Source organism: Chionomys nivalis, chromosome 25 (assembly GCF_950005125.1).
Source record: "Chionomys nivalis chromosome 25, mChiNiv1.1, whole genome shotgun sequence".
NCBI lineage: Eukaryota > Metazoa > Chordata > Mammalia > Rodentia > Cricetidae > Chionomys > Chionomys nivalis.
In genome coordinates, this window is record NC_080110.1 from 29,997,142 (window position 1) to 30,069,034 (window position 71,893).

General features: G+C 44.5%; 1 protein-coding gene across 4 annotated transcripts; it reads left to right on the plus strand.

Annotated features, from left to right (window-relative positions):
* The first annotated feature begins 18,297 nt into the window (after positions 1-18,297).
* Positions 18,298-34,740, plus strand: Atp23 (ATP23 metallopeptidase and ATP synthase assembly factor homolog). 4 transcript variants are annotated; one of them, XM_057757967.1, is made up of 6 exons: positions 18,298-18,560; positions 20,064-20,109; positions 20,497-20,578; positions 26,534-26,671; positions 28,614-28,697; positions 34,311-34,740. In XM_057757967.1, the coding sequence occupies exons 1-6, from the start codon at positions 18,377-18,379 to the stop codon at positions 34,512-34,514; spliced, it is 738 nt and encodes a 245-aa protein (XP_057613950.1). In that variant the 5' UTR covers positions 18,298-18,376; the 3' UTR covers positions 34,515-34,740. The 4 variants fall into 4 exon arrangements, with proteins under 4 accessions (XP_057613950.1, XP_057613952.1, XP_057613951.1 ...); XM_057757969.1 differs by having other exon boundaries at positions 18,546-18,560; positions 20,064-20,105; XM_057757968.1 differs by lacking the exon at positions 18,298-18,560 and adding an exon at positions 19,660-19,975.
* Positions 34,741-71,893: the final 37,153 nt, after the last annotated feature.

Here is a 71,893-nt window from a genome sequence, read left to right on the forward strand (position 1 = left end):
GGGGTTGTTCAAGTCGACACTCTTACCCGCAGTGACAGCTAGAGATGCTGTCAGAACTCACACTCTTGGTGACTTCGGCAAGGGCTTTCTTGTGGTTTTGATTCTGTTTCTCTGATGACTCAGGTGAATGTAGGTTTCTCTTATCTCTTCTGAGAATTGCTTTTATCCACGTTTCTCCTGTTAGAATGCTTTGGGGTTGGAGACTTAGCTCAGTGGTAGGCACTTGTCCAGCTAGCAAGTGCCAGGTCCCAGGTCCCAGGTTCAGTCCTTCGCTGGGTCAGGGTGGTCAGGGATTACAGAAAGACAACAACAAAATGAAACAAAGAATCAAAATAAGGCAACTGTTAGAAAGAAATAGTGTTTGTTCTTTCCTGAATGACTTATTGGACAATTAGTGTTTCACAGGTATCTCTTCCTTCTATTTTCCTCTGTGGGTGCATGGGTACGTGCATGTGTGTGTGTGCATGCGTGTGTGTGTGTGTGTGTGTGTGTGTGTGGTGCTGTGGAGCCAACCAAGAGACTCACACAAGCCAGACAAGCACTCTGACACGGAGCTATGTCTTCCTTCTCTTTCTCCCAGGGATTGAACCGCAGGACTTACAGATGCTACGGAGTCAGCAGTCTGTCACTGAGTATACCCCTAGCTATCTTCTTACTTTAAAAATACTGGGGGCGGGCTGGAGAGATGGCTCAGAGGTTAAGAGCATTGCCTGCTCTTCCAAAGGTCCTGAGTTCAATTCCCAGCAACCACATGGTGGCTCACAATCATCTGTAATGGGGTCTGGTGCCCTCTTCTGGCCTGCAGGCATATACACAGACAGAATATTGTATACATAATGAATAAATAAACAAATATAAAAAAAAAGCTTTACAAAAATACTGGGGGCGCGGTCTCTCTAAGTCACCCAGGCTGATTTGAATTCACTCTATAGCCCAGGCAGGCCTTGAATGGGGATCACAAGCCTTTGCTCCCAGGCCTGATTTTTCACTCTTTAAATGGACAGTATTGGCTGATAGAGGTTGACTTAATGAAGTTGAATTTTTCTTTTTTTACATTTATTTATTTGCGTGTGTGATGGCAACTTGGAGCAGTTGGTTCTTTCCATCTATCATATGGGTCCCCAATATTGAACTCAGGTGGTCAAGGGTGGCAGCCAGTGCCTTTACCATCTGAGCATCTTCCTGGCTCTTGGTGTCTTTTTTCTTTCCAGGCGGGGTTCTTATGAGGGCCAGGCCAGCTTCAAACTGTAGCTGAGATGATGTTGAGCTTCTGCTCTTTCTATTGTGACTCCTGAGCTGCACCAGCCCGTACCGCCATACCCAGTCTATACAGTGCTAGGGCTGGAACCTGCCTGGGCCTTTGAGACTGGTGGACGACCGAGCTGCTGCCTGAGCTCAGCCATGTGTTTAAAGTTTTGATGCTGCGAATTGCTCAGATCACCCTTCTGACTGTGGTGTACAAGGGTGGTTGATTCTCCACACTCCTGTCGACCCTCGGCATTGTCGATTTTGATTTTCGTTAATCTGGTAGATGAAATGGTGTCTCATTGTTTTGTTATGTCTTCACGACTGAACCTGATTATACTTTTGCAGGCTACTGGCCTTTTACGTTTCTTTTTCTTTTCCTAGCATTCATTTTCCTATTGGATAGCTTAATTTCAGAATTAATTTCCCTGATTTATAAAAGCTTCCTGAATATTAATAAAATGTATTGGGGCTGAAAATGTAGCTCAGTTGGTAGGGCGTGGGTGAAGCTCATGGTGCCACCCCCAGTATCGAGTAAAACAGACCTGGTGTCCTGTGACTGCACGTGGGAGGTGGAAGCAGAAGACTCAGGGGTTCAAATTCACCTTCTGATACATAGTGAGTTCAAGGCTAAGGCGGGTTCCGTGAGATCTTCTCTCAACAACACACACAATCCCCAAATAAAATAAAGAAAAGACATAAAGACGTATATCACATTATTATTATTATATTGCCATTATGGTCATGCTGTACGCAGATCCTCAGCTGCAGCCTATGAATGCATGATAGGATTAGGAAAACCTCGAGGACCATAACACATTTACACTCCTGGCCATTGAGCTCTTGGCCACACTGAACAATGTGCTACCCTACAAAGGCTATAACTAGACTGCGGGCACAGCAGGAACAGAAGCAGTGTTGCTCTGTATAGTAGGAATAGCTAAGTCAAGGAGAGCGTGTACACTGAGGACATCAGTCTCACTCCAAAGACTATAGAAGTGCCGACAGGAGGGAAAGTTCAGACTTGAGTGCTGGGAATGTAATCCCCCCGCCTCAGACAGGGTTTCTCTGTGTAACGATTCTGGCTGTCCTGGAACTAGCTTCATAAACCAGGCTGGCTTTGAACTCACAGAGATCCTCCTGCCTCTGTCCCCCCGAGTGCTGGGATTAAAGGCGTGCGTCACCACCGCCAGACTTCATTCTCGTTTTTAGTGCTGTGTTATCTGGTTAAACCTCATGTGTCTTGGGTAGCTTGGAAGGAGGACAGCTGTGCTGTTCTGAGGGTCCAGTGTGCACCTGGCGCACACCTTCCAGGCAGGAGCTGGGAGAGCAGGAAGTAGAGGCTTATGGGTGTAAGCGGTTAAGCCGTTAAGCAGAGACTCCTCACCCTCCAGCCCTGCTCATTCCAGTACATGGTATATCTATGATAATTAAGTTGTATCAGGGGAGGGTTTGGCTTTCATAAAGATTTATCAGGAAGGTCTTCTAACAAGATGCAATTAGGACATATTTAAACAGATTGCTATCTCAGCAGTGAAAATTTTCATTTCTATGTTTTAATGTCAGTAATTGGCATAAGTGGTCCTTCTTAGAGAACACAGGTAAATGAGCAGTAATTAGAATTGGGCTCTATTGAAAAAAAAAGAAATAGTCTTAATAATTCTGCTTATGTGTGGATGCTCAGCATAGAAGCCAAGCAAAATTCCATTCCCCGTCTCTTGCATTTGCAGACCTGGGTGACATTAAACTTTCTCTTTGCTTGTCTAGTCATTCGATAACTACCTTCCTAAGTATGTGTTTTGTTTAGAACTGAGAGAGAGGTGAATAAACCACCCATGGACTGCCATCATGGAGTCTTTAGTTCAGGAGAATAACCTTAACCTCTGAACCACCTCTCCAGCCCAGCATTTAATTATTTAAAAAATTTTTGAGATAGTGTTTTATATAGCTCACTTTGTCCTCAAACTTGTGATATAACCAAGGATAACATATTTCTTCTTCCTTCCTTTTAAAAAAGATTTTATTATTGTCAGTATGTGTAAATATGCTTATCTCTGTGTGTATGTACACACATGTGTGGGTGCAGTGCCCAAGGAAGCCAGAAGAGGGCACCAGATCACCTGGCTCTGGAGTTACAGGTGGTCGTGAGCCACCTGACATAGGTTTTGGTAACTGAACTCAGGTCCTCTGGAAGAACACTATGTGCTGTTAGCTACAGAGTGAGCTCTTCAGCCCCCACTGCATTTCCCATCTTCCTGCCTCTGCCTCTCAAATGCCGGAGCTACAGATAGGTGTGAAGATGTTTATATGCTGTTGTGCACATTAGAAAAGTGCCCTACTAACTGAGCTACGTTCTCTTACCTATTTTTTTTTTTTTTTGGTTAAAATACTTCCTGTAATCAGCCCCTGTGTGAATGGCTTTCTATCAGAAGAGAAAGTGTCATTATGGGTAGAAGAAAATAGACTGGCCATGGTTCTTCCTCCCCCAATCTGCTCTGTAGTTTAGGCTGACCCAGAATTCTAGAGTGGCTGCCTCTGCATTCCCAGTGCTGAGATTACAGGTGTGCACCCCTACACCTGGCTCTTTTCAGATATTTGTATTTGTTTTTTTGAAAATCAAAACACCATGAACACACCTAAAATGCGAACATTGATTCTCCGGGCCTAGGCAAATCCTTAGTCTGCGCTCATTTCCCATCCCTTTTCTCCAGTGTTTGAACAGTTCCTAACGCTGCCCCTTTTTCCTCTTCCCGAGCAGAGCAGAAACTTAGAGGCATTTGATCATCGGTGGGAGAGGTGTCAAGTCACAAAGGGAGCAGAGAATAAAAGAAAATCAGCGTAGCCCTGTCTAGAACCAGGGTTGAGGGCCTGTCTTTCTTAAGCTGGTATTTGGGTCCACCTGGTGGCCGCAAGAGTCTTAACACAAACAAGGCCTCTCTGTTTCCCCCTCGTGGCAAGAGCTGGGAAGACATCCTGGGAATCCCTTGCTCTTAGAATCACAGACAGAGAACAAGAAGTGCAGTTCCTTAACGTCCATAAAGCAGACGGAGCTCAAAGCTGAGCCGGGCAGTGTCTCCGCAGGCCTGATATCTTCAGATTCTGCCTGCCGGTCATGGGAGACTTAAGATAATACTAAATATGAATATTCAATGCGCAGTGGAGTCTTGGAAGGTAGCTCAGTCATAGTCTCTGCTTGGCTCCTGCAAGACCCTGCGTCTGACCACAAACACCGCAAAACAAAAGCGAAAGCAAGTCAAAAGGTAAGACGAAGACAAAAGAAACAATTTTGATCCTGAATGACAGTCTTTCAGAGATGGAGCCTGTGGATATTGTTACAGACGGTTATTAGCTGTCCTACAGGTGCTGGGAACCAAACTCTGGTCCTAACCACTGAGCCTTTCTGACCTCAGTACCTAGTGATGGAAAGGCTGAGATGGCTGCTGAGAACAAGCATTTGTTTAATCCTCTTCCTGATGGTTGCTGTGCATGCGTGAGAGTTAACCACCTGCCTCTCCTTCTCCTACCTTGGAATAGAGCACACAGCACACCTGTCGGTAGGAAGGGGTGACAGAGTAGTAGCCCCCTTTTAATTTTAATCCTAAGGAACTGAGACCACGTTAGGTCAGACTTTGTAGAAGGAATTAAGACTGTGAACTTGAAAACAGGGGGCTTATCCTGGATTATCCGGAGAGGCCTGTGTTATCACACAAGGCTGTAAGAGGATGAGCTAAGGACTTGAGATCGGAGGAGGAGGAGACACCCATGCTTGAGCTGGTCTTGAACTCTAGCTTTTAAAATTTTTATATATTTTATTTATTTTAACTTTAAGATTTAATTGTGTAGCTTTTAATTTTTATTTATTTATTTATTTTAGACAGTCTCTGTGTATGTAGCTCTGGCAGTCCTGGAACGCTCTCTGTAGACCAGGCTGGTCTCAAACAGGCGTGAGCCATCATACCTGGTACAACCAGTGCTCTTAACTGTGAAGCCATCTCTCTGACCATCTTGAACTTTGATTCTGAGGAAGAAGGATGGACCTCCTCAGCTTCTGGGAGCAGCTGATGATGCTAGGGAGGAGCTGAGGCGTCTGTCCCTCGAGAATGTAAGTCCTGTCAGCAATCTGAAAGAGTGACAACCCAATCCTCCTCTAGAATCCTCAGGAAGGCTGACTTTGTTGACCCACACCATGACTCCAGCCTTGTGAGGCTGTGGTACTCGGTTACCATAGCATTAGAAATACAGAGAGCTGGCCACTGCTCAATTTAGACCAGCTCAGAACCCTATGGAAGCCTTACTTCTTCCCCTAGGATTCACATACCGGGGAGAGGAGACAGAAGGGGCCTGGATAATGGGTACCAGGGCCAGGGATGCTGGAAGGGGATAATGGGTGCCAGGACCAGGGATGCTGGAAGGGGATAATGGGTACCAGGACCAGGGATGCTGGAAGGGGATAATGGGTACCAGGGCCAGGGATGCTGTAAGGGGATAATGGGTACCAGGGCCAGGGATGCTGGAAGGAATAGGTTCTAGTTGTCTGCAGCATACAGGGTTCCAAATAAGCTCATATATTTTATGAATAAATGGAAAACAGGAACTTGAAGGCTTCAAACCAAAGTGAGGATAAAGGAAGGGAAGTGTTGCTTGCTTGCCCTGTGGTATCAGATCCTGCATTCATGTATTGAATTATCACACTGTACCCTCTGCATATGCACAATTCAAATAATTGATCCTCCAGCACCATAAAAATGAGTGGAAGGGCAAATTTCACACATACACAGACACACAACTTGAATACACTCAGGAGAGTGCTGTAAGCCCACGAGAGCCCAGTCCATGCACCAGAGTAGAAAACTTTGTCGGTAGTAAGACCAAGAGCTGTGCCCAGAGGAGACAGGAGGAGTAAAATGAGACGACCTAGTTAATGCTCTGTTATCCCAACCATGGCTGTCACACGACCCGGGAGAACACTTAGCTGGGCTACGCGGAACTAATTCAATTTTAATGAGATGAATCTCCTAGACCCGTAGACTGTTTCAGATGGACCTGTGATCGATAGGCCCCTGGAATGAAGCCACTCTGTGGAGTGACAGTCAGTCTCCATCAGATAGCCACTGATACCTAGTGATTTGAGGGCCACTCTGAAAAGTTAAAACTACTCAGGGTAGATATTGATTTTTGCACCGGAGTGTGCAGAGGAATGAAACAAACAAACAAACAAAAAAAACCCCACCTAATTATTCTTACTAAATGAACTTTACAAAGAGTTGTGGAGATCACTTTTGGAGATCACTAAAGATTATGAAGGCTTTTTATTGCATCTTCAAGAGGAATGTGCCAGCTGCTTAGTTAGTTCTAGTGATCTTAGTTAGTTTCTAGAAAGAAAAAGAAAACTCAACACGCATGGATGGGGTAGCACTAGCCTTTATACCTGTGTTCAAGAGGCAGGCAGAAGTCTGTGAGTTCAAGGTCATCCTGGACACCCAGGGCTACATAGTGAGGTGGTCTCAAAAACATTCACTTTTTCCCTAACTAATATATAAAGTAGTAGGTTTCTTTTCAGTCTCTCTCTCTCTCTCTCTCTCTCTCTCTCTCTCTCTCTCTCTCTCTCTCTCTCTGTCCGTCTGTGTAGACAAGAGTGCCATATCACGTGTGAGGACAGCTGTGGAAATTCCTCCTTCCATCATGTGGGTCCCAGGGATTAGGCTCAGGTCATCAGGCCTCATGACAACCAATTTTAATGGTGGATGACCTCTCTCTGGCTCTCACAGAGCAACAGGTTTCTATACGGCTTTTTCATATATCCTTAGTCATGGGAAACCCTCCTCTCCGTCTTTGATTTGCCTCCTCCCTACCTCTGTCCCCACCAAGGGTTCCGCCCCCCACCACCTTCATTCCACACTTGTTTTACTCTGCCCTCCCCCTTTCGCCTTTCTTCCCTCTTTCCCCTTTCCAAGCCTTCTTTCTTGCTTCCGGGCTGTGACAGGCCTGGCCATGGTTCCTCTTGTCAGAGTGTGGACTTTGGAATTTTGCATTAGGAAAGCAGTTGGACACTTTAAGCCATGCTGGTAGGGGCAGGGAAGACAGTGGTGCTGAGAGCCGAGCAGACTATGACGGCCCAGCTCAAGAGGTTTTGGAGGAGAAGAATTTAGTAGGTGGTGACGAGTGTGGCTGCTCTTTTGCCCTTATCCAAAAAGCCTAAGGCTAAACTGAAGAGTTTTTGGATTAACGGTGTTGGCAGAGGAGATTTTAAAACAGTGACATTATCAGTGGCCAGTTTTATGCAGACCTATAATGAAAGGGAGCAAGGAAAAATACAAAATGTATAGTTTGGGGAGAAAAGGGAACACTAGGAAGTATATTTTAGCTAAGTCCAGTGCTCAAGAAGATAAAAAGTTTAAAGAAAAGTCTGAACCTAAATAAAATGGAGGGAGTGGTGGCCTCAGAGCAAGACCCCACCCAGATAAGCTTGTGGAAAGGAATTAAAGAAGAGTTTAGAGTCGGGTATGGTGGAACTTGCCTTTAATTTTAGCACTTGGGAGGTAGAGGCAGACTGATCTCTGAGTTCAAGGCTTTCCTGGTCTACACAATGAGTTCCAGGAGAGCCAAACTTAGGCAGTGAAGGAAACATCATCCAAAACAGAAAACTGGCCGGGCGGTGGTGGCGCACACCTTTAATCCCAGCACTCGGGAGGCAGAGGCAGGCGGATCTCTGTGAGTTCGAGGCCAACCTGGTCTACAAGAGCTAGTTCCAGGACAGGAACCAAAAAGCTACGGAGAAACCCTGTCTCGAAAATCAAAAACAAAAAAACCCAAAAACAAACAAACAAAAAAACACAAACAAACAAAAGAAAAAACCCAGAAAACTGGTGGAAATGTATTTGAATGAGGGGGGCTTATTATTGGGCCCAGCCCCCAAAATAATATGAATTTGGGAGCTTTGGCCATGTGGTTCTGGGTTTAGGTTCCAGGCTAGAAGAAAGGGGTTATTGAATCTTCCTCTGTAACAGAGGAAAGTCACCGAGACCAGGCATGTGTCAGGGGCATTCCTGAATGGAAGCCTAGAGAGGCCATTGTGTGAAGCTGGGAAGGTGAAGTCTGGATTTTCTTGGAGACTCCAAGATGTTGGAGATGCCAGAGTTGTGGGAAACCTGCCAAGGACAGTAGTAGCTAACAGGGAATGGAACCAGTCTAAGAGAGAGAAGTATGTTAGTGCTGTTGTCAACTTGGCAAAAATCTAGAATCTTCTGGGGTGTGGAGACTTTGGGGAATTGCCTTAATTACTTTTCTATTTCAGTGAAGAGACACCATGACCAAGGTAACATATAGAAGAAAGTGTTTATTGGAGTTTATGGTTCCAGAGGGCGAGGGCCCATGACCATCTTGGCAAGGACATCATTAGCCACAAACAGCAAGTGTGAGTCAGAGAGAGAGGAGAGAGAGTGCTAATTGGTAATGACATGAAATTTCTAAACCTCACAATCCTTCCCTTAAAAAGTTCCACCAAGCCGGGCAGTGGTGGCGCATGCCTTTAATCCCAGCACTTGGGAGGCAGAGGCAGGCGAATCTCTGTGAGTTCGAGACCAGCCTGGTCTACAAGAGCTAGTTCCAGGACAGGCTCCAAAAAACCACAGAGAAACCCTGTCTCGAAAAACCAAAAAAAAAAAAAAAAAAAAAAAAAAAAAAAAAAAAAAAAAAAAAAAAAAAAAAGTTCCACCAAGCCGGGCAGTGGTGGCGCACGCCTTTAATCCCAGCACTTGGGAGGCAGAGGCAGGCGGATCTCTGTGAGTTCGAGACCAGCCTGGTCTACAAGAGCTAGTTCCAGGACAGGCTCCAAAACCACAGAGAAACCCTGTCTCGAAAAACCAAAAAAAAAAAAAAAAAAAAAGTTCCACCAATTGGGGACCAAATATTCAAATATATGGGCCTATAGGGGCCGATTGTCGTTCAGACCACCACAGGCATGCTTGCAATTGGATTATGTTGATTATGAGATCACATTAATTAATCGTGGACAGGACGGTTTTATTCAGTCCTGGGCTGAATGAATGGAGGGAGAAAGCTGAGTGCATGAACTCCTTGCTCTCAGGTTCTGACTGGGGTGCAGCCCTACCCTGGGCTCCTGCCCTTGTGACTTCCCTGCAGTGATGGAGTTGCTTGGCAGAGGTGTTGTCATAGCGACCCAGAGGCTCCCGCTGCCTGTAGTCTTCCAGTTATCGTTCGTGTCACACCCATTGGTTTACCTTTTCCTTGGTTCCTGGTTTCACGGTTTCGAAGAGTGGAAAAGTGATTTCTTACAGGATGAAAATATGGGGGTAAGCAAACACGTTTCACAGGGAAGATAAAGATGTTTCATTCTGAAACAATGGTGTCAGCTGGGGCAGAATTAGAGGGTTCTGTTTCTGCTGTCTGTTGCTTTTGAGGCAAAGTTAGGCTTGGAGTTTGCCTTCTTCTAGGTCCTCAACCATGTTGTTCCAAAGTTTATACATATGCATAGATGTATAAAAGTATATTTATGCATATATAAATATACATAGATATATGCATTTCTATGTACATATAAATATATTTATATATGAGTATATAATATATAAATGTTTATAAATATAAAATGTGTATAGATATATATTTATATAAGTATTTTTATATATTTAGATATATAACTATATACATATATACATATGCACACACACATACACATAAATCTGAAGGGCCTAGATCCACTTAATGTAAACTTATGAACACAAGTAGGTGCTTGAGATTCATGAACTCCATCTAAAATTTGGGCAATGCATACATTTTAGGACGGATAGTCTGGCATAATGGTTGGGGATGTATTTCTTAGCATTAAAATGGTCGAAAAACTTGTGAAAATGGAGCATGGTGGTCTGTGCCAGCACTCAAGACTTGGAGAACTGAGGCAGGAGGACTTTGAGTTTATTTATTTAGTTTTTTTTTTGTTTTTCGAGACAGGGTTTCTCTGTGGTTTTGGAGCCTGTCCTGGAACCAGCCTGTCCAGGCTGGTCTCGAACTCACAGAGATCCGCCTGCCTCTGCCTCCCGAGTGCTGGGATTAAAGGCGTGCGCCACCACCGCCCGGCAGGACTTTGAGTTTAAGACAGCCTGACCTACATATGAGATTTTTGTCTCAAAACAAAACAAAAACAAGCAATCAAACAAAACAATAACAACAACTCTGACAGCACACAGACATCATGAACTCAGTCGGTGGGAAATACAGACATTTCAGTTTCTTTCTTGTATGAGTGTGAAATGGTCAAACCCCTTCAGGAGAAGAAATTTGGCAAAGTTTAAGAAAATTACACACCGTTTACCCTTTAACTTCATAACCTTACTTTCAGGGATTTGCCCCAAGAAACATTTCTAGGGGATAGGGAGTGCACCTCACTTCTAGAACACAGGCTTCCTATGCTGTAGACCTGGTGTTAGATCCCCAGAGGGAGAAAGTCTCCAACCATATGGAAGAACACACGCCTATGATAACGTGTGGCAGCAGCATTTGTGTGCTTGGAGGTTATGGATTTCTTAGCTCCTTTACGCTCTGGCCACATGCTGACCTGACTTAATGGAGAAAAAAGCTGTGTTCATGGTTTCAGGGATGTCAGTTCATCATGGTGAGCATGACTCGGCAGAGGAGGTCATGTCATGGCACCCAGGAAACAGTGTAGCCAAAGGGAGAGGCCCCAGGCAAGGACACCCCCCCCCCCTTCTCCCGACCAGGGCCGGCTTTTCATAGCTCCACCACCACCTAATAGTTGATTTAGATTGTGTCCATCAGTGTATTAAAACCGCCAGCTTCTTGGATTCTTTATTTGATGGCTCTCTGGAAACGCCCTTGCACACATTCCCATTAATCTCTCAATTCAGTGCTAACGAGTGGATTAATTATCACACAGCATGAATTTCATACATATAATAGAGTACTAGCTAGCTTATATAGAGTGATGCTTTTTATAAAAGCAAAAAGTCAAGGGGACAACAAAGCAGGCTGCCTTTTGGATAAAAATGTTTACTTTTCATAAAAAGATCTATTGGACACACACAAAACTCCAATAAACCGGTTGGTGGTGGTGCACGCCTTTAATCCCAGTATTCAGGAATCAGAGGCAAGTGGGGCTCTGAGTTTGAGGCTAGCCTGGTCTACAGAGGGAGTTTTAGGACAGCCAGAACTACATAGAGAAGCCCTGTCTCAAGGGCAACAAAAAAGAATAAAGAGAGGAAGAAAGAAAGAAGAAAGGAAGAAATAAAAGAAAAAAAGAAAAAGATTGGCAATTCACCGCATTCATGGGTTTAATGAGAACTGCAGAATGCAGTGTGAATTGTAGAGCCGTGCAGCAATGAGAGCTGCACAGTACAGTGTGCATTGTAGAGCCATGCAGCAATGGGAGCTGCAGGATACAGTGTGCATTGTAGTCATGCAGCAATGAGAGCTGCAGGGTACAGTGTGCATTGTAGAGCCATGCAGCAATGAGAGCTGCAGAATACAGTGTGCATTGAAGAGTCATGCAGCAATGAGAGCTGCAGGGTACAGTGTGCATTGTAGTCATGCAGCAATGAGAGCTGCAGGGTACAGTGTGCATTGTAGAGACGTGCAGCAATGAGAGCTGCAGGGTACAGTGTGCATTGTAGAGCCACGCAGCAATGGGAGCTGCAGGATACAGTGTGCATTGTAGTCATGCAGCAATGAGAGCTGCAGGGTACAGTGTGCATTGTAGAGCCATGCAGCAATGAGAGCTGCAGAATACAGTGTGCATTGAAGAGTCATGCAGCAATGAGAGCTGCAGGGTACAGTGTGCATTGTAGTCATGCAGCAATGAGAGCTGCAGGGTACAGTGTGCATTGTAGAGCCGCGCAGCAATGGGAGCTGTAGGATACAGTGTGCATTGGAGAGTCATGCAGCAATGAGAGCTGCACGGTACAGTGTGCATTGTAGAGACGTGCAGCAATGGGAGCTGCAGGGTACAGTGTGCATTGTAGAGACGTGCAGCAATGGGAGCTGCAGGGTACAGTGTGCATTGTAGAGACGTGCAGCAATGGGAGCTGCAGGGTACAGTGTGCATTGTAGAGACGTGCATCAATGAGAGCTGCAGGGTACAGTGTGCATTGTAGAGCCGTGCAACATTTAAGACAGAAGAAAGCAAAGTTGATGAAATAATGCTAAGTTCTGTATTAGTGTGTGAGCAAGTGATCAAAATCCAGGTAAATTCCAAATTTAAATATAAAAGAGTTCTATTGGGTCACTTGACTTGAAGACCAGTAGCAAACCTAGAGTTCTGGGGGGTGTGTAGATTCCTAGGCCCAGACTCTGTCATCAGGACTTGGTCGCTTGTCTTCCAGGTTAGTTTTTTTAGCTGGAGACACTCCATTGACCTATGGTCTTTAGCACTTGAACCATTAGAGAACAGTGTCTCTTCCTAAAAGGTTCCACACGTGTTCCATGAAAGGTTCTCATCGGCCAGGTCTGGGCCACTAGGAGGTGTGGCCTTGTGGGAGTAGGTATGGCTTTGTTGGAGGAAGAGTGTCAGGTGTGGAGGCGGGCTTTGAGGGCTCACCTATGCTCAAGCCACACCCAGTGTCTGAGATCACTTCCTGTTGGCTGTGTAAGGTGTAGAGCTCTTCAGCACCGTGTCTGCCTGCACACCACCATGAAAATGATAGCCACCCCAACTAAATGGTTTTCCTTTATGAGAGTTGCTGCGGTCATGGTGTCTCTTCATAGCAATAGAAACCGTATCTAAGACAGTAGCTGACATGCTACTGCCGGTCCTCTACAGCTCCGGTCCTCTTGGAGAGCAATTGGAGCTCTTAACCGTGGAGCACGCGGAGCATCTGACGCTCCAGTGTCCCAGTTGTTGCTGGCTGTTTATTTGGAGACAGAGTCTCACTGTGTAGCCCTCGCTGGTCTGGAACTTGCTGTATAGATCAGGACCTCATTACAGATGGTTGTGAGCCACCTTGTGGTTGCTGGGAATTGAACTCAGGACCTTTCCAAGAGCAATGCTCTTAACCATTGAGTCATCTCTCCAGCCTCAGCTACCTTTTTTTTTTTCTTTTTCTTTTTTACTTCTTTCTACGGGTCCTTTCTTGCTTTGTACTACGCATCGGTGTCTCATCTCTATAAACTAAAAAAATTCCAGCTTGCTGGTCTTTTCCGGCTACTACCATCTTTTTCCCTTTGTGGCAAACGTCTTGAGAGAATTATCCTCGCATTCTGCATCCAAACTCGGGGCAAACATGTTTCCACCAGGGCCTCCATACCTTCTTGTCTCGAAGATTTTAATACCAGAATTACATCATTCACATATACATACGAAAGCAGTGTTTTCCCCAAATCAACCTACTATGCGAAAATGTTTTTACAGAAAAAAATCCTGATAGGTAATACGAGAAAAATCTTAATTTGCTTCTGGGTACCTTGATAACGAGTTTTTTTATTTTTTCATTTGCACAATAGGAAAAAGAATAATTCACCTTTACATTAGAACGCATTGTTATGTCACTTTAAAATTCTCAACTTATATTTTGAAAAAGAAGGCAGAAAACTAAAGACAGTGAGAAGCCACCAGCCAAGGAGAGTTCTCAGCCTTTCCGCCTCGCCTCCGGTTGCCCTGGTAACAGCCAAAGCACCGGGTCAGCTCTTCCCAGAAGGCCTCGCGCCTTCCTACTTCCGGTGCTGGGACTGTGGGCCGACTTCTTCCGGAAGTGAATCCTCGTACGCGGCTTAAGGGACGGAGCGTGGCGGATCCTTTCGCGGCTCGGCATCAATTGTTTCGTACCCGACCTCCGGAGACATTAGTGATCTAAGGAAATGTTACATTTTCGCCGAATTTTTGTTGACGCTGAATAAATGCATCAAACGTTAGCTACTGAGCAACTGCGAGGGGCGTGGCATGGTGATACCCTGATCCCAGTGGTATGAAACCCGTCTAGACCAGTGTGACATCTCGAAAAAACGTAAAAACAGGGAGGGAGTGGTAACTCAATGGAAGAGCGCTTGCATAGCGTGCGGAGGCCTGGGATCAATACTCAGGTGTTTTTTTTTTTTAAGGTTACTTTATGTGTATGAATACGCAGTAGTGAGTGCAGTGTCCGAAGAGGCCAGAAGAGGGCGTCAGACTCCCCTGACAGCGGGATTACAGACTGTTGTGAACCACTGTGGATTCTGGGAATCGAACCTGGGTCCTCTAAGAGCAGCAAGTGCTCCTAACCACTGAACCATCTCTGTAGCCCGCAGGTTAAAATAAAAAAAAATAAAAGTCCTGAATAAAAATCAGACAAAACACCCGACTCCCTAAAATAGAATATATGTAACTTGACTCGGTGTTCTACAGTGTAAATAATTGCTGTATGCCATAAATATGATTTTTACTTGTCAATTATAAAACGGAAATAAATCATAAAAAGTTATAAACGCAAGGCTGGAGAGATGGCTCAGTGGTTAAGAAGACTGGCTGCTCTTCCAGAGGGTTCGATTCCCGGCACCCACATGGCAGCTCACAACTGTCTGAAACTCAAGTTCCAATGGATCCGACTACCTCAAACTCCAATGAATAAGAAGGAAAAAAGTTATAAACACTTAAATTTATATGTGGCATCTTTCGTTACTGAGTTCAAAGCCAGCCTGGTCTAGAGAGTGAGTTCCAGGACAGCCAAAGCTACACTGAGAAACACTGTCTTAAAAAGCAAACAGACAAGAGGTCTACACTCACAGAGAACCATGAGTGCATGTCTGAACCGCGAGTGCCATCTGACGGCATACCTTGCCCTCTTGTTCTTTGTGGTATTTTCACCTTAGAACTTGTCTAAATGCCCCCAGGTCTCACAGGATGGCTTTTCCCTTCTCCCCTGCCGGGCATTGTATGTGAAGTTGTACACGTGACACTGAAAGCCTGCTCAACCTCTGAAAGTTAATCTTTGGATTATAAGGGTAATGTGCATGCTTATTGTAGGACATTAAGGAAGTTCGGGGGCTGGGGGTGTGGCTCAGTGGGTAAAGAACTCTGGAGGACCTGAGTTTGAATCCCCAGAGCCCATCTAAAGCTGGGTGAGGTAGTGTGGACACCTGTGGTTGTCCTTGGACCTCCACATGTGCACTCAAACTTTCAAGTGTATACACACACACACACATACCCCCACCCATTCATAGGAAGAAAATTCAGGAGAATGTAAATTGAGGAATCTAATACTTAGATGAGACTGATATTTTGGTATGATTTTAATTTTCTCTTCTTTCAGAAATGAGCATTGAGAAATGTTTTCTGGAATAATGTTGCATTGATTACTCATGTAGCTGAGTAATATGTTAGACATTTTTTTAGGTATGCTGGCTAGTTCTGTTGTCCACCTGACACAACTCAATTTATCTGAGAAGAAAGAACCCAGTTGAGGAAATGCCTCCATCAGATCGACCTGCAGGCGAGTCTGTGGCCAATGATTGATGTGAGAGGGGCCCGTCTGCCATGGGTGGTCCCACCCCTGGCCAGGTGGTCCTGAGTTAGATAAGAAAAAAGCCTGAGGCCTGGGTATTGTGACACACACCTGTTGCAAGGAGGGACTGCTTGTTCATTCCGGTAGCCCGGTTAGCTTAGCCCCAAAATAACCACACAGAAACTGTATTAATTAAAACACTGCTTGGCCCATTAGCTCTAACTTCTTATTGGCTAACTGTTACATCTTAGTTTAACCCATTTCTATTAGTCTGTGTATCGCCACGTGGCAGTGGCTTACCGGCTAAGTTTCGGCAGCATGTCTTACCCTGGCTGCGGATTCATGTCTTCTCTCTGACTCTTCTTCCTCCCAGAATTTAGTTCTGTCTTCTCCGCCTACCTAAGTTCTGCCCTATCATGTCAACGCAGTTTCTTTATTCATTAACCAATACAAGCAACACACAGAGGGGACACCCATATCACACACCTTTAATCCCAGACCTGGGGTGGGAGAGGCCAAGGCAGTTGGATCTCTGAGTTAGAGACCAGCCTGGTCAACCAGTTTTTGGCCAGCCTGGTTGACATAGTGAGACTCTGCCGCAAAATAGAACAGAATAAAACAAAATGACAGCAAAGAAAGACGGCTGGACGGACTGAGGCTACGGGGAGACCAGGAAGCAGGGCTCCTCACCGTCTCTGCTTCCGTTCCTTCCTCCAGTTCCCGTCGCACTTCCTATAACCTGAGAGAAGAGTAAGCCCTTTCCTTTCCAAGTTGTTTCTTCGTCAACACTAGAGAAGCAAACCGGGACACAGTGTGTGGTCTGCCCCAGACCTTACCTTGTCTGTTAGCTTTCTTCTAGCATTCTAAAGCTGACTGCGCTCAATTTTAATGGCTCAGTCTCCACAGGTGTCTGCTTCCCTTTTCTAATCAAAATTCTGTTTAGATTTATGCTTTATGTGTATGAGTGTTTTATCTCCATGCATCTATGTGTATCACATGTGTGCCTTGTTCCCAGAGAGGTCAGATGAGGATGTTGGATCCTCTGGAACTGGAGTCATGGACATAAGCTACTGTGTAGGTACTGGGAACCGAACCCAGGACCTCTGCAAGAGCAATTGCTCTCAACTGCTGAGCCATTTCTCCAGCCTTATTCTAACTTGCGTGTTTCTTAAGACGTGGTCTCAAATATCCTAGGCTGGCTTTCACCTTGCTGGGTAGCCGAGGATGACATTGAACTCTTGATCCTCCTGTCTCTGCCTTCTGATATTACAGGCACATTTTGCCACCACGTCTGCTTATGCAGTGCAGGGGACAGAATCCAGGACTCCTACATATCAACAAGCCGTCTCTCAACTAAGTTACATCCTCAGCTTTCTTCTGTAGCTGGATCAGTTATTTAGCTTTGCCGAGCTCACCTCTATCTGCAAATTAGGGTTGATAATATTTTGTAAGGTTGTAATGAGGATCGGAAATAATGTACATAAATGGAGCTCAATAAAAACAATCTAATTTTTGACTTATAGCTTTATTAGTCTGTAAGTACAGGTGCTCATAGTTGTATAATATTGCAAATGAGTGAATGCCCTCAGCTTCCCCTCAGCTCATGTTCGCTAAACACCTGCGACATCTAAGTGCTATTCATAATTCATGAGTCCTTGTACCCCGATTTTTCTTAGATATTTTTCCTACATAAAACATATGCTGTGGTTCAACTTCAGTGATTTTCTTATTCGTCTTTGTTTTCTCAGACCCTATCATCCTGCCTGGCTCATGGTAGCAGGTGCTGAATAAATGTGCGAGCCGAGCTGAATAATTTAGTGGGGAAAGAAACACAGGCACACACACACACACAGAGGCACACGCACACAGGCGCGCGCACACACACGTGCACACACATGCTCACGCATACAGGTGCACACACACAGGCACACAAGCACACACATGCGCGCGCGCGCACACACACATACGCACATTGAACACGGAAGTCTGTCATCATGCACTAACTTGTACAAAACGCTTTGAACTGCAGACCAGACAACGTTAAGTTTGAGTAATGGTGCTGGCAATTCCCTGGGGAGTAGATAGGCTTGATCTGGGCCCTGATAATGGGTTCTGAGGAAAAAGCCTCCGAGACTGACACCTCCGAGACTGAATTGAGGTTTGGAGGTAGAATTAAACTATTTATCTTATCAGTTATTTGTGCTGGCAAGAGAGTGGGGTTGAAGGATGGGTCCCGATGAGCTAGATTTTGATGTGACCAACCAGTCTTTATTGTTTCCAAGAGTTTCTGAAAATACAGCCTTAAACTGGGTCTGAGCAGGTAGTGGGAATGAGAGAAGCAGAGGTCAGCGAAGGGAAGATGGCAGAGAGAGAGAGCGCAGCAGAAAGGACCTTAGCGGCCTGCATTGGCGGGAGGAGGGCTATGTGCAGGACGGGCTGGCCACCTTAGCAGTCCAGAAGGCAGCAGGAGGTCTGAGAAGACAGGCCAACCACGCCAAGGGACAGCGGCAATGACAAGATGGCCAGGAGCCCCCCCCACCGGACCACGCCCACCAAACCACGCCCACCGAAGCCCCGCCCCGAGCTGCTAGCCGAGACTCTCCGGTGCCGGAGGGTTGAGGGCTCGCTCGGCGGCCGGAAGCAGTGTCCCAGTGTCCCAGGAGGAGGCGCCCAGGCCTGCGGGCCGCATGGCTGGGGCTCCGGGCGGTGGCGGGCCAGGCCCAGCGGCGGGGGAGCCGCTGCTGCAGCGATGCGACTCCGGCCAGGGCTCGCCCGAACCGCCGGCCCACGGGAAGCCCCAGGAGAGCTTCCTCTCCGGCTTCTTCACCCGGGAGAGCTGCCCGCTCATGCTCCAGAAGACGCTAGAGACGAGTAGGGGCGGTGACCTGGGCGCTGGGGTCGGGGGTGGCATCGAACCCGGGGCGAGGAAGGGCGGAGACCCCACTGAGCCCGGGGCTCCACTGCAGCCCCCAGAGCTGTGTGGGCCTCCCGCACCACTCTTGCTTGTGAACGCACGCGCTAGGAGTCCGCCCTTTTGGGTCACACTCACTAGTTTCTTATGTAAGTTACGCAGCGGCAAGGGCTGTAGGGTGACGGCGAGGAGAGCTGGAAAGAACTCCATTAATATGCGGTTTACTTTAGGCTGTGCGCCCTTCCCTGGTGTGGGGGGTGGGGATTCTTCAAGCTTCTTTCATTGCAGTAGGGACAGAGGGAAATGCTAGAGTAGAAACTCTTGAAAAACCCCGTGTTTATTTATGCACCTAAGTGCGTTTTACTAGGGAGAAAGCTTCCAGCTTCATCGTGTTCTCAAAGAGACCCAAGACTTCTAAAACGTTAATCATTGCTACGGGTCTAGCAGGCTGGTTCAAACCCAGCAAATTCTCACCAGTCCCAGGGACCCTGCTCTAGAGCCTTGCTCCTTTGCATCTGCATAGATTGCCTGTCTACTTCAGGTTTAGGGAAATAAGAGTTAAATGTATTTGTCCCAAATAAGGTTTCATAGCAGAATTGGTCATAATTTAATAATTTAATAGTCAACTGATCAAAGATTTTACTCTCTTCCTTTTAAAACAATGTTTTAAAATTTATTTTTATTTCATGTGCATTGGTATTTTGCCATGGGTGTCGGGTCCCTTGGAAGTGGAGTTACAGACAGGTGTGGGTGCCAGGAACTGAACCCAGGCCCTCTGCAAGAGCAGTCAGTACTCTTAACCACGGAGCCCTCTCTCCAGTCCCTTACTCTTTCTTTAAAAAATTTTTTTAAGGTTTATTTTATATGTATGATTGTTTTATATGTATGATTGCCTGCATGTATGTCTGTGCACCACCTGTGTTCCTGGTGTTCAGGACTGTGAGCCACTGAACCCAGGTCCTCTGCAAGAGCAGCAAGTGCTCCTAACCCCTCCCTCCCCTCTCTCTTTTCCTCCCTCCCTCTCTTCTCTTCCCCCCTCCCCAGAGGTGAGGACTGAACCAAAGGCCTTGCACTTGCTAGGTGAGGATCTGCCTGGGGCTGATCACCAGCACACCCCCGTTCCCCCCCCATTAACCACACACTCACACTCTTCCAGGTGCCAGACTGGTCGGCATGTCCTTTTCTTGGAATGCCCCATTTGGGATGTGGTCCTCAGAGTAGGGCCTGATGTTGCCACGGAGAACAAAATCTACAAGTCCTCAAATCTCAGCGCTATGCTGGTTTTGTTTTTCTGACTGTGGCACAAGACTCCCCTGGTCTTCCAGTACGCTCTGTGATCCAGTGTTGAGTCGTTTAAATGAAGCCAGCCTCGTCTGTAGGTGCCATTTTGGTGTGATGTCTGAGATTTAGATGTTTTTTTGGTGCTGCATTTTCTAATGCCATACTTCTTTCTGTCTTTGTAGACCCGTATGTCAAAGTTCTCCTTGATGCCATGAAACACTCAGGTTGGTAAGTCAATCTTTTCAGAAATGTCACTGTATCTTCTGGAGCTCCCAGAGCTGACATTGTAGAGCTCTCATCCTTGGGATTTCTCACTTTGGACTTCTCACTTTGGACACAGCCTTCTCCGTTCACGGTGGCAGGCTGCATGTCCTCCAGGCTGGTCTTTGTCCTGGCTCATTTCCGGTGTGGTCCTGGTCAGGTGACCAACTCCTTGATGGACATTATAGACCATGAAGTAGGGTGGAATCTGCAGAGACCATCTCCTTGCCTACAGGCGAGAAGGCTGAGACCCGACTGTTTGCCAGGGTTCTGCAGGCGTTAGTGCCGGGAGGGCTGTGCCATGTGGGTCTGGGCTGCTTCCTTCAGACATGCTGCTCACATCTCTCATTCCAGCGCTGTTAACAAAGGGAGACACTTCTCCTGCGAAGACTGTGACGGAAACGTCAGCGGAGGGTTCGATGCCTCAGCGTCTCAGGTGGGTCTCTTTGCCCAATTGTCTTCTTCCCTCTCCTCCGAGCAGATACTGGCTGATTTCATGTGCTGAGCCTTCTGTTTGGTAGACTTTGCCAAGGATTTAAAAAAAACCAGACCAGTCATAGTCTTAACTCTCAGGACGTGGTACTCTTCCAAAGGAGATAATATAGGAACTCCTTAAACGGGAAATTTGAAGCAGGTTAGGATCAGTGTGGTAACTTCCTGTTTCTGTAACAAGACGCTGAGAAACTGAACTTAATACGGAGGAATGGATTATTTCGGTTCATGGAGTCAGCCTGTGGTCACTTGACCCCACTGTCTTTGTGGTGTGTGTCAAGTCAATACTTCATGGTGGTGCTATATCCACTGGCATCAAGGTCGCCGTAGCCCCCTCATACCCAGTGACTTAATTTCCTTCACTGGGCCCCACTTGTTGTACGTAAGATAACCAATCCTTTGAGGCAGAAGAGAGCGGTTGAGAGCACTGGCTGCTTTCGACAGGACAAGGTTCAGTGCCCAGAACCCACTTGGCAGTTCACAACCGTCGTAACTCTAGTTCCAGGGGACCCAACACCCTCTTCTGGCCCCTGCAGGCATGCATGTGGTGGTGCACAGACATGTGTGCAGACAAAACACATAGAGACATTTAAAAAAGAAAATGAAAAATTCCTGGGCCTGTGGAGGAGAGTCAAGGTCCAAACTATGGCAGGTGGTCACCACGGCAGGAAGGAAGTGACGTGTTGGTTGAAAGCTAACAGACTCAGCTAGACAACATGAAGTCTCTGCACAGGCAGAGGACACTGTTGAGGAATGGCTTGCTGTGTGGCGGAGCTGGAGAAAGAAGGGCTCTAGAACCAGAAGCAGATGTGTGCGGTGCACTGGGCAGTGGTGAATGCCGAGGTTCCCACACGACCTAAGGCGCGAATGGAGGAGGAGGAGTTTTCGTGTTATAGATAGCAATCGCATCTGTCTTTTAGAATGGTGCTGAGAATTCAGTTAGCTGAGCATTCGATCTTATTATGAGTTGTGAGTCACTGGGGGTTTTCACAGAGCACTGGAGGCAGCAGGTGGATTAGGTGACGTGATGGAGGTCATTGAAGGTATTGCATGCAGCTTTTCCAATGTGAGTGTCTAATCTACGTTTACCTCCACTTCAGCGCTTTCTCCTGGAGAATTTCCTGTGTATTTGGTTTTTCAGAACTGTCTACGGCAACATGGGTGAGCACTGTGGGCTTTAGAGTTTGAGTCGGAATCCTGGTCCCTCCGCTCATTAGCTGTGGGATTCAGCCACACAATATTTTCTTATTCTTAGTTTCCTCTCTGGTAAATTGTCAACCACAATACTGGCAGCTCTCAGTGGCTCCTGATAAGTTTGCCCACTGCCTGGGTGTCTAAGCAGAATGAGCATTAGGGAGTTGGGGCCGTAGCTCAGTTGGTCAAGGCCTTGCCCTTCGTACGTGGACCCCAAGCTCATCCCTAACAGTGTGTAATCCGTGCTTGGTGGTGCTCACCTGTAATTCTGTCACTCAGGAGGGGGAGGCAGAGGGCCAGAAGTTCAAGGCCATCCTCGGCTACACAGAAAGCTTGAGGACAGTTGGACTAGAGATGTTGTCTCAGGGAAAAAAAAAATAGAGTGAACATTTTAAACTCTCAGCTCTCAGCAGTGTTAAACACAGTCGTTCACTATTCCATCTTGTCTTAAATTGGACTTTTTATTATGAAGTCTTTTATACAGGAAATTAGAAAACCCATGTGTTTGTTTTCAGTAAGGGAAGCTTCAGTTCAACTGATGCCCAGATCTGAGGAGTACAATGTTCTCAGGACTTCAGATACTTCAAGATACTCTTGACTCATCCTGACTGTGGGCGTTATCCCCTGGTCTTTGAGTTCTCCCGCCCACACATGCAGTCCAATATTGCGTTGTTTAGATTCTTGCTGTTGCTTCATGCATAGACTACCTTGAGTTGTACGGAATGTGTTGTGGACTCGGCGTGTGCTTCTGTGAACTGTGAGCTCCTCAGTAGATAGTCTCCTGTGAGTTCCTTCTTTGGCTCGCCATTGGGAGAGTTTCCATGCTGCTGTGTGCCCTCTCCGCCGACGTCACCGCTGTCTGCTCCTCCACTGGATGTTCTCATTAGAGCTTAGCCTGTCTAGTGATACTGCTTCCAGCCTTGTAGTTGTGCGCGGTGCTGATGTAAATATTCTCCACCTTCTCTGCTGGTGACATTTACAAGCTTCTCAAGATGCAAGTGTCTGAGGAGACCCGCCGGGGCATGGAGTCTGCAGAATGCTGGCTGGTAACACTGCCATGCAGTTTCGTGCACATTCTCCTGTGTACTTTTCTTCGCTGATGTCCCTTCCAGCCCTTAAATGTTGATCTTCAGCCCTTTCTCTTCCTCCGTGCTCTGCCCAGGGGTTGTGTTCCTCTTTTAGGTCAGAGTTCTGTGTTGAATATATATATATCCAGATCTCACTTGGCACTTCCGCTTGGAGTGTCTTGGGCTCGTTATATCCAAGTTCAGATTCGTGATTTTACTGTCCCCTGTCTTTGCCCTATCCTGGGTTTCTTTCCCCACCACTTCTGCTTTTTTTTTTTTTTTTTTTTTTTTGGACAGGGCCTGATGTAGCCCAGGCTGGTCTCCATGTAGCTGGGACTGTATTTTTAGACAGGACTTGATGTATCCCAGGCTGGTTTCGATGTTGCTGAGACTCTGCTCCTTCCTCATCCTCCTGCCTGCATCTTTCATATTCTGGATCACAATGCTCTGCTTGGTTTTACACTCTCAGTAGCTATTTCTACCGTTTAAGTCAGAAATTTCTAGATACTTCTGGTTCCTTCCTCATCTTCAATTCATCACTAGATTTTGTTCAGTTTCCCACTAAATTATCTTTCAGCTCCCGCCTTCTGTGTCTGGCCTAGGGTACCTCATGGCCTCCAAGTTTCTCTGAGTCCAGCTGTGGTCACCTCTCACTTTTCTGGCTGGAGTCTTGAGGGTAAACACAAGAGCATGCCCCTGTTTCAACACTCCCTTCAGAGGCTTCTCACCGCTGCCAGAAGGCAGGCCTGCGTCACCAGCCTGGTTCAGTTCCGCGGCCCCTCTCTGCGTCTTTGCTCGGCCCTGCTTTGGCCCTGCTTTCAGCTTCTGTCCATTCTGTTTTTCCAGCCCTTCTTCTCCCCTTGAGTATGGTGCCCCCTTCCTTTCAGCCCTTCTATTTAAACTTAAACCCCACTCATTTATTAGGTCAAGTGTTTATTAATTCTTAAAATAAATTTTTTATTTAAACAATTAAAATTTTTTTGGGGGATTAGAATTAAAATTTCATCATTTCCCCATTCCCTTCCCTCCCTCCAAACTCTCTCATTTACCCCCTCCCCTGCTCTCTTTCAAGTGTAAGTTCTCATTTTTATTTTATCTGCATGGCTGTTTTGACTGTGTATATGTCTGTACCCCATATGTGTGACTAGTGCCCACCTAAGCCTGAAGGAAACGGGGTTCCAGATGGTTGTGAGCTACCATGTGGGTGCTGGGAATTAAACTTGGGTCCTGTGGAAGAGTAGCCAGTGCTCTTAACCACTGAGCCATCTTTCCAGCCCTGTTTGTCTGTTTGTTTATTTTTCAGACACTCTCTAGCTCAGGCTGGCCTGAGCTCAATGTATAGTCGAGGATGACTATGAACTTCTGATCCTTCTGCTTCTACCTCCCGAGTGGTGGGATGACACGCCTGGTCTGCCACGCCTGGTCTGCCACGCCTGGTCTGCCATGCGTGGTTTGAGCAATGCTGGGTGATAGAACCCAGGGCCTGGGCGTGCTAGGCAAGCAGTCTACCATCTGAGTTACATCCCCAACACCATAGGTCTAAGTTTAAACATTGCTGCCACAGAGAAGCCTAACCCAGCTCTCCAAATCAGGCCTGGCTGCTGTTTTTTTTAAAATACTCTTTTACTCTTTGCTCTTTGGGGGCCCGCCACCCAGCTCCCAAGTGAATTACACGGAGGAATACCCGGATTTAGCTTGGCTTGTTTCTTGCAGCTTTTCTTAAATTATCCCATCTACCTTTTGCCTCTGGGCTTTTATTTTTCCCTATTTCTATATACCTTTCTTTACTTCTTCCTCCGTGGCTGACTGTGTAGCTGGGTGGCTGCCCCTGAATCCTCCTCTCCTCCTTTTCTTGATCCTTCATCTCCTCTTCCCAGACTTCTATTTATTCTGTCTGCCAGCCCTACCTATCCTTTCTCCTGCCTGGCTATTGGCCGTTCAGCTCTTTATTAGACATCAGGTGTTTTAGACAGGCAAAGTAGCACAGCTGTGTTGTGCCCAAACAAGCTGGTATCCTATGCAAACACACTGGGGTTTATTGAATACAAGCTAGCTCAGACTGTAATCCAACACACCCACACAGTACGTGGGGGGAGGGGGAAACGGCCGCAAGCCCTCAGGGTAAGGGATTTTAAAAGGAAAACTGCCACCAGGGTGGCTCAAACCTTGGCATTTCAGGGTTGGATAAAAGTATACAGCCTTTGAGTTTGTTGGTTAGGGTATAGGGGAATTTCAAAACAGCAACTGTCGGCAGACAAGAATTTCAAAATAGTGGTTAGTCAGATACCCCCCAGTTAGGCCCTGCCTAAAATGGGGTTCTTTCTCGAAATGGAGTTTGTTCTGCTCCTTCAGCTTCACAGAGTTAAACAAATGCAACATAAAAGAATGTAACACACCTTTGTATTATTAAGCAAATTTCCACAGCAGAAACAAATGTAACACATCTTCAACTAATATTCCACAGCACCTGGCATCCTCATTGTGTTTGCTCAGGACCATTTTTAAAAATCATTTTGGTAAATATTAATTTCTGTCTTCATTAGTAGATTATATGTTGCTTATTAGATCTTAATGGATATTAGTTGAGTAAGTTTATGTTGGATGCATGCATATAAAGTATCTGGTACCTACTGAATGTCAAGAATGTGGTAAATGCGACTGTCATGATTGGGTGGGACTCTTGTGTCTTTCTTACTCTTTTTCTTTTCTTTTCTTTTCTTTTTTGAGGCAGGGTTTCTCTGTGTAGTTTTGGAGCCTTTCCTAGAACTCCCTCTGATCTGGCTGGCCTTGAACTCACAGAGATCTGCCTGTCTCTGCCTCCCGAGTATTGGGATTAAATGTGTGCGTCACCACCGCTCTGCCCGGCATCTCCCTTATTCTTACAGAGTCCTACTTAGCATGCCACTGGCTTTTTGTTCTCTTTTCTGACAGTCTTTCTGAGGGTTTTTCCTGGGAATTTTTCCTCATTCTAGCTGTGTGGAAGTGGTGTCAGCTACTGTTCAGCCAAGAAGTACTTTACATGTGTTCTCACATATGTTATGTTCCCAGTTCTCTGCTAATAATCCTCTCCTTTTTTACATTTGGGGAAATTGAGGCACAGAGAGGCTAAGAAGCTTGCTCAGGGATCAGAAGGAATGGCCTAGAACACTTAGGGCTCTTTCAGAGTTCACATCTCAGCACCCTTGTTGGGTAGTTCAGGTCACCAGTAACCTCAGCTCTAGGGGCTATAAGGTCCTTTTCTGGTCTCTGGGGCCACCCATGCTTATGTTCATATTACTCTCTAAAAAATTGAAAAAGAATATATACGAAGAAATTTGCTCAGCTTGCTCAATGCCTGGAGCTGTGATTTAAATATGCCTGCTTCTTCCCACAGCTGATTCTTAGACCCACAGAGCTGTGCCATCCGAGATGAACTGGTGTGGTCAGCTCAGGGGGTGCAGTATTTGAATACATCCCTAACTGGAGTGCTGGCCTAGAGAGAGAGGGAGGGGTTAGTCACTAGATCCGGGACTTGAGGGGCTGTGAGGGAGAAGCCTGAGCAGAGGCTTCCAGTAGGTGGTGTGCAAGAGAGAAAGTGGGGTCTGCAGAAGGAGCAGATTTCAGAAGTGAATGACCATCTCTTGTTTTCGTGTCCCTAGATTGTTTTGTGTCAGAATAATATCCGAAATCAGGCTCACATGAGCAGAGTCGTAACTCACGAGCTCATTCACGCCTTCGATCATTGTCGGGCTCACGTCCACTGGTTTACCGATGTCAGACATTTGGCATGCTCAGAGGTGAGTTTCATCGTAGAAGACATTTATTTTCCCCCAGAACACTGAGCTCTTTATTCAGATGCAACTCTTTAAGCATATTCCTTTTCTTGCTGTTGTGACTTTAACATGGTCTTTTCTTAGAAGTTCTATAAATGTTATCTTCAAGACCTATTAAAAGTAACAATTGATTTAAATCATAATAAATCCTAATAAACCACTTTTCTTGGGGTACACTGAGGGCTAAATGTCATGATTGTATGGATTTAAAAAAATGTTAATTTTTATTGTTCTGGGATTTGAGTCCAGGGCCTCTTGCATGCTAGTCAAATTCTGTTAACTGAACTATGTCCCCAGCCTTGGATTTACTTTTACAGGCTGGGGCAGAGCCCAGAGCCCAGTGCATGCTAGGTAAGCAGTCTGCCGCAGCGTCACGTGCTCAGTCCTTCCAGATTCTCGTTTAACCTTCACGGCAGTTCATCGAGGGAGATAATTACTATCCGTGTCTGCTGTATGTGCAAAGTGAAACAGTTGTTTGGAGTCTAGAGTTAGTGGCGGAGCTGGGGTCACCTGGGTTCTTAACTAGCTTGCTGTGTTTCATAGGCAAAGCCATTGTTTGCCCGGGAGGAGAGCATCGGCTTCAACAGTGCAGTGTGAGTGGGCTTGGGCTGCGCTCAGAAGTCAGTGTGCTCCTGGGGAGACGTGTATTTAGTCTTGAATTTCAGCCTTTGAAGAGCACATTCTAGTGAGAAATTAAGGAATTTACAGATCAAAAAATTTCTGTTAACATCATAAATCAGAAACTGTGTGCTAACTCTAGTAGGGTGCTCTTTATTCTTTGTGTTTTGTGATGCACAATTAATAAAAATTCAGAGAGAAATTGGGGTTCAACCTGAAGGTCAGAAAAGCAAAGCAGCTAGCCACTGATTTTTTACCTCGACTTCAGTCTGAAATGGCGATCCTGCCTTCAGGAATCTCAGAATGAGACTGCGTCTAAGAGCTGTCTCCTCCCATTTTATAATCCTCGTTAGGGCTGGGATTAAGGGCGTGCACCACTGGGATTAAAGGCTTGCACCACCCGGTTTCTATGGCAACTAGTGTGACTCCTGGGATTGAAGGTGTGTGTTACCACTGCCTGGTCTGTAGGGCTGACCAGTGGGGCTGTTTTACTCTCTGATCTTCCGGCAAACTGTATTTATTAAAATACAAATGAAATATCACTACAGTTTTGTATTGTGTGACATCTCACACACAGCCAAGGGCCTGGAGGAGACTCCCAGATCTGGAGTCAGTCCGAGAGTGTCTCAGGTTTGGGCTGTGGCCAGCATTACATGCTAGTTTTAGTCACCTTCTTTGGAAAAATGTTTTCTAGAAGTGTTTGTACCTTCTAGAGATCATGAACTTTAACTGTGAGGTCCACCTCTCTGACTCCTTTTTCCAGAAGAAACTGTTTGACTGTGAGGCTCCAGGTAATGTCTAGAAAATTCCCTTTGGTGAGCTTTTGAACTCCCCTGCCACAGTGCCCCTGATTTGTGTAGCTCGCTCTTGGGATGCTGCCTTTTCCAGCAGGTGTTTAAAGAAATGATTTAGATCTGGGTGGTGGTGGCACACACCTTTAATCCCAGCACTCGGGAGGCAGAGGCCGGTGGATCTCTGTGAGTTCAAGGCCAACCTGGTCTACAAAGCGAGTTCCAGAACAGGCTCTAAAGCTACGCAGAGAAACCTTGTCTCCAAAAACCAACCAACCAACCAAACAAACAAAAGAAGTGATTTAGAAGAAAGTTTCAGATGTGCTGGAGTCTCAGAAACACATGCTGATTTTCTGTTTTCTCAGTTTTAAGCGTTTGCTGGCTGTGGATAGACAGAGAAGCCCCTGATTTTCTGCTCTTTCCCAGTTTTAAGCGTTTGCTGGCTGTGGATAGACAGAGAGCCTTTGCCTCTCACTTGCCGTCTGTGTTTGTGACAGATTCGAGCTGCAAGCCTCAGTGGAGACTGTTCACTCCTGAATGAAATCTTCAGGTTGCATTTTGGATTAAGACGACACCACCAGGTAAATACAACCATGGACTCACTGACCTCCATGAGGGCCAGGAGTGGAAGCTGTCAGTAAAGAAAGGAAATACACAGGGCTGGGGAGATGGCTCAGTGGTTGAGCGCACTGCCTGTTTTTCCACAGGACACGGTTCAATTCCCAGCACCCACATGGCAGCTCACACCTGTCTGTAGTCCTGTTCCAGGGCTCTGACACCGTCACACAGACACACATGGAAGCAAACAGCAACGAACATCAAAAGCAAGGAAATACACTTAGTATCAAGAACTGCCTACCTGAAGAGCAAAGCAGCTACCGCACTGTGTAAGCTGCTGGATGTTCGTTCTGTGTCATAGTCATGGGTCAGCCATGTGACTGCCCGAGAAGAGAGTTCTGCAGCATTTAAAAAAAGACAAAGGCTTTATTTTATTTTAGGTGTATAAGTTTTACCTGCATGTATGTGAGCACACCATATGTGTGCATGGTGCCTGTGGAGGTCAGGAGGAAGCATTGGATCTCCTGGAAAGTGGGGTCACAGACGGTTATGAGCCGCCATGTGAGCGCTGGGAACCAGACCCAGGTCTCTACAAGAACGGCATGTGCCCTTAGCTACTGAGCCATCTCCCAGCTCCAACTCTGGGATTCTTTCAAGTGGGGATGGGAAGAGACTGTAAGTGAAATCCTATCCTGCTTCCTTATATCCTAGTGGCCCTGCAGTTGGTTGTATATATACCTACATCATTGACCCTTGAAAACTTGACACATATACTTTAAGACATAACCTTCCTTTTTTTTTTTGGTTCATTGTGAAGATCTCAGATTAATAAACATCACAAGAAGGAACACATTATAGGTGTAAAGGCCTCAGTCTTCACAGTTAAAATACTTTCAAAGTTCAATTTTTGACTAGACATTGGTGGTACACATCTTTAATCCTAGCACTCAGGAGGCAGAGGCAAATGGATCCCTGAGTTCGAGGCCAACCTGGTCTACAGAGCAAGTTTCAGGACAGCCAGGGCTACATAGAAAAACCCTGTCATGAAAAAAAAAAACCCAAAACAAAACCAAGAGTTCAGTGTCTGTAAAAACTCAAAATCTCTTTTAAAATCTATAATTTCTTTTAAAAATGCAAAGTTTCTCAACTGTGGGCTCCAATAAAATAAAAAAGTAAGTTAATTACTTTCTTACCTCAAGAAGAAAGAACCAGGACACAGTCAGAATCTGAACAAAGCTCCCAACAGTTGGGAGTGAACACACCCCAACAGTGTCATTAACTTGTGTTCGATGTCTGGGAACCAGTTACAGTCTTCTGGGTTGGGAGTGAACACCCCAACAGTGTCATTAACTCGTGACTGCTGTCTAGAATCAGTTACAGCCTTCTGGGTTGGGAGTGAACACCCCAACAATGTCATTAACTCGTGTCTGATGTCTGGGAACCAGTTACAGTCTTCTGGGTTGGGAGTGAACGCCCCAACAGTGTCATTAACTCGTGTCCGATGTCTGGGAACCAGTTACAGCCTTCTAGGTTGGGAGTGAACACCCCAACAATGTCATTAACTCGTGACTGATGTCTGGGTCAGTTACAGTCTTCTGGGTTGGGAGTGAGCACACCCCAACAGTGTCATTAACTCATGACCGATGTCTGGGAACCAGTTATAGTCTTCTGGGCTGCTCCAAGGGCTTGGCTCGCTTCTCCAGCTCTGCCCTCTGCAGCACACAGCTTGTCTTCAGGCTCATCCAGAACTGGTACACCCACTGCTGCTGTTCTTAGTCCTCCCGTGGCACAGGCTCCAAAAGGCTGGCATCTTCTGCTGCAACTGGGATGCACTTTGACCAATAACTTCATTTGCATTGTCTTCGTGGAGCAAAGCCTCAGCTTTTATCCACGAAGCCCCCAGTCCTGGGGTTTCCACCGCTGCTCTGTCTGCACACTCACCCGTGGGCTCTCCTGGCCTCTCACAGTGCCGAAGCTCAGCTGCTCTCTATGACCCCTTCATGCCTTCAAAACCACTACCTCCGGGGTGACCCTTACACAACTAAGTTTGGCTGCCAACACAAGTACAACCCTGGTCTTGGCCTCCTCTGCACACAGCTTGCATGTGCTAGCTCTGAGGAAATACTTCCCTGAAAATTTCACCTCAGTGATGCTGGTCTCTTCTTTTTTTTTTTGATTTTTTCGAGACAGGGTTTCTCCGTAGCTTTTTTTGGTTCCTGTCCTGGAACTAGCTCTTGTAGACCAGGCTGGCCTCAAACTCACAGAGATCTGCCTGCCGCTGCCTCCCGAGTGCTGGGATTAAAGGCGTGCGCCACCACCGCCCGGCTTGCTGGTCTCTTCTTAATCATAGCTGACTCTACAGCCCCAGCCGACCAGAGGTTCTTCGCAGAAATGGCCTGGTAGAGTCTTAGCCTCCCTCTGCAACTTTACTAGCTGGGCCTCCGTTGTCTGCGTTGCTTTCAACACTCCTCTAAAGTCTCACAAAATTGCCCACTGTGCTCCCAACCTCAGTTGCTCTTCTAGGCTAAAGTTCCAAAGCCCTTCAACAGTCCTTCCCCAAATATGGTCAGGTCTGACCCTGCAGTACCGATTTGTCCTAGTCAGGGTTTCTATTGCTGTGACGAAACACCATGACCAAAAGCAAGATGAGGAGGACAGGGTTTGGCTTACACTGTCACACTGCTGTCCATCACTGAAGGAAGTCAGGGCAGGAACCTGGAGGCAGGAGCTGATGCGGAGGCCATGGAGATGTGCTGCTTACTGGCTTGCTCCCCATTGCTTGCTCAGCCTGCTTTCCTATAGAACCCGGGACCACCAACCCAGGTCTGTCACCTCTCAAGATGGGCTTGGTTTTCCCACTTAATCACTAATTAGGAGAATGCTCTACAGGCTTAGGTGCAACTCAGCATCATGGGGGCATTTTCTCAATTGGGGCTCCCTCTCAGGTGACTCTAGCCTGTGTCAAGTTGATATAAAATTAGCCAGCTCCAAAGGATGCTTGGTGTTGGGTTTGTGCTAGATGGTCTTTGGCTCTTGAGGGCAGGAGCACTGTCAGCCCAGATGGGAAAATTTTGTTTAAATTATATATGTAGACACAGACTTACACATGTTAGAGATAATTTTAGGTAGATAGATAGTATGATTCCTTAGGATTTTTTTTTTTTTTTAAATTTTTCGAGATAGGGTTTCTCTGTAGCTTTGGAGCCTGTCCTGGAACTAGCTCTATAGACCAGGCTGGCCCTGAACTCAGAGATCTGCTTGCTTCTGCCTCCCGAGTGCTGGGATTAAAGGTGTGCACCACCACCACCCGGCTACTAAAGACAGTTTTATTGCTTTTTCCCCTTCCTGTATTCATTTCTCTTTCACTCCCTAGTTAAAAGCACCTTTCCTTTCCCTGTTTTTCTCATTTTCCCACAGGAGTAAATCTTAATTGTCATCTCTCATTGGGTCTTCTGACCCTTTGACAGCTGGATATTTTTGTTGTTTTTGGGTCAGGGTCTCACTGTGCACCTCTGGCTGTCCTTTGGTGAACAAGCATTTCCAGCTTGAATGTACTGATCATGCACACTGGGGAAACAGAGGCTATTGCTGACTGTCATCAGAATCACCATTTATTTTTTATTTATTGCTCCCTGAGTGAGGGTTGCTGGCTTTGTTCCTGCCTCAGCCTCCCGCTGCTGGGAGTGCCGCTGGGTGTCATCACACCTGGCCTTTAATTTATGTGTGATAAGGCGTCTAAACTGGCCTGGAACTCTTGGTCCTCACGCCTTTGTCTCCTGAGTGTTGACTTTACAGGTATGTGCTGCCATGCGTGCTTCTGATTGTCTTTTACGGAGGGAACACTCACCAATTCTTTTGAAATATAGTTTGGAGAATAGAGAAAAAAATATTTTGAAAGCTCTCTGAGAATTGAAACAGCAGGATCTTACATTTCTTAACACATGTTAAGTTTCAGGATTGACAAATTCAAGATAATAGGTACATTATTATTTTGCTATTCTCATAGCAAAAGTGAGCCTATGCAGAGACTGTGTTGGAATTTTCTTTCTGCCTGGATGAAGGCACTTTCAAGTTTGTAGTCTGTGAGTGGTTTCCCGCTTCCTCGGGATAAACAGCAAATCTGTCACCAGTCAGCTGAAAGGTGAGGAAAGGGGTGTGGGGTGAAGAACAGTTTATTTTTTAAAAGATGTGTTTTCCTTTTAGTTTGTGTGTGTTGTCATGGTCTGTGTTTTGACGGTCAGCTGAAGAAAGAGGGTCACTCCAGAATGTAATTAAGTTTAGCAAAAGCACCAGGGGGGGTCAGTCTCCATGGGCTGACTGCTGGTGGCTTTGCAAAAGCTTCTTTTATTGTTACACAAATTATATACCTCTAATCAAGTCAATTTCTGCATGCCCAAACCTCTAATCTAGAGTGTTTTGAAGGAACCATTTACCTAAGTGGTTCTCTCCCTCCTGGTTTGCCAGGTCCACTTGAGAATATGTTTTGCAAAGGTTCTGGAATCCTTCAGGGAGAACTCAGATAAGAATCACTGATTTTAGCTGGGTGGTGGTGGTGTATGCAATGAACCTCGGAGGCAGAGGCAGGTGGATCTCTGTGAGTTCTAGACCAGCCTGGGTCTACAGAGCAAGTTCCAGGACAGGCACAGGCTCCAAAGCTACACAGAGAAACCATGTCTGGGGAGTAGGGGAGAGGAAGAATCACTGACTTTAAACAGAGCCTGGGTGCTATCACACATGAGTGTAGGTGCCTGAGGAAGCCAGAAAAGGGCATCAGGTTCCCAGAGCTGGAGCTACAGGTGTTTGTGAGTTTCCCACCATGGCTGCTGGGAACTGAACTTAGGTCCTTAGGAACAGCAGGCAGCTCTCTTAACCGAGAGCATCATCTCCAGGCCCCTTAAGCAAGATCAGTCAGGACTTTGTCTACAGACTTTTTTTGTGATTTTGCGATTGGGAATTATTGTTTGGCAGAAGATGTTCAGAGGATTAAATCTGGTTATATTCCTCCCAAAATAAGGAAATGGAGGTCTTAGTTATGTCTAAATGGGTTTATATTGAACTAACATGTTCCATGATTTGAGAGTTAGAGTTATTAATTTAATTTATTTTTTATTTTATTTTATTTTTTTAAAAGATTTATTTATTTATTATGTATACAACATTCTACCTTGATGTATGCCCGCACGCCAGAGGAGGGAGCCAGATCTCAGTACAGATGGTTGTGAGCCACCATGTGGTTGCTGGGAATTGAACTCAGGACCTCTGGAAGAGCAACCAGTGCTCTTAACCTCTGAGCCATCTCTCCAGCCCTATTTTAATTTTTAAAATGGCAGAAATTAATAAGAGAACAGGAGAATAAATGATTTTTAAAATTTTTATTTTATGTGCATTTGTGTTTTGCCTGCATGTATGTCTGTGAGAAGGTGTCAGATCCCCTAGGTCTAGAGGTACAGACAGTTGTGAGCTGCCATGTGGGTGCTGGGATTGAACCTGGATCCTCTGGAAGAGCAGCCAGTGCTCTTAACTGCTGAGCCATCTCTCCAGCCCTGGAGAAATGAATCTTAGTGTAGGTAATAGGTAGTTGTATCATATGATTGAATTTTCACACCAGTGACAACACTCAGTCTCCCTTTCTGTAGACTTGTGTGCGGGACAGAGCTGCTCTTTCAATCTTGGCTGTGCGGAACATCAGCAGAGAAGAGGCCCAGAAGGCTGTGGATGACGTTTTTGAGTCTTGTTTCAACGACCGTGAGCCTTTTGGCAGGATCCCCTATACTAAGACGTATGCCAGATACGCTCACAGAGACTTTCAGAACCGTGATCGCTATTACTCGAACATATGAAGATGGTGGCCGTCTGTATCCCTGAGCCTCAGGACCACGAGGGAGATGTCCTCAGGCACAGAGCCTACAATCGTATGGAATAAAGTGCAGAAGGAGCTGGCTTCAGCATTTGACTATAAAAAGTAAATATGGCAAAAAAGGAACTCCTTAAACTGCAAGGCAAAATTGGATCTTTATAGTTAATCATTTAGTAAATAAGGGGAATAAACGACATTTTTATATTTTCCACAGTATACTTATTTTTTTAATGCTTTAGCTTTGTAATTGTTCTCTATGAGATTATTTTAAATTTTGATTATGAGATCTGTGAAGCATGTACCCGTGTGATGGTGGTGGGAGATCAGAGTTAGTATTTATACAGTGAGATGGTCGCCTTGTCGGACATCAGGGAGATGCTGTCAGGATCAAGTGCAAAGAGTGAAAGTTGAGAATAATTCATTCAAGGTGTCATTTTCTCTCTGTTCACGGTGTGTGTACTGGGGACCTTAGGACTTAATTTCCTGGGGACAGTCTGATAATTAGATACTTTGCTTTCTTTTAGATTTTATTTTTTATTTTGTGTATAGGGATATTTTGTCTATATATGTATGTCTGTGTATTACATGGTTGTCTGGCACCTCAGGAGGCGAGAAGGAGGCCTTGGATCCCCTAGAACTCAATTTATAGATGATTATGATCCATTGTGTGGGTGCTGGGAATCAAACTCAGGTCCTTTGGGAGAGCAGCCAGTACTCTTAACTGCTGAACCATCTCTCCAGACCCCCTTATTAGGCTTTTTTTTAATTAGATACTATATTCAATCTATAATGCAATTTAGTTTAATTTTATATATTTATAATTTTTTTATATAATAATTTTCAAATATTTTGTTTGTCTACGTATCTGAATTTTAGATACAGAAAACATGTTTCTAAAACTCAGGACCGCGAGGGGTGCACCCACACACTGAGACAATGGGGATGTTCTATCGGGAACTCACCAAGGCCAGCTGGCCTGGGTCTGAAAAAGCATGGGATAAAACCGGACTTGCTGAACATAGCGGACCATGAGGACTACTGAGAACTCAAGAACAATGGCAATGGGTTTTTGATCCTACTGCACGTACTGGCTTTGTGGGAGCCTAGGCAGTTGGATGCTCACCTTACTAGACCTGGATGGAGGTGGGTGGTCCTTGGACTTCCCACAGGGCAGGGAACCCTGATTGCTCTTAGGGCTGACGATGGAGGGGGACTTGATTGGGGAAGGGGGAGGGAAATGGGATGTGGTGGCGGGGAGGAGGCAGAAATCTTTAATAAATAAATTAATTAAGAAATAAAAAAAGCAAAAAAACAAAAACAACAAACAAACAAAAACAAAAACAAACAAACAAAAAAAAGAAAACATGTTTCTAATCAGTATGGTGGTGCGCCTATAATCCTAGCATATGGGAGGAGGAGGTAGGAGGATCAGGACTAAGAGGCCAGTGTTGGCTGTATAGTGAGTTCAGGACTAGCCTGGGCTACATGAGACTGTCCTCTCAGCTGTACTTCCACTCATTAGTTCTGAGGCGTCTGTGGATCCGTGGACGCGGATGAGTAGAGAATGCATCTTCCCAACTAAAATGGAAACTATACAGTCAAATATTTTATTAGTGTATATTTGTGTGTGCAGAGTAACAGGCTTCATAATGACATTTTTATTCAGTTGCATTATGTACTTTGACCATATTCACCCCCATAATTCTCTCCTGTCTCGTTCCTAGGATTCATTCTCTTCCTACTTAGTTCTACCCCCTCCCCACAAACACACACACTCTGTCTCTTTAGGTTCCACATGTGAGAGAAACGTATCTTTATGAATCTGATTTATTTTGTTTAATTTGATGCTTCTCTGGCATCTATCCAGTTTCTGGCAAACTATAGAATTTCATCCTTTTTGGCTCTATTGTCTGCACTGCACCTACAACTCATACTCTTTAACCCCTTTCCTGTGGTGACAGGACTGTTCCATTACAGGCTGTTGTGAGTGACGCCGCAGCAGCCATGCAGGTGGTGTGGCGTCTCAGCTCTGTTGGGTGTGCGCATGTCCAGGAGCGGCTCAGCTCTGTTGGGTGTGCGCATGTCCAGGAGCGGCTCAGCTCTGTTGGGTGTGCGCATGTCCAGGAGCGGCTCAGCTCTGTTGGGTGTGCACATGTCCAGGAGCGGCTCAGCTCTGTTGGGTGTGTATATGTATGTCCAGGAGCAGCTCAGCCTGCTGGGTGTGCGCATGTCCAGGATCTGCTCAGCTCTGCTGGGTGTGTGTAAGTCCAGGAGCAGCATTCTTCTTTTATGGTAGTTCTACTTTTTTTTTTTTTTTTTAGTTTTTTAAAGACAGGGTTTCTCTGTGTGACAGTCCTGACTGTCCTGGAACTCGTTCTGTAGACCAGGCTGGTCTCGAACTCACAGAGATCCACCTGCCTCTGCCTCCCAAGTGCTGGGATTAAAAGCGTGCACCACCACCACCTGGCTACTTTTAGTTTTTGAGGAACCCTCATCCTGGTTTTCAGAGTGGCTGCACTAGTTCATACGTCACCCAGCATCCAAAAGATCCCCATCTTACACTCTTCAGCATTTGACTTTATTTTAAAGATGGATTTCTTGTAAAGATTCATTCATTCATTCATTGATTATATGTACAGTGTTCTGCCTGCATGTATGCCTGCAGACCAGAAGAGGGCACCAGATCTCATTCTAGAGGGGTTATGAGACACCATGTGGTTGCTGGGAATTGAACCAGGACCTCTGGGAGAACAGCCAATGCTTTCCAGCCTCCTACAGATGAATTTTATCGGGGCGGTGGTAGCACAATCCTTTAATCCCAGCACTTGGGAGGCAGAGGCAGGCAGATCTCTGTGAGTTTGAGGCCAGCCTGGTCTACAAGAGCTAGTTCCAGGACAGGCTCCAAAGCTACAGAGAAACCCTGTCTGGAAAAACCAAAACCAAAAAAAAAAAAAAAAATGTATTTTAAGTTATGTCTGTGTGTCTGTGTACACATGCGTGCAGGTGCCTATGGAGGTCACAAGAGGGAATCAGATCCCTTGGAGCGGGCTTTACGGGTGGTGGGAGCTGCCTGGAATGGGTGCTGAAACTGAATTCGGGTCCTCTGCCAGAACCGTGTCTCCAGCTCATGAAAAGAATTTTTTTTTTAGATGAAAAAACCTTTCTGTATATGAATGTTCCTTTATGTATGTAAGTGTATCACATGTATGTCTTTTTTTGTTTTTATTTTGATGGAAGTCAGAAGAGGGCATCATATCTCCTGGAACTGGGGTAGAGGTGGTTGTGACCTCCCACGTGGGTGCTGGGAGCTGAATCAAGGTCTTCTGCAAGAGCAACAGTGCTCTTAACTGCTGACCCAGCTCTCCAGCCTATGTTGTTTATAGCTATTCTGACTGGGGTGAGATAGGATCTCAAAGCAGTACTGACTTGTGTTTCCTTGATGGCCAGGGACACGGAACCTTCTTTTGTATATATCTGTTGCCCAACTGGATTTTGTTTTTGGGAAGTGTCTGTTTTATTTGCCCACTTATTGGTTGGATTATTTGTATATTTTTGTGTTAATATCTTAAAAGTTATATTTGTGGGGGCTGGCAAGATGGCTGAGTAGTTTAGAGCGCAGACTGCTCTTCCAGAGGATCCAATTTAATTCCCAGTACCCATATGGCAGCCCACAACTGTCTGTAACTCTAGTTCCAGGGGATCTGTGTTGGGGACTGTGGACCACCAGACCCTGAATTTCTTGTAAACAACTTGTTTTCCTCTGCACTGAGCAGCCTGCAGTTGAGACCTGGTGGCAGGCTGGTGGGTCTGCAGCTGAAAGATCCTGAGAGCTGGGGCATGACCAGAGCCCTATATAAGCTGCCCCGAGCACAATAAAGTGGGCATTCTTGTATCAAGGATGACCCGTGTCCCATGTCTCTGTCTGTGTGTGTGTTTTTAAGTCTCCAGTTTAGTTCCCGACTCGCGTACCTCCTCCTCCTCCTTGCTTTTTTGTTTGCAGATATGCATAAGAGTGGCAGCCAATAACCACGACACAGTACTAGACTGTCTTGAAATCTCTGCCAACACCATTAATCGAGAACTCTTCACTTTAGCCTCAGGCAGAGTTTTTTTTTTGAACAAGGACCTAAAGCAGTCACATTCTTTGCCAAAATGTCACAAGAGTGGTCTCTTGACTGCTTACTAATATTCTTCCTCTTTGAAACTTCTTGCACTGGGCCCCCATAGTTCAAATTGCCTTCTGTGCTATCTCCCATGCTTCTGCTAGTATGACCCATTTAAATCACGTAACGTGTTCACTGCTTTCCTAATCCAAAGTCCCAAAGTTCACATTCTGCTGACAGGTATCAGGGTCAAGCCTGTCACAAAAACTCTGCCACAACTTCCATTCTATCAGTGTTCTGATGCTGTGAAGAGACACCATGGCCACCACAACTCTTATAAAGCAAGACACTTAATTGGGGCTTGCTTCTATTTCTCAGAGGTTTAGTCCATTGCCATTATGGCGGGGAGCATGGCAGCATGCAGACAGACATGGTGCTGGAGAAGTAACTGAGAATTCTACCTCTGAATCTTCGGGCAGCAGGAAGAGAGAGCCACGGGGCCTGGCTTGGGCTTTTGAAACCTCAGACCCCACCCCCAATACACTTCCTACAGCAAAGTCATACCTCCTAATCCTTTTCAAATAGTGACACTCCCAGTGATCAAGCATTTAAATCTGTGAGCCCATGAGGCCATTTTGAGTCACACTACTGCAGAGCCCTCCCCTCCTCATAGATCATGTTCCCTGGAGTAACTTCTGTTTTTAGTTTGTTGTGTTTATGTATGTCACAGATTTTTCTAATAAACATCTATGAACATTTTATCTCCCTCTACCTCCCCTTGTCTCTGTTTTTTTTTTGAGACAGGTTCTCACTATGTGGCTTTTACTGACCTGGAGCTCAGTGTAAATCAAACTGACCTTGAACTCACAGAGACCCTCCTGCCCCTGCCTCCTGAGAGCCTGGGCTAAAGATGTGCGCCACCACACCCTGCTCACTGTTTCTTTCTTTTTTTTTCTTTTTTTTTTTTTTTTTTCGAGACAGGGTTTCTCTGTGGTTTTGGAGCCTGTCCTGGAACTAGCTCTTGTAGACCAGGCTGGTCTCGAACTCACAGAGATCCGCCTGCCTCTGCCTCCCGAGTGCTGGGATTAAAGGCGTGCGCCACCACCGCCCGGCTGCTCACTGTTTCTTTTAGCAGTTAAAATACATTCTCTTCTTTTTTCCTACAACTATCATGCTTTTATTATTGTGTCTTTATAGTTTCATGCATCTTAAAATATGACACATTTGTATACGTAATAAAACATTTTGATGTCTTAGAGAAAACATCTCTCACAATACCTTTGGCTTTTTTTTGGGGCGGGGGAAGGCTATTTCTCTTCATGGGATTTCCAGATGAACTTTAGAATTATCTCTTTTTTTAAACATAGGACAGGAAACTGGCAGTGTAGAATAATGAGGAAGGTAGTTAGAGGCATGAAGATATCTTTTATTTTTATGTGTAAGGATGTTTTGTCTGCATGTATCTAGCTTCTGAGGTCACTGCACTCATATGTTACACAAACATACATGCAATAGAACATTCATATACATAAAATTAAAAAAATTAAAAACCTATTAAGATGCAGATTATCATAGAATGCATTGCTCTTGTTCAAATACTATAAGTTAGAAAGGTTAAAACATTCAAGGGCATTATACCAACACAAATGAACATTTATTAATTATATACACTCGGTATTGCTCTGAAGTGTGAGTTTAATGAAGAAATAGCTAGGTTTGGTAATATCTTGCCGAATACTGCTATCCCCAAGAGAAAGGGAAGCTGGAGGAGAAATGGTGTGGTCTGAGAGCCGCACACCAGAAGCACCGTGTGATGCTTTACTCTGTCCGTCCTCCCGAGGGCAGAAATGAAGAAGACACTTCCCTCATTGCTTAATGTTGAGGTTTCATCAGACTGTGACTGTACCGGTTAGAAAAGCTTGGCTGTAGAACATTTCAGGCATCCAGAAAACAGCAGTGTAGAGAGCATCCTTCCACTTGCTGCTCAGGTGTGGAGACTTATATAACTCACCAGCATGTGCTGAATTACTTCTAAGGTGATGCTCACATACACAAATGGGGCAAATACAGCCTGAGTTGTCAGTGGTTGACCCCCAACATAATAAAGACACAAGACGTTTTCATCTCAGAGTCCTTCAATCCTCCGTTTCTCAGCTTATTTCCTCTATTCCACCCGGTAGGGACCCTTTGTTCTGGTTTGTTTCATACACTTGGAATTATCATTACTCTCTCTCTCTCTCTCTCTCTCTCTCTCTCTCTCTCTCTCTCTCTGTACAGGGTCTTACTATGTATGTAGCCCAGGTTGGCCTGGATCTAAAATGAGTCACCTGACTGCCTCCTGAGTGCTAGGATTAAAGGTATGAGCCTCCATTCCAGAGTGTACATCGTTTTTATTTTTTATTTATTTTTTTGATGTTCGAGACAGGGTTTCTCCATAGCTTTTGTTTCCTGTCCTGGAACTAGCTCTTGTAGCCCAGGCTGGTCTCGAACTCACAGAGATCCGCCTGCCTCTGCCTCCCGAGTGCTGGGATTAAAGGCGTGCGCCACCATCGCCCGGCTGTATACTGTTTTTATATCAGGTTTCTTGTGCTCAAAATGTTTGTGAACTTTCATCTTATTGCTTGTACCAGGAACTCCCTTTTCCCACACAGAGAATTCTGTGATATAAAAAGATGACCCCTTGTTCATCCATACTTCTGTTTATAGATATTGGGTTTGGCCTCGTAATTTGGTGGTATAAACACACCTCATGCATCAGAGAGAGAACAGGCTGATTTTAGCTCACAGTCCAGGCATCCATCATGGTAGGAAAGTGAAGTCATCATCAGCTGATCACATTGCATCCACCATCAGGAGTGGAGGAGAGTAAATGCATGCCACTGTTCTGCTCAGTTTTTCTTGTTATCCAGTGCAGGATCCACCCAATGTGGGCAAGTCTTCCCACTTCAATTGATATATGTCTATTAGCCACATGGGGCCAGTTGTCATCCTGGGCATCTGGCGCAAGTCTTGGAATTACAGATGGAGCTATCACTGTGGCTAATAGGTGAGATGTAAGAGCAAAGGACAGGGGCTGGAGAGATGGCTCAGTGGGCATACATGGAGGCAGAATGTTGTATACATAATAAATAAATAATTTTTAAAAAAAAATAGCAAAGGGACAATGACGAGAATGGGAAAGGAAGAGTGTCAGGGGGTAGATACTGGCATAACCGCATCCTAAGCTTTGTGGTAGTTTGAATAGGAATGAATGGCTCTCAGAGACTTGTGTGTTTGAGTGCTTTGCCCATAAGTAGCACTATTGGGAGGTATGGCCTTGGAGTAGGTGTGGCCTTATTGTAGGAAGTCACTTTGAGGGTGGGCTCTGAGGTCTTATATGCTCAAGCTATGCCTAGTATGGCACACAGTCTCCTGCTGCCTGCAGATGAAGATATAGGACATTCAGCTCCTTCTTCAGCACTGTGCCTGCCTGCTTGCTGCTGTGCTTCTCATCATGATGATAATGGACTGAACCACTGAACCGTAAGCCAGACCCAATTAAATGTTTGCTTTTATAGGAGTTGCCATGCATGGTGTCTCTTCATAACAATAAAACCCTAATTAAGACAGGTTGTGTCTAGGAAGGAAGAATTAGAAAGAATATGGTTATTGAGGCACCAAATGAGTGATATTCTATAAGAGAGTTCCAAGAAGAGAAGGAATGGTTGATGATAATTTATTAATAGCATTAATTATCACTGGCTACTTCGTTCAGATGACACTGAAAATCGGCCTTTGACACCATGCTTGTGAGCTCCAACGATGCCTTGTGACTCTGGAGGTTGTAGGCAGACTTTTCTGTCCCACCAGCCAGTTCCCAAGTCATGACACAGACTTAATATTAATTATTAGTGCTCAACCAATAGCTTAGGTTTATTACTAACTAGCTCTTAAAACTTAAATTAACCCATATTTCTTTCTTTTTTTTTTAAAAAAGATTTATTTATTTATTATGTATACAACATTCTGCCTCGATGTATGCCCGCACGCCAGAGGAGGGCGCCAGATCTCAGCACAGATGGTTGTGAGCCACCATGTGGTCGCTGGGAATTGAACTCAGGACCTCTGGAAGAGCAGCCAGTGCTCTTAACCTCTGAGCCATCTCTCCAGCCCTTAACCCATATTTTTAATCTAAGCTCTACCACATGATTCATGGCTTGTTACCTCATTTTCTACATGTCCTGTTTCTTCTGCATCTGAGACTCTGCCCTTCTTCCTAGTGTTCTGTCTGCCCTGAAAATCCTGTCTAACTATAGGCTAGTCAGCTCTTTAATAACCAGTGAGAGTAATACATATTTATAACGTACAAAGATTGTTCCATAGCAGGAGGGTAGTAACTCCCTTGCCATCATTGATCAATGAGTGAGTACTTAAGGCAAGAATATTACACATCAGTTCTTGTGACTGATTGGAGGGAAGACATGTACCACTTTTGGAAACTCGTTCCTCTGAAACATTTTTGGAAGATTCACGATGCTTACATTCTTACTAAAATGTTAACACATAGGTCAAATTGATGGGTTTTGGACCCAAAAGATCAAATAGTTCATTTAATCGTATTTTAACCAAATTGGTTTTAAACCAGTGGGATTATTTGCGGTGCTTAAGAAGCCATTATTCTCCAGCTGAGTGGATAAACGGGCTACCCTGGGATTTGCAGCTGGAGTTTCCCTTTATGACAGTGTCCCGGGAACAGAGTCATTTGTCCCAAAGGGACTCTCTTAGCAAAGGCTCACCAGACCTGTCTTGATTAATTTCTCAAAACCACATGAGGAGATTCGCCAATTACACTTTCCAGGGTTGGCTTGATCGGCCCCACATGGTTGCACAGTCTGCACGGGTTGCTACTCGGAGCTCTGACAGATCAAAATGGCTAAGAAATGCTGAGCGGAAATGATCTGTGAGCCGACTTCTAATGTGACTTAAGCTTATGTGGTTTAGATGGCTGTATCTTTGAGATGTGGGATAGAGAAATATCTCATGCCAATTCTGGCACCGTTTCCGAGGAAGCAGGCAGGGAGCAGGCACTAACTCTCTTTGGCTAGTAGAAGACAGAGTGTCTGGAAACACCAGAGCAACTGAAGATAGCAACGAACCCACTGCCGGACTATCAAGGTTTTCCGTTCTTTCTGTCTCCATCCTCTGTTTCTACAGCAGCTGCAGTGTGACTGACAGAAATGTGGTTGTGATAGGCGTTTTCAGTCCACACAGATCTTATGTCCACACATATTACAACAAATGACCTTTCATGGCGACTCACTAACTCGGCTTCTTTCTCCCAGCATTCTGTTCTGTCTACTCCACCCACCTAAGGGTTGGCCTATCAAATGGGCCTAGGCAGTTGCTTTATTAATTAACCAATAAAAGCAACAGATTATAAAGAAATCACTCCCACATCACCAAGTGGACTCCTTGGCCCAACAGCGTCAGTATCAGCTAGCAGCTGGTTAGATAGAAATGCTTGAGGCCTCCTAAACCAGTGTGCTTTGGTTCACACGTAGAGAGCAATGCTGAGAAGCTCCTCGAAGGACCTTGGCAGCCCCCAGAGAGCGGATTCCCTTCCCAGCCGCATATTCCCCCTCATGCTCACCTTTGAGCACAGGGATCTTACGTAACTGGTCAACAGGTGGGCTGGGCATCCTAGAGTTTTAAGGCTCCCACATGTGACTTAGGGGTGCAGGCTTGAAGGGAAATGCTTCTTGGGGGTATATGTCCACTCTGGAAACTTCTATGGTTTATTCAATACTTCCGTTGTATAAAGAGAGTCAGGATTCTTCTCAACCCATCCATTAAATAAGAACAAATGTGCTTGATCTCATGGCTGGCTGACCCTCTTAATTCAGCTTTTACCTTAGATCTGATACATTAAAGCCCACTTGATATCTCACACAGCGAGAAGGGATAAATAGAAAACAAAGGGAGGCCTGCTTTGTTTTCGTTCTTCATTAAGATGTGCTAAGTAGTCTGATTATCATAAAAGAAGATAATTTTTATTATGAAATTCAGAAGATACATGAAGAGGTAAGCCTATAAGACAAAAATAGAGAAAAACCCAATAAAATTGGCATTTAGATAAACAGCGAATACCCTTTTTATTCACTAATACCCTTTTTATTCACTAATGTAGTTTTTTTGTTTTTTTTTTGTTTTTTTTTTTTTTTTTTTTTTAGTTTGAGAGGATTTACTCTAATGCAGGCTGGCCATAAATGTGTAGCCCAGGTTGCCCCCAAGCTTGGAATCCTCCTGTCTCATAGTCCCAAGTAGCTGGACATTTGCCACTCAACCTGGATTCACTTTTTTTCTTTAGACAGGTCTCTCTTTGTAGCCCTGACTATTCTAGAACTGGCTATGTAGACCAAGCTGGTCTTGAATTCACAGAGATCCATGTCCCTCTGCCTCCTGAGTGCTGGGATTAAGGGCATGTGCCACCAGGCCTGGCGATTTTGTATTTTTTAAAAGACTTATTTATTTTATGTTGTGTGTTTGCCTGAGCATATGTATGTATGTTCACCATATGCATGCATTGCCCTCAAAGGCCAGAAGAGGCCATCAGATCTCCCTGGAATTAGAGTTACAGACAGCTGTGAGCCTCCATGAAGGTGCCAGGAATTGAGCCTGGGTCTTCTACAAGGGCAGCACGCACTTTAAATGGCTGAGCCATCTCTTCAGACCCAACTTTGTATTTTTAATAATAAATTGTATTTATTATAAGTAGGGCCTATGAAAACACATGGGGACATGTTTATAAGTGTCAAATATGGCAACGCCAAGAAATAAGCCATGTAAAATGAAGACTAAAATTTATATGTTATGAATAAAATTTGAACTTATGTGATACGCTATCATGATACCTACATAAAATACCTCTTAGGAGACGTTTTATTTATTTTTTAAGGAGTCAGGATCCCAGCCATCCTGAGACTCACAAACATCCCAGGTACCGTCCCGCCTGTCTCCCAAGTTGCTAGGATTGCAGGCGTGTGCCACTCCACCCAGCCATGACTGTATGATTTAAACAGTATATGCTCCATGCTCTCAAGGGCATGCCCAGGAAGAAATCTATGAGTACTTTTTTGATGTAGGCTTCCCCTCTGTATGCTGTGAATACCATTGATTAATAAACTGGCTTGACCTGATATGGTAGAGTAGAGCTGGGAGGGCGGGGACTAAACTCAATGCTGAGAGAAAGAAGGTGGAGTCAGTGAGAAGCCACTTAGCCCTGCTGGAGACAGAGGCAGGAACTTACCCGGTAAGCCACAGCCTCGTGGTGACACACAGATTAATGGATATGGGCTAATTTAAGATATGAGTTAGCCAGAAATACGCTTAAGCTATTGGCCAAACAGTATTGCAAATAATATGGTTTCTGCCTGATTATTTCGAGAGTCTGTGCGGCCGAGAAACAAACAAGTAGCTCCTACAACCCTTTTTACCAAGAAGTCTCTTTGAGATAAGGGTGAAACACAAAACATGTTTATGGTATTTTGATTGCCGTTTGTTACGTGCAAACAGCAACCCTCTCAGCAGCACCGAAGAAGGAAAAACCAGAAACGGAAGGCAGGGAGAATGCGCTGTTGGAAACGCTGTCGAGCAGCAGAGGGCGCCAGTGCACCACCGAAGAGCTTCCAGTCACACCCGACGGGGTCATTTTCGCAATACTCTGTGTGCAGTTCAGATTTTATTTAAATATTTATTTGAATCAACTTTGGCATGCAGCGGTGCAAAAACAGATTAGAAACTAAATGCAGGTCTAGTGTACTCTCCAGCGACTGCATTTCCCTAAATGATATATTGCTCTTTCTTAAGCTCCCTGCCTAACCAAGTTCAGCTCGTTTTTTTGGCAACCGGCAATCCTGTGTTTCCGGATTATGCTTAAATCCCGGGTTTTTTTTTCTTTCTCCGATATTGGGTTGTATGCGAGAGGCAGGAATGGGTGGGGCTTTATCAAGGTAAGGAAGCGAAAGTCCCAAACAGGAGTCAAACGTGACAATTCTGATTCCAGGTGCCAGCCATTCGGAGAGTGTCTGAGAGCAGAGAGAGTCGGGATGGTTTAACTTTTCCCCCAGGTGTCGGATGTTGCTTTCATGGACAGAGAGGCTTTCGGGTTGCCTTTCTTAGAGCAAGCCTTGGCATTTTACAGGCATCCGAGAGGCGGGGAACAATGAGGGCAAATTCCTAGAAATGCATCTGTGGGTGTTTTTGTCTTTGTGCAAACAGCAGAGTGTACTCACACAGCCTCCGCAGAGCCGCCTGCGGCACACACAGCCTCCGCACACCCAGGGTTGTGGCTCCTAAGCCACAAACTTGTGCCGCTTATTACGTGCTCATTCCGTACTCCGTTGAAGCACAATAGTGTTTGTGTATGAAAACATTTCTAAATACAGAAAAGGCACACCAGATATGGGGTTTAAAAATTTATAGTGATTTATGAAATTACAGCATAGTTTTGTCATTTCTTCCCTTCCCTTCCCTCCCTACACCCCCTCGGATGTACCTACCCCGTTGCTCTCTCTCAAACTCAGGACCTTTTCTCTGATTGTTACATATATACACGTGTGTGTTTGTGTGAATTCTTAAATATATAATTCAATCTGCTCGGTTCATACAATGTTATCTGTATGCTGCATGTATATGATCTCAGGGCTGATCACTTGGCACTGGAAAGCCAGTAATGAGGATTTTCCTCGGGGAAGACCATCTATTTCTTCAGCTCTCGGAATTCTCTAGTTGCCAGTGGTTCTCTGCCTGGGGTTGAGGCCTTTGAGTTTTCGCTAGCGTGTCCATTGCTGTTGTCCTTGTTCAGGTCGTGTTTAGACAGCCATGTTGTTGAGTCTTTGTGGGTGTAAACTTCCTGACATTTCTAGGAGACACAGTCTTGCAGGAAACGCCTGTTCCTGTGGCTTTTTACTGTTCTTCCCTCTTGTCTTCTGCAACGATCCCTGAGGCTCAGGTACAGGAATTGTGTTGTAGATCAGTTGGAACAGGACACCACACAATCTTTTGGTCTCTGCATCTTCATTGGTTGTAGTTTTCGGTAATGGTTCCCATCTGTTGGAACTCCTGTTGCCATGACTCCCAGCCACCATGGCTGTATCCCTGTCTTAGGTACATTCCTATTTCTGTGATAGAACACCAGGACCAGGGAAGCACAGTTCCAGAGGGATAGGAGTCCATTGCCATCACAATGGTGGGGTGTGGCAACAGGCAGGCGTGGCGGCTAGAAACAGAGAGGGCTCACATCGTAAACCACAAACAGGGAAGAGAAGTTTCTTTGAGGCCTGAGAGCTGCATTTATCTGTGCATCTAAGAACAATTACTTTCTCAGTTCTTTATAATGCAATGGATCATCTTCCTGTTTTTTACTTTCTTTGCTTTTGTTTTCTTTTTGGAGACTTGAGGGTCTATATTGCATTTTCTTCATTCATCTGTTGATGGATGTCTAGGTTGATTCCATAACTTGGCTTTTGTGAACAGAACCTCAATACAAATGGCTGCAGAAGTTTGCCTACTATATACTGACTGAGATTCCTCTGGACTCCGAGGAAGAGGAGCCTGTTGGGGAGGCTGCTTGTTTGTTTCCTGGTCACCCAGAGTCCCAAATTAATCACACAGAAACTATATTATTTGCAATACTGTTTGGTCAATGGCTTAATTATATTTCTGACTAACTCTTGCATCTTAATTTAACCCATTTATATTAATCTGCATATTGCCACGTGGGTGTGGCTTACTGGCAAGGTTCTGGCATGTTTATTCCAGTGGTGGCTACATGGCGTCTCTAAACTCTGCTTTCCTTCTCCCAGCATTCAGTTTAGTTTTCCCCGCCTAGCTCCACTCTTTTGCTCTATCACAGGCCAAGACAGTTTCTTTATTAACCAATGGTATTCACAGCATACAGAGGGGAATCCCTCATCAGGAGCCTCTAGGATCTTCCCTCTAAGACACCAGCAGCCGTCTAGCTGGGTCCCACAGCAGCTCAGCTTTTGGTTGTGTTTCTTCCCTTCGTTTTTAACAGAACAGCCATAAATATTGCAAAGCATATACCTTCTGTGGAATGCATGTTGAGAAACATGGGTCTAATGAGTAAAGATGTGGTTAGCGTTCTCTGTAGGAGTTTGGGGAGATCATATAGATCACCATGGCTAGAGAACATGCATTCAAACCATTGAAGGTGTTAGGATGGGACGTGGAGATGTGAGACAGGTTCTGTGTCCGAGATAGGAGTCTACAGTTCAAATGAGGAGGAGCCAAAACTGCTTTTGGCTTGAATGGGAGCATGGCTGTGGTTTGAATGGGAGCACGGCTGTGGTTTGAATGGGAGCACGGCTGTGATTTGAATGGGAACACGGCTGTGATTTGAATGGGAACACGGCTGTGATTTGAATGGGAGCACGGCTGTGGTTTGAATGGGAGCACGGCTGTGGTTTGAATGGGAGCACGGCTGTGGTTTGAATGGGAGCACAGCTGTGGTTTGAATGGGAGCACAGCTGTGATTTGAATGGGAACATGGCTGTGGTTTGAATGGGAACATGGCTTCACTTCCTGTGATTTTGCCATGTTTGCCAGGCCTAGGATGGCTAGAGTCCCTTCAGTAACAGATGGCAGTTTCTACTGATTTCTTAATATGGCACCTGACTTGCTCTCCTAGCGAGCCAGTTAGTGTTTTCTTTCATTAATTCAGCATGGCTCAGCTGCTATGAAGAAAGGAGATTTAAACACTGGATGTGAATGTAGAGCAATCACTGAGAATCACACCCTATGAGACCAGATTTCCTCCTTTTTACACAGGTGTGTGTGACACACGCACAGTTTCATCATTATCAGTGCATCATATCCTCGAGTCCCTTGCCAGATAAAACAAACAAGGGCTGTGGATTTATTTTTATTTTTTAGAAAGAATTCTTGTTTATTGTTGTTGTTGTGTGTGGACATTTATGCAGAGGTCAGAAGAGAGGTTTGTGGAGTTGTCCGTCTTTCTGTAGGTTTTGGGGATTGAACTTGGGTCATTAGGCTTGCATGGTGAGTGTAGTACTGGCTGAACTGTCTTGCCAGCCCAGTCTATGCACATTCTTGTCAGAAGATTGGTCAAAGGATTTTGAGTTTAAAGAACAGACGATTGTGGGCATTTTTCTAGTAATATTGGTGGCTTGCAAGTTACCACCAGCCAGAAGTCTCTAGCCTTTTGGTCTGGCTGGTCCTATGTCAACTTGACACACAAACTAGAGTTATCTGAAAGAAGCAAACCTCAGCTGAGGAAATGCTACTATAATATTCAGCTGTAAGACATTTTCTTAATTAGTGGCTCATGGGGGAGGGCGCAGCCCGTAGCAGGTGGTGCCATCCCTGGCCTGGTGGTCCTGGGTTCTATAAGAAAGCAGGCTGAGCAAGCCAGTAAGCAACACCCTCTATGGCTTCTGTGTCAGCTCCTTCCTCCAGGTTCCTGCCCTGCATGAGTTCCTGTCCTGACTTCCCTAAGGAAGTTCATCTAAATGATGAACAGTCATGTATGTGGACATGTAAGTCAAATAAGCCCCTTCCTCCCTAACTTGCTTTTTGGTCATGGTGTTTGGCCACAGCAGTAGAAACCCAAATTAAGACACCTTTCTCCTTCAGAGCTGTGATGATATTCATCCTACCTTTTTCTCCAAGAAATTTTTTTTTTTTCCCCGAGACAAGAGCTTACAGGCTGCTCTTGAACTTGTGGTCTTCTGGCCTCCTGTACAGTACTAGGATTTCAGATGTGAGGGATCTTTGAAAAGCCTTATCAAGCAGTCCTCTGGGGAAGTGAAATTAATTTGTAGTTACACCATTGACAGAAGTTAGAAATGAAACATTCAGCGGCAATTGGATATGCAAAAGGACTTGTTGAAAGCAATGAGCAATCTTCTAGATGACTCAGCCTTGAGATGTGTTTTCTCCAGGTATTCATGTGATGTAAACAACAACATAAAGGATTTCCCTTGTGATCAAACTTACGTAAGCCGGCCCCACACTCCCTTCGAAGTAGGGTTGGCGTGAGGAGGCTCTGGAGAGAGCCCTGCTGATGTGGGACAATTGTCTATATTCTGTCAATGTTTTAAATAAATGCTGATTGGCCAGTAGCCAGGCAGGAAGTATAGGCGGAACAACCAGACAGGAAGTAGAGGTGGGTCAAAGAGAACAGGAGAATTCTGGGAAGGTGGAAGCCCGTTCCTCCCCAGTCCTGTCCCAACCACAAAAGAAGGAAGATGTGATTGTCCTCGCTGAAAAAGGTACCAAGCCATGTGGCTAACATAGATAAGAATAATGGGTTAATATAAGTTGTAAGAGTTAATAAGAAGCCTGAGCTAATGGTCAATCAGCTTATCATTAATATAGACCTCTGTGTGGTTTCTTTGGGGCTAAACGGCTGAGGGACCTGGTGGGAGGACAGAAACCAGGCAGGACAGAAATCTCAGTCAACACCCCGGCTCTGAAAGAATGCCACACATCACCACCTCCTCATGGTCATCTCGTCTTTGCGTCTGTCTGTCATGGCAGGCATTCTTGTCCCGTGAAGCCACCAAGCCTTATTTATTCAGGTCATAAATAACTGAACAGTCCAGAGCTAATAGGATACCGAGGGCAAATTGCGTTTTCCTGCTCATGACAATGCTGAGTTACCTAGGACTTTCCACAAGCCAGTATAACGGTTTAACCCCAAATCCAACGAAAGGAAGTCATTTTCCCATGTAATGCGTTGTCATTAAGAATTATTATTTTATCTTTGCCAATGTTGATAACACCTAATCCTTAATCCTCCTTATGAGATTTGCTTTAATATCTAAAAATAGGGGACATTTCTAAAAACGTACTTGCTATGAAAGCAGAAACTCGCTGGAAATTGCAGAGGGTGTCCACATGGGGATTTTTCTATTGGAACTGGGTCATGACATTACTCTGGATTGTATTTGAGGAGAATACCACAGGCATCTGACTGTATAAGTGGAATAAATTGCGCCTGGCCTAATTGTTAGCACCGTTCTGCCTTGGTGTCTTTGTGTTTTTAAATGAGCACACTGTTGTTTATTGAGTTAGTTTTGGTTTCTTTTTTACACGGGGTCTCACTATGTAGCTTTGACTGACTTGGAAATCACTGTGTAGACCAGGCTGGCTTCCAAAGGACAGAGATCTGCCTGCCTCTGCCTCCCAAGTGCTGGGATTAAAGGTGTGCGCCATCATGCCAGGCTTATATTTTAAATAAAGACACACAGCCTTGGACAAAACCAGTTAACTCATCACTTTATCTTTGTTTCTCACATTGAAACACTGGGAATGTGAGATTAAAACATTGGGAAAGCGAGGCAAAGGAATGGATCCCGTAAGCTACTGGCAACACTGGTCCAGGGTGTGGAGGCCCATTGTGGGCTCATTTCTGCCTTGCCTGATGATGGTCAGAGAGTCGGAGGTTGCTCAAATGATCAACAAGCGTAGTTGCACGTCAGGATGTGATTTCTTGGTTCTTTTAACCTTAGAATAACTCATAAGTAGGTCCACGACACCAGGGCCACTCACAAGCACAGGGTCTGTGGGGGCTTGGTGGGGTGACTTGGGCAATTTGAGACCGATGCCTGCAACACCTCCAGCTCCACTTATGGCAGAAAGTCATCGCCAGAGTCAGCGGACAGAAAACACAGGGAGCGGCTTCTACAAACACTCACTGAGGAGCGGCACCCTCCAAAGCGTGGGGTTCTGAGGAACGGTTGTCTTGGAGCCGACCTTATAGTGGAAATAAGGTCAATGGACAAGAAAACAGAGCCTATGAGGGGACTAGGACGTGATAATGCCATAGGGAGCGCAGGGCACAGGGTGGGAAAGCCTTCTTGGAGGGAGACAGCATCCTGGAAACAGGCCCTGAGGCAGGAGCCGGCTTGGCAGGAGTGGAGCAAGAGGAGGGCTGTTGTGGTGAGCGAGGAGGAAGCAGAGCAGAGGCAGGCAAGGACTGGCTCTGCCGAGACGTGAGGTCCTGAGGAGGGGTTAGAAGCTCTGGCGTTTGGGCATACATGGAGGCAGAATGTTGTATACACAATAAAAAAAATATTTAAAAAAAAAAAAAAAAGAAGCTGGGAGAACTCTAGGGACAAGACAGGAAGCATGGAGACATCCTGGGCTACTTCAGGTGAGACTCATAAGTCCAGGGCCTCTGCACTAACGCAGAAACAGTGGAGACGGGAAGTTATTGATTGTAAAATGCCTTTTGAGGAAACAAAGGGGTTTACTGGTGGGTTACAAATGGGGACAGAGTAAACATGATTTTGTTTCTTTGAGACAGGATGTGATTCTGGAGGCCAGGTTAGCCCAAAACTCACTACAGCCCCTGGCAGTACTTGAATTTGTACAATCCTCCTGCCTCAGTCTGTTGGGATTACAGGTGTAAACTGCCACACCCTAGAGCCATCCTGAGCAATTAACCAAAATGGGGGGAAGAAGGAGTTATAGAGAATAGAAGTTCTGAGTTCCGCTTGAGTGTGGTTGCTTTCAGATGCCCATCGGATATGAAAACACCCATCCCTTGTAAGTTAGAGCTGATGACAAAGATGAGCATTGTTTGGACATGAGCGGAACCAGCTGATCCAGGGGCAACAGACAGATGTCAGGGAAGGTAGTCCCAAACCATGCCCCAACTTAGAGAATGGCAAGAGATGAAGGAACCAGCAAGAGAGATGAAGAAGGAATGGCCAGGGCAAGAGGAGAGGAAATGAGGCGCCATGGAAACGAAGGAAAGACTTGAGAACAGGAAGTGTTGGCTATGGCCAAGAGGTTAAGCAAGATGACAACAGAGAGGCCCGCTGTTGAGGATGCTTGCGTGTCCTTGAGAAGACCGAGGACCCCGTCTGGGATAACTCAGGTGTCGAGAGAATGCTTTTGTCGTCAGAGAAGTACAATGTTGTCACAGCAACAAGACCAGTGCTAAGCAGAGCTTCCTTTTGTGGCTACACTTAACTTCGGGGAGCGCCTGTGTTACCATGGAAACCAAGAATTATTCCATGGAATAATATTATCTTTAGCTTCAAGGGTACCCAGAGGTCAGGTCGTCTAAATTCTCACCCTGGACCTTCCAGCACAAGCTGACACATGCTCACATTTGCACAAACATTTCCAGACACAGAAGATCATCCCGAGGGATGGGCTGTGGCCGGTTGCCGTTGGTCAGTGAAAAGGAAAAGCCTTTCACAGTCAAAATCAAGCAGAGACCTTCACCAATGGGCGGTACTCAAAGCAGGAGAGGTTTGGAGAGCCTCTAAGTGGACTGCAGGGTGTGGACAGCAGGGGGAGTGGGGTGCGGGGAAGCTAAACTGGGCATCGGATGCCAGACTGGGCACCAGAAGCTGGACTGGGCACCGGATGTGGAACTCAGGTTTGCTTTCCATGCGTAAGGTCTGAGGGGTTGCAGCCTGTGCCTAGCTGGTGCTCAGCTGCTTCCACTTGGCTGGGACTCAACTCTCTGTAAGACTATTAAGTTTGAATTTCCTGTCTGTTTATACACTGAGTTTGGTAGCTTCCAGTTTCTGGCCTTCTTATTTAAACTGCCAAGCTGCTTTAGGAGCATCTGGGGATTTATGGTACCAAGATGTGTGTGTGTGTGTATGCATTCATGTGGAGATCAAAGTTGACTGTCCTAGAATTGATTATGTAGACAAGGTCGGTTTTGAGCTCACAGGGATGGGCTTGCCTTTCCTTCTCAAGTGCTGAGATTAAAGCTGTGCACCACTATACTGCCCAGCAACCCTTGGGTGTTGGGACACCATCCACCTTTTTTTTTTTTTTTTTTTTTTTTTTGAGACCAGCTCCCTTACTGGCCTGGAACTCACTGAGGAGGCTTGGGCTAGCTGGCAGATAAGACTCAGAAATCCACTTTACCTACTGAACTCTGGAATTTAAGTGTGTGCTATAGCCTCTTCTTAAAACAATGTGTGTGTGTACTAGTGTGTATGTGTGTGCATGTGTGCGAATGTGTGTGTGTGCATGTGTTATGTATGTGTGTACATGTGTGTGTTCTGGGGATTGAACTCATGTCCTATCCTACAAGTGCTTTGCTGGAGCTATCTTTCTAGTCTATGCTAGGAAACCTCCCTCCCTCCCTCCCTCCCTCCCTCCCTCCCTCCCTCCCTCCCTCCCTCCCTCCCTCCCTCCCTCCCCCCTTCCTCCCCCTCCCTCCTTCCTTCCTTCCTTTTTTTCTTCCTTCCTTCCTTCCTTTTTTCCTTCCTTCCTTCCTTTTTTCCTTCCTTCCTTCCTTCCTTCCTTCCTTTTTTCCTTCCTTCCTTTTTTCCTTCCTTCCTTCCTTCCTTCCTTCCTTCCTTCCTTCCTTCCTTCCTTTTTTCCTTCCTTCCTTCCTTTTTTCCTTCCTTCCTTCCTTCCTTCCTTCCTTCCTTCCTTCCTTCCTTCCTTCCTTCCTTCCTTCCTTCCTTCCTTTTTTCCTTCCTTCCTTCCTTCCTTCCTTCCTTCCTTCCTTCCTTCCTTCCTTCCTTCCTTTTTGGTTTTTCGAGACAGGGTTTCTCTGTAGCTGTTTTGGAACCTGTTCTGGAACTAGCTCTTGTAGACCAGGCTGGCCTCAAACTCACAGAGATCAGTCTTCCCTGCCTTCTGAGTGCTGGGATTAAAGGCATGTGCCACCACGCCTGGCTCTGGGGAAGTTGTGTGTATCTTGGCGTGGGTGTGTGGGTTCATGTGGATGCATGAAATGAAGACTCAGAAACACCTTGACTCACTTAGCCTCTGAGGCTGCAGGGGGCTCAGTCCCCTTGAACTGAAACGCTTTCCCTTCGCTTCTTGGCATCTTTATTTTTTCCTATATTTACACTTTGAATAATAAATTTCCATATCTTGAAACAAACTAAATGAAGCTTCTGAAAACACAATGCCAGGTGCAAATACCTGGTTCGTGAGGTACCGCCGTTTTCTGGGTTTCCCCTTGACCAAGTTTTTCATATGGGTTAATGTACCTCAGGTAATGTTATTTCAAATGACCTTGGAGTGTAATCCCAGAAGTTACAGATAAAAGCATGCTTCTTACAGAAGTCCAGCAATTTAGGATTACATAAATCAGGAGAGAAATGTACTGTCTGTACTATGGTACTACGCCTGTTGTGCGGTGCCTGCACTACAGGACCATTCCCGAGCCGGGCAAGGGCCTGGAAAATTTTAAACACACAAAGACACACAGACAGCGACACAGGTCATCCTTGCTCCCTTTATTGTGTCCAGGGGCGGCTCATATAGGGATCCTTAACTGATAGCCACGCCCCAGCCAAACCCACCAGAAACCCCTTTCCTGCCATCAGGAACTCAGAGCAGCTGCAAGCATAACAAGTTGTTTACTAGAAATTCAGGATCTGGGGGTTCACAGCTCCCAACAGAGAAAGCCCTAACCAACCTTCCTCTAGCACCGCTCCTCCCCACGTTAGATTTGGTGTGTGAATTTATTGATTTCTTTTTAAGATTAAAAAACCACATATTTTTGGTATGTATTCATGCTTGCTTGTGCGCACCCACAGGCCTATAAGTGGTTGTGAGCTGCCGATTGTGGGTCCTGGGAACCAAACCTGGGTACCCTGCAAGACCAGCAAGTGCCCTTAACTTCTGAGCCATCTCTCAAGCCTGCCTTCTTTACATTTTGTGGTTCAAGATGTGACCTCAGATAGAATTGACAAAAAAATGGTCAGAGATTAATTAAGCAGTTAGAATTAATTGGAAATTTACAACTAAAACCTTATTTTTATGATTGAACTGTATCTTTCACTTGCTCCTCAGGATGTGTGGGATAGACGTTGTTGTCCTTGGTGTTTGGGGGTAACGGGAGGAGTAAGCGCCTTGGTCAAAAATTCTTCCCCTGCCTTCACTCATCTGATATTTTCTTTTCTGAGCTGCATTCATTTAAAAAAAATTATTCTTCTCTCCTAAATGCATACATTTCTTTAAGTTGAGGTTTTGCCAAAGAGCCTCTGTAGAGTGGCAGATCGGCACACTTTCTGGTTGACTGGGACGGTGCGGGAGGAGTCAGGCCCACAGGAGCAGGCTTTGAGAGCCGCCGGTTGTGCGTGTGCGCATAGCTGTACGACGGTCCGTCCAGTTTCGGGAACCGGACACCCACCTCCTGACTGAGAAGCCTTCATCTTTGGTTCCTACTCTTAGACTTTCTCCTGCTCTGGTTCCCCAAAGGAAGTCCTCCAGAATGCATTGAGGTTTTCGGAAAAACAACAGGAAGAGTTTTTTTGGGGTGAACTGGAGACAATAAATCATCCTTTGATTGTGAGTTTTTATTTCTGAGGCAGGATGTATAGCCCCAGGGGCGTTTTACTCTAGTAGATTTTTATCTTGTTTTAAAATAAACAGAGAGGGACACATGAATTTTTTATCAAATTATTGATCTAAAACAAAGCCCACGGTAGCACAAATGTTTCTTTTTCCAATAATGTGTTATTATCAGAATTTTCTTAATATCCTAAAAACCAGTTATATCTCTCCTTATTTTTGTGTAATAGAAAATTATTGTTTGGAACATTACTGCAGCTATTTTAGATGTAAAGATTTGTTTTGGATGTGAACTTTTATCTTCTGGGAAATGTGATTATCTATTCATAGAAGTGAATGATTTAGTGACTAAATCTAATTCTTATAATATTTTAATACTCCTTTTGGTCAAATTTTCAAACCATCAGTACCCTCAGGCTTCATGTGTTCACAGTGTAATGGCATTTAGGATGATGAATTTCACACTGACCGTTCGAGGATTCTCCATTTGGTAGATGGTAGTAAAGTATGGAACTCAGCTCTGAAAATCTGGGAAGGCTATGCTGGTGGAATCCCCACTTTCCTCCGAGGTTAGGATTTTACATGGGCACTGGCATCTCTTGAACACCTTTCTAGGAGATTGCCCATCCTTTTAAGTTAGTGGTTCTCACCCTCCCTAACACTCCGGCCCTTTAATACAGTTCCATATGCTGGGGTGACCCCCAGCCATAAAATTAGTTTTGTGCTACTTCATAGCTGTAATTTTGCTACTGTTATGAATTGTAATGTTAATATCTGTGTTTTCTAATAGTCTTATGTGACCCTTGTAAAAGGGGTTGTGACCCACAGGTTGGGAACCACTCTTTTAAATGATTACAAGGCTTTTTTCTTGTTTTTTCTTGTTTGTTTTTTTTTTAACTTGTGGTAATAGTGGGCATTTAAATTTTATTATACTGCTATTATTATTATTATTATTATTATTATTATTATTATTATTATTATTATTATTTTGGTTTTTCGAGACAGGGTTTCTCTGTAGCTTTGGTGCCAGTCCCGGAACTAGCTCTTGTAGACCAGGCTGGCCTCGAACTCCCAGAGATCCGCCTGCCTCTGCCTCCCGAGTGCTGGGATTAAAGGCGTGCGCCACCACCACCCGGCTTATTATTATTTTTAAGATAGAATTTTACTATTTGGCCCATGCTGGCTTTGAACTTGTGATCCTCCTGCCCCAGATTTTTGAATACTGGGATTAGAAATGTGTATCACCACGCCCAACTCTGGCTTCTGATTTTTGGATAATGATTTGATAATGACTTATGTATTCTTTTGTACTTAAGAGAAAAGAGCGGGCCAGAGAGATGGCTCAGGGGTTAAGAGCACTGACTCCTCTTCTAGAGGTCCTGAGTTCAATTCCCAGCGACTATATGGTGGCTCACAACCACGTGTAATAGGATCTGATGCCTTCTTCTGGTGTGTATGAAGACAGAGCACTCATATACATAAAATACCTAAATAAATAAATCTTTAAAAAAAGAAAAACGAGCAATACATAAAATGTACTCTCAGTAACAAAATGTATCTCAACAGTTATAAAAAATTGGAATAATCCCCTGTGTCTTATCAGATCATCATGGCTTAAAGTTAGAATTTAACAAAAATACTAATTGTAGAAAGCCTACAAACTCATGGAAATTGAACAATGCTCAACGGAATCACCACTGCGTCAAGGAAGAAACAAAGAAAGACTTCCTAAAATTCAATGAAAATGACCACACATCATACTCAAACTTATGGGACACAATGAAAGCAGTGTTAAGAGGAAAGTTCATAGTGCTAAATGCCTACATAAAAAAGCTGGAAAAATCCCACACTAGTGAGTTAACAGAACATTTGAAAACTTTTAGAATAAAAAGAAGCAAATTCACCTAAGAGAACTAGATGCAGGAAATAATCAAATTGAGAGCTGTAATTAACAAAATAGAAACAAAGAAAACAATACAAAGAATCAATGAGACAAAGAGTTGGTTCTTCAAGAAAATGAGCAAAATAGACACCTTTATCCAAACTAACCAAAAGGCAGAGAGAGAGAGAGGGAGAGAGAGAGAGAGAGAATATCCAAATTAACAAAATCAGAAATGAAAAGGGGGACATAACAACAGACATGGAGGAAATACAGAGGATCATTATAATTTGAAAACCTGTACTCGACAAAATTGGAAAACTTAAAGGAAATGGACAATTTTCTGGATAAGTACCACATACCAAAATTAAATCAAGACCAGATAAGCAAATTAAATAGACCTATAACTGCTAAGGAAATAGAAATAGTCATCAAAAGTCTCCCAACAAAAAAAGCTCAGGACCAGATGGTTTCAATGCAGAATTATACCAGAATTCAAGGAAAAGCTAATACCAATACTCCTCAAATTGTTCCAGACAATAGAAACAGAAGGAACATTGCCAAAGTATTTTTATGAGGCTACAGTTACCCTGATACCCAAACCATACAAAGACACAATTAAGAAAGAATTACAGACCAATCTTCCTCATGAACATTGATGCAAAAAGACTCAATGAAATACTGGCAAACCAAATTCAAGAACACATCAGAAAAATCATCCACCATGACCAAGTAGGCTTCGTCCCAGAGATGCAGGGATGGCTCAACATGAAAATCTGTCAATGTAATCCACCATATAAACAAATTGAAAGAAAAAAAAAAACCACATGATCATCTCATTAGATGCTGAAAATACCTTCAACAAATTCAACACCCCTTCATAATAAAAGTCTTGGAGAGATCAGGGATATAAGGAACAGACCTGAACACAATAAAGACAATATTCAGCAAGCCAACAACCAGCATCAAGCTAAATGGAGATGAACTCAAAGCTATCCCACTGAAATCGGGAATAAGACAAGGCTGTCCACTCTCTCCATATCTGTTCAATATGGTACTTGAGGTCCTAACTAGAGCAATAAGATGACAAAAAGAGATCAAGGGGATACAAATTGGAAAAAGAAGAAGTCAAATTCTCACATAAGTGACTTCAAGAATCCTACCAGGGAACTCCTACAACTAATAAATACCTTCAATAATGTAGCAGGATACAAAATTAACTCAAAAAAAAGTTGCCCTGCTATATACAAATGAGAAACGAGCTGAGAAGGAAATCAGAGAAGCATTACCCTTTACAATAGCCACAAATAGCATAAAATATCTCGGGGTAACTCTAGCCAAACAAGTGAAGAACCTGTATGACAAAATTTTTTAATCTTTGAATAAGGAAATTCAAGAAGACACCAGAAAATTGAAAGAACTCCCATGCTTATGGATAGGTAGAATTAACATAGTAAAAATGGCAGTTTTACCAAAAGCAATCTACAGAGTCAATGTAATCCCCATCAAAATCCCAGCAAAATTCTTCTCAGACCTCAAAAGAACAATATTCAACTTCATATGGAAAAACAAAAAAACCCAGGAGAGCTAAAACAATCCTGTACAATAAAAGAACTTCTGGAGGCCTCACCATCCCTGACTTCAAACTCTACTATCGAGCAATGAAAACAGCTTGGTATCGGCATAAGAACAAACAGGAGGACCAATGGAATTGAATCGTAGACCCAGATATCAATTCACTCATCTATGAGCACCTGATTTTTGACAGAGAATCTAAAATTAGAAAATGACAAAAAGAAAGCATCTTTAACAAATGGTGCTGGCATAACTGAATGTCGACATGAAGAAGAAGGCAACTAGATCCATGCCCATTGCCATGCACAAAGCTCAAGCCCAAATGGATCAAAGACTTCAATATAAATAAAACCAACCACACTGAATCCCGTAGAAGAGAAAGTGGGAAGTACACTTGAACGCATTGGCACAGGGAACCACTTCCTAAATATAACCCCAGCAGCACAGACACTGAGAGAAACAATTAATAAATGGGACCTCCTGAAACTGAGAAGCTTCTGTAAAGTAAAGGACACAACAAGACAAAACAGCAGTCTACAGATTGGGGAAAAAAAATCTTCACTAACCCCACATCAGACAGAGGTCTGATCTCCAAAATATACAAAGAACTCGAGAAACTAGACATCAAAGAACAAATAATCCAATAAAAAAAATGGGGTACAGACCTAAACAGAAAACTCTCAACAGAGGAATCTCAAATGGCCAAAAGACACTAAAGGAAATGTTCAACTTCCTTTGCCATCAGAGAAATGCAAATCAAAACAACTCTGAGATATCATCTTACACCTGTCAGAATGGCCAAGATCAAATATACTGATGACAGTTTATGCTGGAGAGGATATGGAGCAAGGGGAACACTCCTTCATTGCTGGTGGGAGTGCAAACTTGTACAATCACTTTGGCAATTAAAATTAGGAATCAATCTACCTCAAGACTCAGCGATACCACTTTTGGGCATATACCCAAAGGATGCTCAATCATACCACAAGGCTGTTTGCTCAACTGTGTTCATAGCAGCATTATTCATAATAGCCAGAACTTGGAAACAACCTAGATGCCCTTCAACTGAAGAATGGATAAGAAAAATGTGGCACCTTTAAAAACAATGACATCTTAAAATTTGCAGGCAAATGGATGTAACTAGAAAAAAAAACATACTGAGTGAGGTAACCCAGACCTAGAAAGACAAATATAATATGTACTCACTCATAAGTGGATATTAGACATAAAGCAAAGGATAACCAGCCTACAGTCCACAACCCCAGAGAACCTAGACAACACCTAAGAGAGACATACATGTGCTCAGCTAGGAAGGAGAAAAAAACAAGATCTTCTGAGTATATTGGGAGTATGAGGGGTAGGGGGAGGGAGGAAGGAGAGTGGGGAAAACGTATAGCTCAATAAAAACAATAAAAATACTATATTTTCCTTTTTTGGGGGGGTGAAACAGGATTTTATTGAGTAGCCAAGGTTGGCATGGAACTCACTCTGTAGACCAGGCTGGCTTCACACTCATAGAAATCTGCCTCTCTGTCTCCCAGGTGTTGGGATTAACGGTGCGAGCCACCATGCCTGGTGAATTATCCATTTTTAAGCATACACTGGCGTTCAATGCATCTCAACGCTGAGTGACTGCTGTCCCACCCATCGCCACAACTCTTTTCATGTTACAACATCAAAATTCTGTACCCATCATACACAATGCCCATTTCTTCTCCTCCCCAGCGTATGGTGGCCACCACTCACTCTGTTTATGATTTTTGACTAAATATGTCACAGTGGTATGATACAGTATTTGCCATTTAGTCTCTAGCTTATTTTACTGAACACAGTGTCCCCCACATTCATACATGCAGTAACATATGTCAGCATCTCCTTTTTCCTTGGTGTGTGTGTGTGTGTGTGTGTGTGTGGTGTGGCATGTGGGGCCTGGGCTTGTGTGTACTGAGTGTGTGTTATACCACTAAGCTCCCAGGTCATTCTTTTGCCTGGGGACACACAGTTTCCCAGCACCATTTGTTTGGAACACAATCTTTTCCAATTGAAGTTTTGGTATCCTTGCTAAAAATAATTTGATTTTAGCCATAGTTGGGGTAGATGATCATCAAGCCCCACTCCTCACCCTAGAACTGCTGACAGTTGATAGCACTGGGGACAGGTGGGGAGCGACAGTTGTTCTGTTTTGAGGATGTGGTCGCTGGGAGGATTCCGTGTTCTGGTGTATGACCCTACACCCATGGACATGTGGGCAGCACTAACTGGACTTAGTGGGTTATAAAAGCAACAAGCAAACAAACAAGGTTTGAAGTTTGGAGGGAGATGCTGGAGGGACATGGAGGGATGTGGAAGGGAGAAATGGGGGTTGATATACTTCATTTTATATATCTGAAATTCTCAAGAATGAAGAAAAATAAAAATAATCTCATGTGGAATATTTCTGGGATCATTTCTGGCCAAACAATCATTTTTACTCCATTGATCTTTAAGCCTTTATCACATTGGGTAGAGCTTTATTTATTCTTGTGATCAGGTAGCTGTGATGGCTAATCTTGGTTGTCAACTTGACTACATCTAAAATCAACTAGAACCCAAGAATTTGAAAACTCTAGTGAGGTTATCAGATTGTCTCGAGTAAGAAGACCCAGCCTAAATCTGGGCCACACCTTCTGGTGGCGTGAGAAAGGATGAGAAGGAGGAGCCCTGCTTTGTGCCCGCTTGCCCTCTCTGATTGACAGGTTTGTCTACCCTGTTGTGTGGCTGCTATTAAAATACAACTTTTTCAAGTCCCCAAGGTAGATTAAAGACCAGCAGCTCTTCAGAATCTTCCAGGACGCCAGCAGCACCAGGTCGGGACTGCAGAGACATCCAGACACATGGACTGGACAGTTACTGAATTTCTATAGTGAGATAGTCATCATTGGATTACCTGGACTACACGACAGTTTAAGAAATCCTCTTCTTGCTGGGCGGTGGTGGCGCACGCCTTTGATCCCAGCACTTGGGAGGCAGAGGCAGGCGGATCTCTGTGAGTTCGAGACCAGCCTGGTCTACAAGAGCTAGTTCCAGGACAGGCTCCAAAACCACGGAGAAACCCTGTCTCGAAAAACCAGAAAAAAAAAAAAAAGAAAAAAGAAATCCTCTTCTTTTTTTTGGGGGGGGGGGAGGTTTGAGACTCAGGGTTTCTCTGTGTAGCTCTGGTTGTCCTGGAACTCACTCTGTAGACCAGACTGGCTTCAAACTCAGAGATCCACCTGCCTCTGCCTCTCATGTGCTGGAATTAAAGGTGTGCACCACCACTGCCCGGTTAATAAATCCTTCTTTAATATATGTATATGCATTCTATCTGTTCTGGTCAGTAACCTACCCAGAGTGGCCTGGCTGCTCTGGTGAGGTGAGTTTCTGTGTTACATTTTAAGATCATAAAAAACCTCCTGGGGGATAAAAAGCTTAGTTCATGAATCATATACGAATATATCAAGGCTATGTTTGTGAGCATAAATATCACTTATAGAACCACCACTGCACAGTGTGCTAATTTCTTATGATTATCTTCATTATTTTTTCTCTTAGGAACCAATGGGTGTTTTAGTTTTTGTGGCTTGAAAGGTTGCCGTGGGGACCAGTCAGCTCTGCAACCATCAGCGTGCAGCTGTGTCTCAATGTCACTTGATTTATGAACTCCGAAACTTGAAGTTCATGTAATTTTCACATGTCATAAAATGTAATCCTTTTGATTCCCCCTCTGCCAATCATTAAAAATGTGAAAAACTATGTGCACCTTGTGGGCTGGACAGAAATAAATGCTGGGCCAGATTCAGCTCATAAACCATGGTCTGCTGACCTCTGTTTCGTCCTATTAAATGCTGATCATAAACTCATGACATAGCTATAATATGCGTGCTACCCATGGGTTCTGCAGAGAGTTAACTTTTCTAATAGCCTGTGACAATCAGATAATGTCCCACCCAAAGGTTAGTGTCCTTTGTTCCTTCCAGCTCTGGACTAATGATGGGTTCATAATATTTACTATTGCAGTTCAGTCTCACATGGTTTGGGTGTATTGTAAATATCATATAAACCTCAAAAGGGTTCCACAATCTTAGGTGCATTGTTTTAAACTCGTTTGCTGATGTATAACAAATAATTTACTCTAGATTTCACCATGAACCTGTTTTGTTTGGCTTAATGTTGAATTCTACTGATTTCTCTTGAACGCACTTTGAGGAGAGAGGAGATGGGTCTGAGTGACAGCATATAAGTTAGCGTGGGTGGAGAGTTAGCTGCCTACAAACATGAATGTGCGAGCATGCGCACGCACACACGTGCTCTCCAGGGCAAGCATCTCCCTTGTGTCTGTGAGCATGCGCATGCACACACTTGCTCTCCAGAGCAAGCATCTCCCTTGCGTCTGTGAGGATGCGCATGCACACACTTGCTCTCCAGGGCAAGCATCTCTCTTGCGTCTGTGAGCATGCGCATGCACACATGCGCTCTTCAGGGCAAGCATCTCCCTCGTGCCCTCTGTGTGGCCCAGAAGCTACACAAAGGGGTTTTCCCTTTCACATTACCCAGTGTGGCACAGAGCTGATAACTCTGTGAATTTAAATACAACAATGAGACTCATAAAAATTCATACACATTTCCAGCAGATTACATTTTACACTATAATAAAATCCCTTCATAATAGGAATTTTTCGTTTAAATGGGTCTAGGTAGAATATAACCCAAATAATGTTCCTTGAAGCAGTGTCTGCATTCAGTAAAGATTTGATCCATCACAGGTGTCCACTTTAGCCCTTCATGTTCTCCTATATTTAAAAATTTGAAACTTCTTATTTAAATAATGGGTAACTAAAACCTTTCAGACCGCATCAATTTGCACAGGACAAGGCATTAACACCCGAAGGACTGTACGCAAGGACTCCTACATTCACGAACAAGAAACAGATGCACATTTGTGTGTTTACAAAAACCCAACCTACCAGCTAGGTCTACCTGCAAGTCACGATGTCAGTGAGTATTTACGTTTTCTATGAGAAAGTCAAAATGTCCCCTTGCTGTCAAATAATCCCACGGTTTACTGTAAACAGAGCTGGAAGGATTGTGTGCCTTGACTGAGGAGATGGGACGTAAATCCCCTTCGTTACCCAAGACTTCTATTGTCATCACCCAGCTTTCACAATGACATCCTCCTGCCGTAGCCACTCACTTCACCTCTGCCCCCACACACACACACACACACACACACACACACACACACACACACACACACTTGGCCAATATATCACCATTTATACAGTTTACCTGTGAGCAAAGGTGGATCATTCCTTCATTAAGATATTCCCCATAATAACACAAAGACTTGCATCAAGGATTAATATTTCTCCTCTTTTCACATGGCTAAATTAAGAATTAGTCTAACACCTGGGTTCCGGTTTACTCTCGTTTTTCTGATTCTGTGCTGGCAATTTGATTGGTCAGGAGAGAACTTCAGCACCTTCTTGTCAAGGAAGAACTATGTTTCTTTCTGGGTAACATTTACTTTAAAAACCAGAAAGACTTTTTGGCCTCATGTCTGGTCTAAAGATGAAACCCATTAGCAATGTAAAAAAAAAAAAATAAGCCAAAAGATTACACGGTCTGAAAATCTGCTGGGGTTTTTGGAAATGGAGATTAAGTTTGAGGAGACAAAAGTTCTAGCAACTTGTTAGGTAGGATGAGAATGTAGGGAGCTGTTCCTTCAGGTGTCAATGGGAGCATTAGGATCCCAAGCTTGGGCTTTATTTGCAACCCTTCAACATGTCAGCCCACTCTACTCAGTGAGGCATCAAAAACCACTGCCTGCTGTGTAAGGGAGTTCGTGTCCCTTAACTCACTATTTGTACGTTCTAAGTTGAGAATGAGCTTACTTATTACAACGAGACAGGTTTAGGAGGAGTAGCTCTCATTCTGGGGGATAATAAAGTCTTTGTGAGGCAGCCACAGAGAACTAGTGTTCTGAGAATCTGTTACCCTTTCATGACCATGTCCATTACTATTTTTTTTTATCGTTTTAAAGCAACTCTGGAGCAGTGCTTAGAAATTTTATGGTAATTAGTAGAACATTCTTGTAGTAGGGAGCTGCAGACTGTGTTCCTGCCGCCCCAGCTCCTGGTCGCCTGGCTAGCTTATGCCCCAAAATAACAACACACAAACTGTATTCTTTTAAATACTGCTTGGCCCATTATATCTAGCCTCTTCTCGGCTAACTCTCACACCTGGACTAGCCCATTTCTAATAATGTGTGTAGCACCCCAAGGTGTGCTTACCGGGAAGATTTTAGCCTACGTCCATCCTGGGTCGGAGCTTCATCGCATCTGCCCCAGAGAGGAGAGCTATTGAGTCTGAGCTCACTTCCTCTTCCTCCCAGCATTCTGTTCTGTTTACTCCACCCACCTATGTTCTAACCTATGAGGGCCAAGCAGTTTCTTTATTTTTTAACCAATGACCTTCCTCCATCACATTCTATCAGGTTTTCACCCTGGACAGTTGAGTAAAATCCCTAGCAATATCAGAGCAATGAAAATTTCTGATCCATGTAATCTTTTAATTACTTATTTATTTTGTCTTTCTGAGACATGGTCTCACCATGTAGTCCTGGTTGGACTGGAACTCTAGACCAGGCTGCCCTCAAACTCAGAGATCTGCCTGCTTCCGTCTGCTGGGTTCTGTGATTAAAGGTATGTGCCACTGATCAGAGAACTTTCCAGTCCATGACCTAATGACCTCTAACCCAAGCCATGTGCCTGGAAAGTGTTTATCAGGGTGATATAAAGACCCAAACAGGGCTGGGGAGCTGGCTCAGTGAGTTAAAGGCCCTTGCCTACAGGCTTGTCATTGTGAGTTCAGTCCCTGGAACCCATATGGTAGAAGGAGAGAAATGACCCTTGCAAGTTGTTCTCAGATTTCCACAAGTGTGCCATGGCACATGTGTATACACACACACACACGCACGAGTCAAAGTAGCTGACACTACTGTCTCTGTAGTATGCCTAGAAGTGACAAGTGACATTCTCCAGGTCCTGCCTCTGCTAAGGGAGGGTCACCCCAGTCCCTGCCTTTCTGAGCCTGTTGATGCCACATTTTGTTCCATTTTGTGAGTTAGCACTGCTTATGTGTTTTTAGTATTATTGCCTACCAAGTTAGGCAGGCAGCCTCCTCCTCCTCCTCTTGGCAATGAAATAATTTTAACTGGCAAAATAACTCCCGCTTACACTGGAGGAGAATATGGACCTTATTGTATAGATTGCCTATAATATGACAGAATCAGTCATCATGAGGGAATACACTTTTAAAGACACTGAATATTTAACCCAGAAATGCCAGCATTTGGTAGCATATTCTGATCCCGAGAGATTAAAGGTATTTGGGCAAATCAGATCACAAACCAGCAAGGATGCCAGCCTTGCTCGCATTATATTATGAGCAGTAAATGATGCTTTGCAGGCTGCCTCTGGATTTCCTGTCAGTAGTTTCGGAATGACTGATTGGCTAAGAAGAGCTTATTTATCAAAGAGAATCTATTGAGCCTATGTGTCAAAATGACCTGAAATGGGCTGCTTTGCAACCCAGAGAGCACATTCATTCTGTAGCAACTAGAATCCACTTTGAAGGCCGGGGAAACAATGGCAAACTACCTACAATCTATGGCCAGCTGTCTGTGATGGTTAGTTTCAGTTATTTACTTGCAACAGTGTAGAATTGCCTGGAAAGGGAGTCTCAAGGATGAACTGTTTGGATTAGGTCAAGGTGGAAGATCCACTTTGTGGACTATGGGTGGAATCATTCCAGGGGCTGGGTCCTCAGCTGAATGAAAAGGAAGAGAGTTGAGCACTGTGCGCATGCATTAATGAGTTGCTTTCTGCTCCTGTCTGTGGGATGCCATATGACCAGTTCTCTCATGCTCCTGTGGCTGTGACTTTCTTGCCTCGATGGACTGTAACTTGAAATGTGAGCCACATTAGCCCTTTCTCCCCTAAGTAGCTTTTGTCAGCAATCTTGTCATGGCAATAGGACAAACTGAGGACTGCATCCTCGCTGAAGTGGTGAGTGCCAGGCCATGACAGACTTCATCTTACCAAAGGTAGTTATGTTATTTCCCCAAGCAAACAACTGGGCAGATACATTCAAAAGAGTGTGTGGTATGAAATATTTCTTTACACTGTGTGAATATGCCACTGTGATTGGCTTAACCAACTGGCCTATAACTGGACAGGATAGTGTTAGGTGTAAGGAAATTGGGTAGAAGGGCAGAGTCAGGAGAGTCACCAGCAAGACACAGAGGGGAAACACGAGAGGTGAAAGATAAAAGAGAGGTAATGCCATGTGACAGAATGTGGATTAATAAAAATGGGCTAATTTAAGTTGTAAGAGCTAGTTAGTAATAAGTCTGAGCTATTGGCCAAGCATTTATAATTAATATTGATTCTCTGTGTCAGTTATTTGGGAATTGGTAGGTGGGAAAGAAAAGTCCAACTACAGCATGGGTAGAAGTACATAATGGAAGAAACTTTAGTATCAGAAACTTCTATCAGAAGGAGGAAGATGATAGTGAGTGGTATTAATAAAATAAGACTAATTATCAACCATGTGCTGAATGTGGTTGTTTATTCTACTGGGTATATTTAGCCCTATCTATATTTCTTCACCAGGTCACCTCCAGATGAACCAAACCAGGTGCCCTTTGATTCAGGTGATTCTGGTCTGCAGGCAAGGCTGAGAAACCTCTGTCCACCCCATTACTTCACTGGGAGTAGGAAGGCTGAGGATGTTTGATTATTCTTCCTGATTAGCTGGAATTTTTCTCTAGAGAACATCCTCCCAGCCATTACCTAGGTGTAGTTGATAGGTGAAGACGGAATAAATGTTTGATTGTATTTCCTTATTGGGTTTTTAAAAAAGTGAGTTCTGGGAATAAATTGGTGAGTATTGAAGGCAAGGGGCAACCCACTTCTGGAATCTCTGGATATAATACCTGGAAACTCTCTGGACTTTAGAATGAACAATAAGAGACCTTTTTTTGAGATGTAGTGATACATTGTGTTGTCTGTGGGTAAAAAGATGAGATGGAATATGGTCATCTTATTCTGAGGATTCTCTACGTCATCTCCATTTCTGCTCAGGGACTTGTCAACTCTTTTCTTTCAGTGACTTCTGAAGGTTCCTTGGTGCCGGTTCCGTAGACACTTGTCACATGTTTGCTGTGCACCAGGACCTATGCCAAGAGACAATTCTCATCCTGCTTCTACTGACAAGGAGTGTCATCATCACCTCTGTGGTTGACACCTTCCCGAAAATGCTGGCATATCATACATTGCTACCATGTGCTGTGCCTTCAAACCCAGTGGTACCCAGTGGTCTTGTGATGTCAGGTTAGTGCTGGATGCTGGGAGGATTCTGGGGGCATCTCTGCTCTCCTTGTCTCAGTTACTACAGCTTGTCTCTGGGTTCTGGAAGGGCATCCCCCTAGGATGAGGTGTCACTAGTCTTCAGGGCAAAGCTCATTTGCCTTTTGAGTTGATGTTTGTTTTTCCTCTCTGTGTTACACATTGTCCTTGCTTTCTTCTTTTTCTCCATATGGCCATGCACCAGGTTTTATTCTATAGCAAACTAAGCATAAACAAACCACAAGCACAAGTAACAAGGTCACCATTCCATCTATCCTCCCTACCAATCTGTGAAGAGAAGCTTCTAGAAAAGTCATTGGCTTCAGTGTTCCACAAACAGCAAGAGTATTGAGCTTTTACTGGCAAACTTATTCTTGTAGAGAGTCTTGAGTATTTTGCATGGATAGGTGTCCATCCATGGGTGGAGGGATTTAGAAACTATAGTATGCACAGAATGGAATTTTATTCAGCCATAAAGAATAAAATCATGTCGCTTTTAGGAAAATGGAAAGAACCCGAGATTGCTGTGTTAAGTGAAATAAGCCAGCTTAAAGAAACAAGTACCAGATGTTTTCTTTCATGTATGGAATCCAGATTAAAGCAAAGAAACCATGAAGTGAAGGGGGCTTTAGGGAAGAGAAAAGGGATCAAGAGGAGCTGGGAGGTAAGAGAGGGTGTTGGGTGGTGAATATGGTCAGAATACATTACATGCATGTATTAAAATATAATGATGAAAATATTATTTTATATAATTATCGTGTGTTAATTTTTATTTTATATGTATGGGTGATTTGCCTGCTTCTATGCCCATGCAACACACGCATTCCTGGTGCCTGGGGAGGTCAGAAGAAAGTTTCGAGTCCTTTGGAGTTATGGATGGTTGTGAGATGCCACATGGGGGCTGGGAATTGAGTCCAGGTCTCTGGAAGAGCAGCCAGTTCTCTTAACATCTGGGTCATCTCTCCAGCTCTGTATGTTAATAAAGAAGAGGTGGAGCCTGGTAGACAGAAGTTAGGTCCCCGGGACATGCCTTTGTTGTGAATACTGGGACTTGACCTTCAAGTCATCACACTTTGCTTCTCAGCTACCAGGAGACGAAAGCTTCTCCTACCCTAGTTCCCACCATGATGCACTGTGTTGGCAGAGACCCAAAGCAAGATGACCATGAACTGAAACTTCTGAATTTGTGAACCAAAACAAATCATCCTTTTTTCAAAAAAAAAAAAAAAAACAAAAAAAACAAAAAAAAACAAAAAAAAAACAAAAAAACAAATACCAAAACATGGCAAGCTGATTCCATAGGTCTGGGATGGAGTGAAGGCTTGTGTTTCTTTTCTAATATAATTTTAATTTTCATTGATAGATTTTTTTTGCGTGCACTATAGTCTGATCATGGTTTCCCCCTCCCCTACTCCTTCTAGACTCTCCTTGTTTCCCCTATCCACCCAAGTCCACACCTTCTCTTTCTCTGTCTCACTTGAAAATGGGTAACTAAAGAACAAAAGACAAAACCAAACAAACCAAAATAGGACAAAACAAGTAGAAAAAAAACCACTGTTATTGGAAATGGTGAACTTCTAAGGAGATTAAAACAGTCCTTCTCTTGTAGGTGGCGCTACATGTCTGTGTTGGGGCATATTATTTAAAGGTGTGTTGCTTTTGTTTATGTTGCATTTGTTTAACTCTGTGAAGCTGTGTTACTGTGTCTGTCTAAAACACCTGATGGTCTAATGAAGCGCCGAATGGCCAATAGCAACGTAGGAGGGAGGAATAGGCAGGGCTGGCAGGAAGAGAGGATAAATTTGAGGAGAAATCTAGGAGAAAAGGATTTGGGGATCTGGGAATGAGAAAGGAAGGAGGAGGACTTCAGAGGCCAGCCACCCAGGCACTCAGCTACTCAGTTAGACATGGAGTAGGAAGGAAAGAAAAGGAATACAGGAACAGAGAAGAAAAAATTTCCAAGGCCATAAGATAGATGGGATAATTTAAGAAAAGCTGACAAAAACAAGCCAAGCTAAGGCTGGCACTTGTCACTAAGAATAAACCTCCATGTATGATTTATATGGGAGCT

Bases quoted from the DNA above. Each gene is read 5' to 3' on its own strand.
- Atp23 (XM_057757967.1), top strand. From the start codon at position 18,377: ATGGCTGGGGCTCCGGGCGGTGGCGGGCCAGGCCCAGCGGCGGGGGAG. The intron at 18,561-20,063 runs GTAGGGGCGGTG...CTGTCTTTGTAG, and splicing joins CCAGAAGACGCTAGAGACGA to ACCCGTATGTCAAAGTTCTC. The intron at 26,672-28,613 runs GTGAGTTTCATC...TGTTTGTGACAG, and splicing joins GACATTTGGCATGCTCAGAG to ATTCGAGCTGCAAGCCTCAG.